Genomic DNA, 72089 nt, shown 5'->3' on the forward strand with positions numbered 1-72089 from the left:
AGAAAGAGGGAAAATGGTGTACGGGTGAGGAGAGAATAATTGAAGATGAGGATGCTCTATTTTCAACCATTCCACAGCCTTCTAAACTCAAAGGCTGATATATATCTTAGGGGTGAAAAGACCATTTTACCCCTAGGTCAAATAAAGGCTTCTAAACACTTCCAAGGGTAAAATCGTCCTTTCCCGCCTATCTCGTTAATATAATTAACACCCTCCAATTCTCATTATTCTCAATATTCTCAAATACCAATAATTCACATCCCGTTACCCTTTAATTCCCGACAACGTTCTAATCACCAAATTACCCCGAGACTCACTCCGAGCCTCAAACTTAATCTCGTTATGACTAGACCGAAAACTTGCATTTCATGATCGTCTCATGCCGAATGGCTCAAGCCAATCCACATATAATGTGGTAATATTTATAATTCACCCATATGCATGAAAATACACAATCAAGCCCCAAACGACCAAATTACCAAAATGCCCTTGCAATTAAAATATGAACCCATATGCATGCATTCACCATCATATAATAATATAATCCACCTAAACATGCATATAATCATTAAAAATCATAATAAATCAATTATGGCCCTCCCGGCCTCCTAATCAAGGTCCTAAACCTTATTAGGAAATTTGGGCATTACAATATCAGTCATATTAATCAAACATTAGGTTAAAATTAATATTCTTAAACTATAGGTTAAATTTAGAAAATCTACAAGTGTTACGACGAGTGTCCAACTAAATCCTGGTCTGAACCAAAATCCACAGTCATAAAAATACTACAACCATTACTATTGCTACTACTATCTAACTAGTTAAGTAAAGTTCTTGGACTCTATAGTGCATATATGTGATTTATGTGTGAGACCAAATTATTATATGGATATATATTTGGAATATTCGGCACCAGGAAATCCTAGTGAGCAAATTAGCGAAAAAGTCACAACGGGGATAATTACCCAGCTTAGGGTGAGCCTAGGGGTAATTTGGTAATTTAGCACATTACCGGGAATTATTGAATAGTGGGGATTTATTTGGATATTGGGAGTAATTGTGGAATATTGGTGTAATTTAAGGATTAGCGGGGAAATATGGAAAATGACCATTTTGCCCTTGGGGGCGTTAAGGAACTAAGAGAGGGCTAGGGGCGTTTTGGTCATTTTGACCCCTAGAATTGACTAAGGCTGGTAGAAGCCTTCTGAACTAAGGAAAACAGAAAGGAAACTCTCCCATTTCTCTCTATCTCTCCCGTAGCTCACTCACTCACTCTCTCTCTCTCTCTCTCTCTCTCTCTCTCACTCTCTTTCCTCTTGGATTTTTGAAGAAGGAAAACTTGGGTTTTGAAGGACTTTAGCTAGGACTAACTTGGGGTTCATTGGAAAGTCATTAAGGTAACAATTTTTGAACTTTGGACCTCTGAATTTCTGAGTTCTTACTCTATTTTTATGGTGTTTTGAGCTTGAGAGGTTGAATATGGATTTTGGAGATTTGTTGGAATTTTGAAGAAAAACTTGGTTAGGTTTTGTTGCTTTTGATGAGTAGAATGGATTTCCATGGTTGATTCTGGGTTTGGAGGTATTGAGGGATGGATTTTTGGAGCTTTGGCTCGGGGAAATTCGAAGAGAAAAACCAAGAATTTTGAATTTCTTGTATCAGCGTGGTAGCGCTAGGTTGGGAGCGCTATGACGCTAGGCTGTGTTTTTGGGGGATAAAGTTTCTTACTATAGCGATGTAGCGCCCAATAGGTAGCGCTACTCAGCTTTTAGAAATTGATTTTTTGGGTACTTTTTAGGGTTTTTGCTAAGGGGCTCGGGGGACGATTTTACCACTCCCTTTGGTGGAATTGGAGGTCTCGGGAGCATGAGATTGGACCCAGGGTTCGTTTATGGAATCAAATGTTGATAAGATATTATATTTGTGTTGTGATTGGGTTGTCGCTAAGGCTCAGGACGGGATCATACTCAGGGGTCACTTACATCAAGTACCTGGACCAAAGGTAAGAAAACTGCACCCGATGCATGAGATACGTAATTAGGGCTTGGCCCCATTATTGAATGTATTATGATTAGGGCTCGACCCAATTGTAATATGACTGGGGCTTGGCCCAATTGTTAAATGTATTATGACTGGGGCTTGGTCCAATTGTTAAGTGTGTATGACTGGGGCTTGGCCCTGTTGTTGAATGTATTAAGATTAAGGCTTGGCCTAACTATCAAATGTATATGATTAGGGCTCGACCCGACTGTTAAATGTAATGTTGTTGGGGCTTGGCCCAACTAGTAAATGTAAACATGATTAGGGCTCAGGCCCAGCTAAAGAGCATGATTATAATTATGTCTAGGTATATTTGCTTTAGTATACTGTAATGCATTGTAATTGTGTGTATGACGTATGCATTATATGGATGTTTGTTCTGGCTAGGAAGCTTTGTTTATAAGCCAAGAATTTTTCTGTTGCATCTGCTTAAATCTCAGCCTGCTAGTAGAGGGTATATTTGATTCAAAAAGGGTTCGGGTTATAAGTTGAGGGATTAAAAGGGCTCGACTTATAAGTCGAGGGGTTTACAAGGCTCGCCTTATGAGTCAAGGGATTAAAAGGGCTCGACTTATGAGTCGAGAGGTTTACAAGGCTCGCCTTATGAGTTAAGGAATTAAAAGGGCTCAACTTATAAGTCGAGGGGTTTACAAGGATCGCTTTACGAGTCGAAAGGTTTATGAGGCTTGATTTATAGGTCGAGGAACTACAAGGTCTGCTTATAAGTCGAGGATTTACCAGGTCGACTTATAAGCCGAGGGGATACAAGACCGGCTTATAAGTCAAGGGATTACAAGGCCCGACTTATAAGTCGAGGGGTTCACAAGGCCCGACTTATAAGTCGAGGGGTTCACAAGGCCCAACTTATGAGTCGAGGGTTTGTAAGGCTCGGTATATCAGTCGTGATTGGCATTATACACGCTAAGCACAGGTCGTTATGGCTAGGCCACCCTGTGAGTGCATTATGCACTTGACTGGCTCGGATGCCATATGAATGAATGGGAGTGTGGCACGCGCTTGTGTGACCCTTTGGTCACTTATTGGTACAATGTGTATGCTTGTTTCAATTATTACTGTCAAGCATGTTGTTATATTCTGTTGGCTATCTGAGTCCATTAGTATGTTTTCTTGCTGAGTCTTTTGGCTCATGGATGCTTTGTCATGCAGGTAAGGGTAAGGAGAAGCTTGGCCAGCCATGAGTTGGAGAGCGTTAAGGGCAGTGTGTACATAGGCAGTCTACTCGACCGCCACGGCTGAGGTATCGCAAGGCGACTAGAGTTTGGATCTTGTTTTGCCGCGTAGGTCGGCTTGTGTTTGTATTCCCTGAGCTGTAAATAAAATTTTAAACTTGTATTTTGGGATACCATATAAAGACTAAAGTTTTGTTTAATGAAAATGTTTGTCTTGACCAAAATTTGAAATACTTGAACCTTTAGTGGCTTAAACATATGTTTTAGTCCAAATAACTCGTTTAGCGAGTCTAGCACTAATTTTAAACACAATTAGTAACGGGCCCTAATTAGCAGGGCGTTACACACAACACATTTACAAAGATGTCTATCCACATCAGTAATCTGAATCTAGATTACTTGCATCTCGTATGCTTAGCAAACTGTACTATTAACCATTCATTAAAGAATCCTTACTTTAATATGTTACTAACTATTTTATTCATTATATATGATCTTAATTCTCTTGTACTAATACAAGATCATATTCTCATAAATGAATAGGGAATTTTCTTGATATTATTATATAATTAAGTCAAACAATAATTATAACATTCAAATATAATAAAATTGTACTTTTATTTAAAACTAATAAAATGTCTTTACATGCTTTTAGGGCATTAATTCTAACAATATTATGGTAGATACGCTGAGGATGGACAAGCATCTGGTCTGTTTGAGAGGTTTCTTGAAGAAAATGGGATCGTTGCCCAATACACCATGCCCGGTACACCCAAGCAAAATGGTGTTGTAGAAAGAAAAAACTGAACATTATTGGATATGGTGTAGAGTATACTTAGCAGCAACTCTAAACTTCCTAGATCCTTGTGGACTGAAGCTCTAAAAAGGGTTATGTACATATTAAACTGTGTTCCAACCAAGGCAGTCTCAAAAACGCCTTTTGAATTATGGAAAGGTTGGAAACTGAGTTTGCAACATGTACGCGTTTGGTGATGGCTGTCTGAAGTTAGGGTGTGTAATCCACAAGAAAATAAACTGGACCTTAGGACCATTAGTGGGTATTTCATTGGATATGCTGAAAGGTCCAAAAGTTACAGATTCTACTATCCATCTCATAGCACTAGGATTGTGGAATCAAGAAATGCAAAATTTATTGAAAATGACTTGATTAGTGAAAGTGATCAATCAAAGGACTCAAATTCTGAGAAATATCATTCATAACCTTCCGCCTCAGGATCAAGAATCATTGTGGTTCAAAACAATACTCAAGTTCACATGGTTGTTGAAAAACCACCACAAGTCATTGAAAATCCACAAGTCAATGATGAAGTTCAAAAGGATCAAGTTGTTCACGAATTACCTACAGTTGATGAACAACCAATTGAACCAACTGCTCCCCAAGAGCATGTTGGTGTAGCATGAAGAAGATCCACTAAAACGACAAAACCGGTTATTCCTAGTGACTAAATTGTGTATTTACAAGAATCTGATTACAATATTGGAGCCGAAAATGATCTAGAAATGTTTTAACAGGCCATGGATAATGAAGAATGGAAACTGTGGTACAATGCCATGAATGAAGAAATGAATTCTATGAAGAGCAACAAAGTCTGGGATCTTGTTGAGATTCCTAATGGGGCGAGGGCCATTGGGTGTAAATGGGTCTTCAAAAGAAAGAAAGACTCATTAGGCAACATTGAGAGACATAAAGCAAGACTCGTTGCTAAGGGATTCACCTAAAAAGAAGGATTTTATTATACGGAGACCTTTTCCCCTGTTTCTAAGAAAGATTCCCTCAGAGTAATCTTGACATTAGTTGCTCATTTCCATTTAGAGCTACAACAAATGTATGTGAAAACTGCTTTCCTGAATGGTGACCTAGAGGATGAGGTATACATGAAATAACCAGAAGGATTCTCCTTAACTGATGGTGAACATTTGGTATGTAAGCTTAAGAAGTCCATCTATGGATTAAAACAAGCATCCCGCCAATGGTATTTCAAATTCCATGATGTCATCTCTTCCTTTGGATTTGAAGAGAATGTCATGAATCAATGTATATACCAGAAGGTCAGTGGGAGTAAGATTTGTTCTCTTGTTTTATATGTGAACGATATTCTACTTGCAACCAATGATAAAAGCTTTCTCCATAAAGTGAAACAATTCCTCTCAAAGAATTTTGAGATGAAGGATATGGGTGATGCATCTTATGTCATTGGCATTAAGATCCATCGAGATAGACATCAAGGTATCTTAGGTTTATCTTTTTTTTTTTTTTTTTTTTTGATGAATAAGAATCAATGTATTGCTCAACTGCCAAAGATTACAACCAACCAATTACAACACCAACCCAATCCGAACACAAATACAACTAATTTGTACTGATCTTAGTGACCCATTCTCTATCTATGGTTTGAGCCTTTTTTGGCATTACAAGAGTGATCCTAACCTGACTTTCCCTAACTACTCTTTGAACAGTATTATCTACATGCCATAATTTTTTGTTCCAGTACACATCATTTCGGACTCTCCATATGTGATATACAAGAGCTTCAAGAGCAGCATACATAATGTTCTTCCGAATAATACTCATCCTCTTTGCTTTATGGATCCAACGAATTAAGTGCAGCAGATTCAAAGAGGCCGAATTCCAACCCATCCCCTGCTTAAGTTTCTGCAAACAAGCACTACTATAATGACAGTGAAAAAAAAGATGACCAATGCTCTCATTATCACCTCCACATAATAGACAAGAGTGATCCACTAGAGGTTTAAACTTGTGCAACTGATCTCTAGTACGAAGTCTCTGCAACATAACCAGCCAAATCACAAATCTATGCTTCGGAATGCTCAGTCTATCCCAAACAATTTTGCTCCAGCTAACAGCAAGAGGTTGCTCAAACAGTAAGTCATGGCCAGCTTTAATGCTATACCTCAAAGCTGCAAAATAAGACAGATCAACCTTGGCTTTGAAAGCATCTTTGACAGCAACTAACCTCTTCCAATACCAGCTACAATCCATTGGCAGCTGGTAATCCCACCAATTTTTGTCCATCAAGTAGACACTATTAATCCATTTCACAAACAGGTTGTCTTTTTTGGTGGCAATTGCCCAAACGTATTTCCCCATTGCAGCCATATTCCAATCAAGAACCTTCCTAAAGCCTAAACCCCCAGCTTTCTTAGGAAAACAAACATGATGCCAAGCCACTAAACCCGGGCCATTACTGTCAGCTAAACCCTTCCAAATAAAAGCCCTGCAAATAGCCTCAACATCCCTTAATAATCTTTTAGGAAGAATCATTATTTGGGCTCAATAAGAGTGAATGGTAATAAAAACAGAGTTGATTAAAGTAGCTCTTCCCATATATGACAAGTTCCTCGTGCTCCAAACTTTGATCCGAGCAACCATTTTCTCAAGGATACCATTACAATCAGCTGCTGAATTTTTTTTTTTGAGCAAACAGGAATACCAAGATACCTGAACGGAAGATGAGCTCTAGTAAACCCTGACATTTCAAACACTCGGGTAACCTCAGCCTCCTTCATGCCACCACAATAAACAGTCGATTTTTCTTCATTAGGCAGCAAACCAGAAGTCAAGGAAAAGAGCTTCAGGCCCTTCAATAACAACAAAATGGACAGGAAGTCTCCATGGCAGAATAACAATAAATCATCCGCAAAACACATATGATTCAATTTTAAAGTACCACATCTGTCATGGTATTTAAAACCTTGCCGAGAACCCACATCTCTCATTATTCTAGACAAATACTCCATGCCAAGAACAAATAAGAGAGGAGACATCGGATCACCTTGTCTCAAACCCCTCTTGGACTCAAAGAAACCATGCATTTCACCATTAAGTAATAAAGAAAACCTGGGGGTTTTGATACACACCATAATGAGATTAATGAACTTCCAAGGAAAGTGAAAAGCAACAAGCATTTCTTCAATAAATCCCCATTCAATAGTGTCATAATCTTTCCTCAAATCAATTTTAATCATACAACTCGGTTTGCAATTCTTCCTTCCATAATGCCTAACAATGTCTTGACAGACCATAATATTATAAGCTATATATCTCCCATGAACGAACCCACCTTGGTTTTCAGCTATTAATTTAGGGAGGATTTGCCTTAACCGCGAGCATATAATTTTGGTAGCTGCCTTATATATCACATTACAACAAGAAATTGGTCTGAAGTCTTGGACACTATTCGGACACTTGACTTTAGGAATAAGTGTAATAGTTGTTGTATTGAACTCTTTAAGAAGCATCCCAGTGTTTAGAAAATTAATCACAGCAGTGCCAACCTCTTCTCTCACCAGATCCCAGTTATCATGATAGAAAGAACTCCCAAACCCGTCCGGGCCAGGAGCCTTCATCCCTGGTATGGCAAAAATGGCATCTTTAACCTCTTGAACGGAGAAAGGTTTCTGAAGAACTTGCTTGTGCTCCTCTGAAAGTAAAGGACTTGCAGCCACCACTAATTGAAAAACCTTCCTTCTGTTGCTCATTGAGGTCCCTAATAAGTGCTGATAATAGCTCAGAAAATCTAGTTGAATATCCTCTGGTTTATCCATCCAAATACCACTCTCATTTCGGATCAAGTTAATTCTATTACAGGCTCTCCAGGCTTTCAAAGAAGCATGGAATATAGCAGTATTCTCATCTCCATTTTGAACCCAATTAATTTTTGCCTTTTGAGCTAAAAAAAATTGTGAGCTTTTTGATAATGAGAATATTTATCTCGGGCCATTTGCTCTTGTTCCATTAAATCAGTATTCCAAGGATCCGTGTTCAGACCTTCCTGAATAGCTAGCATCTCTTGCTTAGCTTGCATTTCAGCCTTGTGAATCTCATTAAATCCCTCCCTGTTAATAGTTCTAAACACACTCTTAAGCCTCTTCAATCTTCCCACCAACTGATACATAGGAGTATCTGCAATGGGGGTCTGCCAGCTTTGCCGAACCACAGCCTTATAATTCTGAGCTGTTTTCCACATGCTGAAATATCTAAAAGGCTTCTTCCCTGTAATAACATCTTGATAGAACGAGATCAAAATAGGACAGTGATCAAATTCCCCTTCCGGAAGGAAGACAACATCTGAATTAAAAAAAGAGTCTGTCCATTTCGAGTTCACCAAAGCACGATCAATCTTAGAGAAAATTCTCTCTTCAGGCTTCTGCTTATTATTCCAAGTGAAAAAGCACCCTGAAAATTTAAGGTCCTCCATTTGACAATGAGTCACACACTCCTTGAAACTGTCGGAAGGCTTCTTGTGATTCCTTCGACCAGCTCTTTCATCATAGTTCAAAATCTCATTAAAATCTACTACAATCATCCACAACTCCTCAATACTAGTCTTGAGATCTTTTAAATCTTGCCACAGAACTTCTCTTCCCCCAACTTCATTAAACCCATAAACAAAAGTAATGTGAAATTTCCTTGAGTTCTGACTTGTTTGAGCAATACAATGAATCAGTTGACTTGTACATATCCTAATATCTATAGAATATATACAAGGATTCCAAGCAACTATTATTCTCCCTTTATCTAACCAAGGATTATTATTAGTAAAGCACCAACCAGGAAACAAATTCATATAAAGATCACCCATACTTTTATTCTTAACTTTGGTTTCAAGCAGACTAACCAGACCAACCTTTTTTGAGTGAATCAGTTGCCTGATTTCCTTATGCTTGTGCTGGATGTTAATCCCTTGAACATTCCAAACAAGAATTCTATCCATTTGATGTAGAGGGACCTCCCCCCTCTCCAGTGTTAACCATCTCCTGCTCATTCTTCTCCACTTGAAAATCCAGAATGGCAAACTGATTGTTCACCTTTGTTTCTATCACAGGCTGTTGCTGCACTTTCTTACCTTTTCCCACCATCTGGAAACCATCCTCATCAAGTACTAGTTCCACTGATTTTTCCCCTGTTTTATCTTTTGGGACCCAGGTCTTCTTTGTTTGAACTGTGTTCCTACACACGTTAGTTCCATGCCCCATACCCGAACAGTTCTTGCATATAAGAGGGATCCATTCATACTTTACATCCAATTCAATATCATGATCAAATTCAACAGTAAATGAGATTTTGGGGGGGAAATCTTGAGCAAGACTCACCTCAATCAATATTCGTGGGTACAATAGTCTGTCTCTATGCTTGGTAATATCATCAACTTGAATTGGTTTCCCAATCTGGCCAACTATCTTGAATAGTGATGACTCTCCCCAGTATTTAATATCAAGTCCCCTCACTTGAATCCACGTAGGAACTGAATCCACATTCTCTTTGGTAAAATCCTCAATCGAATTCCATGGTTTCATGATGAAGGGTTTCTTGTCAAAGAAAATGAAACCCCCATTCAAAACTTTGTCTCTCTGTTCTAGATTCTGAAACCGTATAATGAACATTCCATGGGAGAGCATACCCACCTTAACCACATCATCTTTCCACATTCTTCTCACAAACCCATCGAGCACATTCAGGGGTGGATTGGCGCCAGCAACATACCCCACAATTGAAGGTTTCCAGTAATTCACTTCTTCCTCAATATCAGCCTGAACAATTTTTACCTTCTTCTTGCCCTGATTTGTAGATTCCTCTAACTTCGATGGTGATTCAAACACACGATCTAGATTCCTTACAATGCAGATCGTAAGATAGGCGGAGTCATCTTCTTCCCCATATCCACATCATGAGTATCCTGTTAGCAATACTCAACCAATCTGAGAAATTCTCTCTGTCTGCTAAGAATCTCCTCCGATTCTTGAACTGTATATTCTATCCCCAAAAACTGATCCTCCTTCTTTTCCTCTTCTTGCACTTCCAACTCGGAGATCCCTAGAATGGCATCCATGGATCTTGTTTTGATTACTCGATCCGAAGACGAAGGACCTTTCTTCTTATTATTCCTCTTCCCCTTAGCTTTCCCTGAAATCTTTGTTCCTTTAGCCATGGCCGCCGGTGTCTCCACCGAGAGAAAAAAAAGTTTCGAAAAAAGCTCAATTCTTTTTCTAATTATACTTCATGGTTTACTTTTGTGTTCTTAGGTTTATCTTAAGAAGCCTACATCAACAAAGTTTTAGAGAGATTTCGGATGAAGGATTGTTCACCAAGTGTTGCTCCCATTGTTATGGGTGATAAATTAAATTTGAGCCAGAGTCCGAAGAATGATTTTGAAATGGAAGAAATGAAGAAAATCCCATATGCTTCTGCTGTTGGAAGCTTAATGTACGCTCAAGTGTGCACAAGACCTGACATTACATTTGCTGTCAGAATGTTAGGAAGATACCAAAGTAACCCGGGATTAGATGGAGAGCTGCGAAGAAAGTGATGAGATCCCTCCAAGGTACTAAGGATTACAAATCGATGTTCAGACAAACTGACAATCTGAAAGTAGTTGGCTACTCAGATTCAGACTTTGTTGGTTGTGTTGACTCATGTAAATCAACCTCTGGTTACGTGTTTATGTTTGCCGGTGGAGCTGTGTCATGGAGGAGTACCAAACAGACATTGACTGCTACTTCTTCTATGGAGGCCGAGTTCATTTCCTGTTTTGAGGCTACATCGCATGGTGTATGGCTAAAGAGTTTTATTTCAAGCCTTAGAGTTGTAGATTCTAATTCTAGGCAATTGAAAATGTTTTGTGACAATTTAGCTACTATATTAATGGCTAAGAACAACAAAAGTGGTAGTCGAAGCAAGCACATCGACATTAAGTACTTATCTGTTAGAGAACGTGTTAAAGAAAATAAAGTGGTCATTCAACACATAAGTACTGAATTGATGATACCTGATCATTTGATTAAAGGCTTGCCTCCTCATAAATTCAAGGATCATGTGGTGAACATGGGACTTGGTTCCCTTATGTAGTTTTTATTGTACAACTGAAGTTATTATCAATGAAACTCTTACACTACTACAAAATTGGGCTTTCCCGACACCCAACCACGACAGTCAACTCTGTTGACTGTCGTAATTGCTTAGCGGGACTCTACGCCGACAGTTAAAAACTGTAGGCATAAAGACCAACGCCGACAGCTAATAACTGTCACTGTTGCTTTTGACTGTCGCTATTGACCCCAACGCCGACAGTTAATTCGAGAGCAATGCCGACAGTTAAAATGTGTCGATATTGACACCAACGCCGACAGTTGATTCGAGACCAATGTCGACAGTTAAAATGTGTCGCTATTGACCCCAACGCCGACAGTTAATTCGAGACCAATGCCGACAGTTATAAAATGTCGCCAAAATTCAAATAAAAAATTTAAAAATATAATTAATGAAAAATAAAATTTTAAAAATAAAATAAATTATGTAAATATGTATTTATTAAAAACTTTTAAAACTAGATTTTTTTTTTGTTTCTAAATTTGTCGTATTATTAACTTTTGTATTTATAATAATTTTTATATCAAATTTTAAATTAATTATGATATTAAGAGTAACAATACTTTAATTTAATTTAACTATTATTATTTAACGTATTTATAAAATTAGAATTAGTTACATTAAAATTTAGAAATAGAGAATAAATTGAATTTAAAGAGTTTTACTTTAAGAGAGAAGCCTTCGCGCGAAAACAAAAAGAAAAACCCCAATTTTTTTGGTTTTCCCTCTTATATTTTTCCTCTGTCGAAGACCCATACCCCAAATGACCCCGTACCCCTCTTTCTCCTCTCAGACCCCGTACCCCTCTCTCTCCTCTCAGACCCCAAACCTCAAACCCCAAACCCCGAACCTCTAACCTTTGTAAGTCTCCCTCTCTCTTCTCTCAGACCTCAAACCCCAAACCGCAAATGACTGAACCCCAAACCTCTGTAAGTCTCCCTCTCTCTCCATCATAGGCGGCGTCCCCACCTCTCCGATCATCGTAGGCGGCAGGTATATATATTTGCTTTTTTTATTTTTAATATTGTTAACTTAATTTATATATATATATTCATTTCTAAGCTCTTGGCTGTGATTCTAAAAAAGGGTCCTAGTTTTTAGGCGGCAGGTCTAGTTTTTAGGCTCATGAGGTCTCTAGGATTTTTCCCATGGTTGGTGTAGTGGATTCAAGGCTTACTTTGCTGCTCCCAATTGATTAGTGTAGTGTTTTGACAACTGAATTGATTTGGGTTCTAGACCAAGTTAGGTTTGTTAATAATTTTGGCCTTGGAAGCAAGGATGCTAGTTACATTTTTTGTTTTAGTTTTGTTCTTTATGAGTTTTGGTTTGGTCACTGCACTGATGATGACTTATCCTAGTTCTGTGATCAAGAGAAGTGGCATCCTGATAATCTTAAAATTTAAGTCTAAAACGTTTAAGAGCCTCATTAGAAACATCAACTAAAAATAAAATCAGTGTATGTTGTTTGTTTATTTTGAGTCCTGTTTTGTGCCTATTTTTATTGTTAATCTCTGTTTTATGTCTTTTGTTCTGTTTTGTGCCTATATTTATGTTTTGCTGCTTATTTTACCAGCTGACCAGAGTGAGTTGGAAAGAACATAAGCAAGAATAAGTGTTGCTGCTTCCTTAAATTTCCCAGCCTTCTCAAGAAAATCTACCACAACTAGTATATCTCCTCTGAGGTATTGTGTTGGTAAGAGTAATAAATTAAACTTAATAAAATAAGTTGTTGTTGGTGCTGTTGTTGTTGTGTCTTGTGGAGTCTATTTGTACAGAGAAAAAAGCATAGATAGGTCTATGGTCTGAGAACTTTGACTCCTCTTCCATGCCACATTTGTTTCATTCCTTCAGTTAGTAGCTTTTATAAAAATAGAAAGAAAAAACTATTTTTCTAAACACCCACATATATATAGTCTTATCAATACAACCCTTAATGCGTTAATGCACATGCTTAGTACTCCACTATTACTAGTACTCTTGTAATGAAAATGTCGGGTTCTTCTGTTACTTTTATTTATTTAGTCAATGATAGTTTTCACATGCACTGTTATCAATTGCATAATATTAATTTGGTCTATACATATATCTCATGTGTACAAAGAATATTATTGAAAATAACTACACTCAATAGTAAGTGGTGAGTATAGGTGGCAAGCATCAACTAGACTAGGTAATATCCTTCAGCATTTGCGCTCATTTGTGCTCATTCAACTTGGACTGACTTACATTTTTCCATAAAAAAAAAGCAGTAAAATTGAAGTATAATAATGAATTTGTTTACCTTGAGATCATTTTTTTTAAAGAAATTTCTTTACTTTAAATCGAACTTCTTATACCAAGAAAACTTTTTTTTCCCATTCTGTATGAATCAATTTTTTGTTGTATTAGATTAAATACTAGTTTTAAGAACTTGATTGGGTCTGTAATTAAAGGCATGAAGATGGTAATTCTTGCACGAACTTTGACAAAAAAAAAACTTGGAATTTTTTTTTTACAAAGATTAAGTATTTTACAATTGGTTTAAAATGGGTCATTGCATGTTGTTGTGGCTGTTCAATCTTCAGCATTGTGTATTCTTATATAGTTATATGAAGTATGGACCATTATCATATCTTTGCATTTTGAAAATAGCATAAACTAAGTTATGATGTAGTTTTCTATGTATTTTAGGTGGACAAGCTAAGCATTTGACTCAACCCAAGGCTGAGAGGAAAGAGTAAGATGAGCATTTGGTTTTTCTCTTCTTTGCATTATTATTTAATTATTTAATTCAGATTTGACTCACTTTCATTATATTATAACATTGTAAATGTGTATGTGCTGAGACAGACTTCAAAGAAACTTTTTTTGCAACAGTTTGCAAGAGGTATGCCTCTAACTTTTATTTTAATACTATGCAAATGTTAGAGGAGTTTGAATATCTTAAATATTCATCCATAGTGAAGTAGGTTCTGAGATTGTTACTGTATGCTGCGGTGATAACGGAAGGTTGAAAACTTGTGTGTTTTAGTGAAGTAGGATCTGAGAAATTTGTGTGCTGTGAAGATAAGAAAGAAAACTTGTGTGTTGTTTGAATTGATGTAGACTTGTCTATGATCATCTTATAATTGAATTGTGTTTGTTTGATTGGTTTGATTATAACATATACTTGTATGAATGTACATATTGCGTGTTCGCATATGCATATAGCATAACCTTTTGTATTTCTTGTTTTGTATATGTTAGTTTTCTTCTTGTCCCTTGTCTAATGTCTTTGGTGAGGTGATTTATAACATTGAGCATCACTTTTGGTTTTTGTGATCACATTTAGGTTCAATAGTATAGAGTGCTATACAAAAGTTTGACGTTATTAGCATATTGGTTGATAATTCATGATTTCTATTTTTGCACCAGAACTACTATCTCAATTTGTGTTTATTTTAATTGAAGCATAGCTATATGTTTCATTGTAGTCTAATAGTTTGATCATTTTCTTACTTAAATAATATCTAAGTTATTTTTTTTCTTCCAAACTGTGATGTTTTTCACCATGTTCGATGGCCTTAGCTGAAACAATGTATTCTTTAAACAATTGAAAATTTTCTAAAATATCAATTGGTGAGATTTGGGTTCAATCAATTGAGACATAAGATATATATTTATATATTTACTCGATGATTTCCTTTTCTGCACTAGAACTACTATCTCAATTTGTGTTTATTTTAATTGAAGCATAGCTTTGTGTTTCATTGTATTCTAATAGTTTGATCATTTACTTATTTAAATAATATCTAAGTTATTTGTTTTCTTCCAAACTGTGATTGTTTTTACCATGTTCGATGGCTTTAGCTGAAACAATGTATTCTTTAAACAATTGAAATTTTTCTAAAAAAATCAATTGGTGAGTTTTGGATTCAATCAATTGAGACATAGGATATATATTTATATATTTACTCGATGATTTCCTTTTCTGCACCAAAACTACTATCTCAATTTGTGTTTATTTTAATTGAAGCATGGCTTTGTGTTTCATTGTAGTCTAATAGTTTGATCATTTTCTTACTTAAATAATATCTAAGTTATTTTTTTCATCCAAATTGTGATTGTTTTTACCATGTTCGATGGCCTTAGTTGAAACAATGTATTCTTTAAATAATTGAAAATTTTCTAAAATGGATTGATTATCACTTTGTTAAAAATGCTGCGCTTGCATAGAATTCATAATTATATGGCTATTTATTAAAAGAAATATATATGCTTGACCAAAAGAAATTATGGTTTTCTATTTTGCGTAGACTTTCAAATGTGAATTAGATTTATAAATTTAGATTAGGCTTATTCACAACTCGTTGTGTTACTTTAACAAATTTGTCTGGTATGCTCGTTGTGTTACTTTAATAACTTTAACAAATGTCACCTGGTATGCTTGTGTTACATATTAATGATCTATTATATTTATGTTCTTGGTGCTCTTATTTACAACTATATTAACTTTTCTTTTCTTGCTAAGTACTATGGACTTAGAATCTTATGCATATTACTCACACAGTGCATGTCTTTATATGTGTGTATATATGTATATTAATTTCTCGATGTTTATTGTATATTTGCTATTGTGCTATGAATGATTGGTAATTTGGTTTATTAATGTCTATGTGATTTCATAAACTAACTAGCTTGAGCACTTTTAAATTGAGCATGACAGGTATGCATTCCTTAGTTTAAAGAATTAAGACTAACTATTTAAGCCATAAGGCTATCTAGTTTGATAAGAAAATACAACTTTTATATAAATTATTTTTGTGACTAAAAACCACAATCATCCTTTTTATTTCTTCTGCAACCTCAAGTTCTCTATTTATTTTAGTTTTGGTTTAACTTTAATGGTGTTTATTCAATATTGTAGGCTAAAACTCTACTTGGATATTTAAGAGAACCAAGATAATTATATAAGAGAACCAAGGCAACACGAAATTCTTCTTCAAGTTGTTGGGTATTATTTTCTTTCTTGCTTGTAAGAATTATGTACAGTGAGGATTTGATGTATTATTTACGTCGAGAATAATGAATTGTTATTGAGAATTATAATTAATTTTCATCGAGACTTATTTAGTCTCATGGGGATTTGATGTATTATTTACATTTCAATTGTATGAATAAATGTTGTATGTATATGAATTTTTATTATGATAAATATAATTTTTTTTACAAGTTATGGTAGTAATAATTAATTATGTGAGTAATTTTTTTATTTAAATTTATATCAAATTTCACTTGTTAAAAATATAATTAAAAGTTTTAAAAAATATATATCGAAAAATTATTATATATATAAATTCAATGTTATGGCGACACCTATTAACTGTCGGTGTTGCTAGCAACGACGACACTTACTAACTGTCGGCGTTGCTAGCAATGACGACACATATTAACTGTCGGCGTTGTCAGCAATGACGACACGTATTAACTGTCGGCATTGCCAGCAATGGCGACACGTATTAACTGTCGGCGTAGCGAGCAATGACGACACCTATTAACTGTCGGTGTAGCCAGCAACGACGACACTTATTAACTGTCGGCGTAGCTACCCCTACGCCGGCATAGGCAAATACGACAATTAGTCGACTGTCGTCATTGCTCAATAGCGACAGTTAAAAAATGTCGGGAAAACCCATTTTTGTAGTAGTGTTATTTTGATGTTTTCTCATATTTATGCACATTTTAATTTTATTTGAGAAAAAATTATATTCATAGGACATGAATAAACATAGGGTTCATTCATTAAGTTGCATCACCACATAAATTTTATTGTGAAGTAATAAATACATTGTAATACATGGAAGATAATACTCGTCATAAAAGATGACCTATCACTATGATTCGTGTGTTTGTTGCCTAACAAGAATAATCATTGGGCTTAAGTGGTACTTTAGTTTAAATGCATACCAAATGGGAGAATGTTAGAATATATTATTATATTAATTAGAATTATCAAAAACCATTAATTCTAATTGATTATGAATAAAGTCAATATTGAGATTAATTGGCAGATATTCTCAATATGATCAGTATTTAAGGTAGTTACTCAATATTAAGTTACTCAATATTTCATATCTCATTGAATGTCAAATATTCTGACATTATAATTTTAGCAGAAACCTTGATGGAAGGTGTCACTTATATAAATATAGGGTTCTGGTCCCAAACTTATTGTTCATTCTCATTCTCCATCTAAAGAGCTGGTGAGAGCTTGGAAGTCCATTACCCTTGCTAATTCTCTTTTATTTTCTTTTGCAGATCTAAAGACTTTAGATCAAGATTATCAAATCAATAGCTAGATATATAACTTATCGATCTCCTTTAGGCATCTGATGTTACAATATTCTAAGTCTCCATGGCTGTTTTCATTCCTAGTAAGCAGATACAATTCAATGGGAAGGTCCCAATATATGTGGGTCCCCTTCTTTCTAATATGCATAATACACATCTCATTTCAGCCAAAATAGAAGGGTAGTCTTGATTTTACCTCAACTCGTTAGTCATGACCTCTTCATATGGATGTGTGTAAAGCATTAAACCATTAATTATTCACATAGAAAAATGGCAAAACTTCTATACGTAGGAATATTTTGTAGAACAGTATTAAGCTCAAATTTGTGGAAGCTTTCCAGCATTGGAGACTTGACCAAATGCTGCTCGAGCACCGCAGCCTATAGAGCCTATGTAGCTATGAATCAAGGACTATATGATAATGTATGGGCATCGGATCCTGCGCTCACTTATTCATAAACACTATGCTACCAAGCAACAAACCCAACTGCTTTTTTCACTTTTCTTTTTGGAGAAAGTTGAAAAGATTGGAAGGTGCTTGATTTATTAATCAATAATAAACACACTGTTTTTGTAAGTTGCTTAAGCTGTTAAATTAATTAATCACTATTCAATCATCAAATTTTAATTAATTAAAATTTAATATATTTTCATGGTCAAAGACTCTAAAACCTTTGAGGAGGTGCCATGGTGACCACGTGAAGATTTGCTGAATCAATTAAAGTATATGCATAGTTGCGCAAAGACCTTAATAAAGAAAGATAAAAACAAAATCTGAATTTCTTTCTTTTGTTTCTGAAAAAAAAAAAGAAATTAAATTTTCATACGGGCCAGGCCATAGAACATAGTATTTTTTAATCACTTTTCAGAATAGTTTTTTTTAAAAAAATTATTATTTAAAATGATTTGCAATATAGCTTTTAGATGTATTTGATATCTTGTCGAAAATTCTCCACACCTTGTCAAGAAGTCATTTTGCAAAACATATTTAGTAAGATGAACATTACAAAAATGTCTATAACATATGGATATATCCATAATAATAAGAATATATATGCAACAAAGATAAAGTTTCCGGCGAGGCCAGCCTTTGGAAGAAAGATTTAAAAGCAAGCCACGTATAGAAATTAACATTACACATCTATAACGTTAAAAATAAAATTCTCTTCACATGTAGAACCTTAGAAAAGGTATTACTATATAACTATATAACAATAATAACTATCTCTATATATAATGATAACCACCATAACATAAGGTACTATAAAACAGCTAGCAGATCCAAGGAAGGACCTTATTATTCTGAAGTTAATTTGAGAATTTGGCCTTATCTCATCAAACTCTCATCAAGAGAAAATGTCCAATTCAAGGTGAGCCTTTTCTTTTAGATCTATCTAAACATCAACCATTTTTTTTCTTCTTTGATGTGTAGTGAATATAGTAATCTTCATGATCAAATTTCAGGTTGAAGGGAAAAGTGGCTATTGTGACGGGTGCAGCCAGTGGTATAGGCGAAGAAACGACCAGACTATTTGTGGCCAATGGAGCTTTCGTGGTGGCGGTTGATGTCCAAGACGAGCTAGGCCATCAGGTGGTTCAATCCATAGACTCCGAGAGAGTGAGCTATCACCACTGCGACGTAAGAGACGAGAAGCAAGTCGAAGCCACAGTGAACTACGCCTTAGAAAAGTATGGCAGCCTCGATGTTTTGTTCAGCAACGCCGGTATAATAGGCCCTCTGACTACATTTCTGGACCTTGACATTGACGCCTACGACAACACAATGGCCACCAACGTACGCGGCGTTGCAGCCACGTTTAAGCACGCGGCTCGGGCCATGGTCGCCCGTAACATCCGCGGGTCGCTCATATGCACCAGCAGCGTGTCTGCGTCGCTCGGTGGAACAGGGCCGCACGCGTACACGATCTCGAAGCATGCGCTGGTGGGGTTGGTCAGAACGGCTTGTAGTGAGCTTGGAGCTTATGGGATTAGAGTGAACAGTGTATCGCCTTTCGGAGTGGGAACACCTCTGGCCTGTAAAGCTTTCCATCTTGAGCCCCATGAAGTTGAGGCTAATAGCTCGGCGGTGGCGAACTTGAAGGGCATAACTTTGAAGACAAGGCACATAGCAGAGGCTGTTCTGTATCTTGCTTCTGATGAATCAGCCTATGTGAGTGGACACAACTTGGTTATCGATGGAGGGTTCACTGTGGTTGCTCAAAGTTACTCGACTGTTGTCTGAGACTGCGGCTTTGTTAAAGGTTATAGAGCTTACAGCCAAGGAGCCAAGGAGCCCATCTTTTTTTGTGTGGTTTGTTTTGGCATTTGTCTTGTTTTGTTTTTTTTAAATTAAAAAAAAGTCAAACATTGTTACCTGCAGTCGCCATGTGCATTTTCCTTGTAATCTGCATGAGTGTTATCATATTTGTTTATGTTTTAAATCTTATGAAAGTGAAGCCATCACCGTCTTGTCTGCCTGACTAGATAGTCATTCCTTTTTTTAATTTTCTTATGACTTAAAAGAGATCTGAAAACCCCAAAATCGAGGTTAATAAATGCAGTATCTGTGTATTTGTCTAAGAACGATTTATATTGTAATTAGCACCCGGAACAGAACTGAACTATTCTTATTGCCACTTTTGTCAATATCAATTTATACCTATATTGGATGGATCATGAACAAGAGTCTGTAGTAATTAAAGGCAGGATGCTGAACAGTAGTTTCTTCCTCTACTTGTTAGAAACACAAGAGAAAAACGGATGAAACAAGAAAAACACTAGATGGGAAGAGAGAGCTCAAGTAGAAATCAAGATTGAGTATTGAGAAAGGTTGTGAGCGTTACATTTGAGGAACTGTATTGAGAAGCACAATTATTGGGAAAATGCTTACTGAGGGACTGAGATGAAAACACCTTGAGATTGAGTGTTAGATTCATGATTGTTCCAAGAATATAGAAAATTTATCCTCATTTCGTTGATTGAATAAAGAAGAGATAGTAATTTCTAAAACTAGATTAGGTTCAAGATCACATTGATCTTGTTCTCAACCATTATATATAATTGTATCAATTTATGCTTTTATATTTTTAGTTTTCTAACTGTTTTACTAATTTGTGTTTTAAGTTTCATCTTAGTTTCACTGAGATTCATCAGAGATTTTTGAACTATGAAATCTATCTTTGTTTCCTACATACGTAAATTTAACTAGGTTGACAATTATCGTGGTGATACGCCTCTAATGACATAATTTTTTTTTTCAGGGAATTTTCCATGTAGATGCAGTATTGCTTGGCCCGCATCAAACCTGTATTAGCATGCAATTATAATTAATGAATATTTGTATTTTACAAATTATAATTATTTTTTATTTGATAAATTTAGTCATATAAAATGTTAAATGGGACAAAAATAATATTTAAAAACTTGATGGATTTTTTTTCTTTCTAAAAATGCCCCCAAGGAAGAAAAAATAACACAAAGATAGGGATAGTACTATTTTATAAACCATTTTTTCCCTGTCTTGCTGCCATCTCTAATCACTGGTTTATACTAAATAAGTCAAACAAATGTTGCAAAATCTAAGAAAAATATTGTTTATAAATCTGTAATGGTGTGGCATATGTTGAAGTAATATCAAGTGACAAACATTAGTACTAAACATCTTATTACTTTATTATTAATATTATTTTTTATTTTCCTTTGCTAATTTTGTTTATTAGTATTTGTGCTGATCAAGTGGGCCGCAAACTGCGAGTATGTGAAGTTTGGGGTGAAGGAAAGCTTTACACATATACATTCAATATAAAAAAGATTAACATTGTAATTACTAATTAAATAGGGGAAGTTACATTGTTTTGGGCCTGCTCAATCCCAATGTTGTGTTATCACTCACTATATTCATGAATGTCCCACCACCTATTTTTTGGAACTCCAAAGCTTCATAATACTATATTTTAATCACTGAAAACAAAGTAAAAGGAAAAAAGAAAAAGAAAAAGAAAACTAGTACCATTTCGAATAAATATACGACTTCAAGAATCATCCCAAGTTTTAATTGGAATATTGTTCTTTCCTGCCACTAGGTATTTGTATATTTTTTCTTTCTTTCTTCAAAGAAAAATGCTCTTTAGTCCGAACTGATTAAGCAACCTGAGCCTAATGTTAAATGTCATTATATGTATTAAATATTGTGAATACATGTAATCAATTTTTCGATATAAGATCCATTAGAAAAATGCTACCCTAGCTACCTGTTCTGAACTCGTTCTCTACCCACTTACCTTTCTGTTTAACACTAATAGGGACTGTTAATTAAAAATGAGGACAAGGAGAAAGATAAGTGTTGGCATCGTTATTATTTTACAATGTTTCCTAAAATAATCAATGGGAAATTAAGCTGCTAATATGATATTTTTCAAGGAAAAAATCAAAATCCTCGTTCAACCATTAGCGATGACAAAATCAGTTATTCATTTTTCTTAGTTTTACAATGGAAACCATTTACTGATCTGCAACAGCCGCAGCGCCAATTCAACCTGAGAATGACGACCATTCGATTGAGTGTCAAATTTTCACATAAGCCACTAAGGTAAGGACACTTGTAAAAGCTTTATTAAAAAAACAATAATTGAATAAAAAGAAAGGCCAATTGACCAGACAGTCAAAACTACTAGTCCATATCAAACCATCAACCGAAACTCGTAGCTCCCGACCAAACAAAGTCCAATAAACACACCAAAACGATCCAAATCTCCGAATCTGAATTTAGAGACTTGGGTCCTTCTCCATCACCACTAAAGACTTGGAGTTCACGATAACAATAATTTGGTATGGGACTGCCGGTATGTTGGTATGACTTTGTCTGCTTTGGCATTGTAGCTATTTCCTTTTGCGGTGCCTTATGGGTAATTTGGAGAAGAGAAGGCTCGTCTTCGAGGCTCGAAGACAGCACCATGTACGACAACCTCCTAGTGGCTCGGCCCAATAGCGAGGTGGTGTTCGCGGGTGCATTGCCGAGGGGTCATATAGGGAGTTCCCAGTTATGGATCAGTTGTTGGAAAGGAGTGCACCCTGGTTGGCTCTTGCTCACTCGTTTTCTCTCCTTTCTGATCATGGCTGGGTTCTTGGGTTGGGACGTTGTTGTGTGGGATGCCACCATTTTTGTCTACTATACAGAGTAACTTCTTCTCTCACTCTTTGCTTAGATCATGCATATGTGTATTGTAATAAATATCACTGTGGCATTTTCAATTTCATGAGGCATACGAGTTCATCTGGTGTATGCATAGTATCTTACTTGTTTTGACACATAATGACTATACACTTCTGGTAATGTCGGTAGTGAGAAATCAGAATTTGCAATAAATAAAGTGGTCCGTACTCTTATAAATATATTAATGATTATATTTATATTCCATTGGAAACTCTTACTTTTGAACAGGATATTTAACCGTTCTTTTTTCACTATTATATTAGACAGATGTTAGTTTAAGTTATTGGGGGATGTACTATATTAGGATTAATGAAGTTTAACTGTAAAATCTAAGTGACAATAATAGAGTAGATTAATTATCATATATGTTTCCACCTCTATTTAATATGAAACTCTAATGTACTGTAAGGTTATTGTTTTTTCAACTGTCAATGAGTTATTGACTACTCTGTTTTTCATTTTAGTAATTGTAAAAAAAATAAAAAACTTGGGAAAGTGAGAAAATGACACACTAGTTAAATGGTGCCAAAAATACCAACACATTATTAAACTATGTTAAGAAGTGTACCTTATAATGTTTGAGATAGATTAATCATTATTGTCCTCATTTATTTATGATTTGTCAAAAGAAGTGGCATAGCCTAATATAAAATTTATTTGCAGGTGGACTTTTACATTAGTTATTATCTATTTTGCGGTATGTCAAACACTTTTAATTTAGTCATAATAATATTACTCCCTTTATCATATGTGCTCTAATAAATTTAAAAAATGTGTATGTAGTTAGGGAGCATTGTATCTGCGTATGGATGTTGGCTGTTATCAAACCAACCTGCTCAAAGTGATTTAGAAGAGAATACAAAAGAAATAAAGGGTGAAATGTTGCAATGTCACAACAAGGCTGAACAAGAGATTCACAAAAGAGCTGGGTTTTGGGGTTATCTAATGCAAATAGCTTTTCAGGTTAGTCCATTTGTTGGGACTCAATATTATTCTGTAACTATATATTTATATATAGTACAATATAAACCAGAGCTAATATTCCTTAACCTTATTATTACATGCAACAGACTTGTGCAGGTGCTGTTATTCTCACAGATATTGTGTTTTGGTGTATCATTCTTCCATTTGAATCAAATTCACATCTTGGACTAACTTTGGTGAGAGCTAAACCCTACACTTTAAGAACTAAATATATCTTTATAAACAGGGCAAGCCCTGAGATGAGGCTTTATACATATGTAGTATTTTTTTTAAATTATTATATATCAAATGATATATATTTTTTTATATTTGAAAGGTTTTTATTTTTATTTTTTGTAATATATAATATTAAGATATTAAACCCAAGAGATTAGATGAAAAAAGAAATATAAATAACCTGAATAAAAGCATAAAACACACAACAGCAAGATACTTGGTTTAGTAGAGAAAAGCAATGTGCTTTTGCTACTTACATCCAAGGCAAAGAAAGCTATAGATGAATTCACTATGAAATGAAAGAGATTACAGCTACCAAAATAATTAAGAAACCCTTTCTCACAACCCCAATTGTGTATAAAAAACAGTTTGAAGAAAAGAGTTACAAATCCTAACTAATCCCTCTTTCTCTCAAATCCTTCTAAATTACAAGTGCTTTCAAAATCAGAAATCTCACATTTTTCTTAGATTGTCTTCTTTCCCTATTGAACACATACATAGCCTCTAAACCCAGCCACATCACAAACAATGTTCCAACTGATTGGTTAATATAAATCCGGAAATATGTCAAGACAGACTAAAACAACTGTCGAAATATATGACTAAAGTCGAGACAAACTAAATTGATTACCAAGATACCTGCTTTTGTAGACCTTAATAATAAGAGGCATCATCACTCTCAATATATAACAATGATAAATTTGTAGCTTCTTGTTATGTTGTATTTCTTGTTAGTTAGCCATCCTCATATATTTGTCACTGATCTTTATAACTGGCAGTTGATGGGTTGCATGCATACTTTGAATGCATTTTTTCTTCTACTAGACACCGCACTGAATAGCCTAGTAAGTATCATTATTATGCAACACTCTCTCTTTTCTTATGTCTAGCTTTGTTAATCAGAGAATTATATATGCTATCTTATCTTATGTCTCTTTCTCTCTTCAGCCATTTCCTTGGTTTCGGCTGTCCTATTTTGTCCTTTGGAGTTGTGCGTATGTCATTTTCCAGTGGATCATCCATGCCTGTGGCTTTTCATGGTACCACCAAACTTAACTTATTTTTTTGTATCTTTTTTATTAACTACATGAAATATGCATATAATTTTTGGTGTCTTTCAGGTGGCCATATCCTTTTCTTGAGCTCGATACGCCATGGGCTCCTTTGTGGTAAACTCCATTTTCCATCTTTTTTCTTTGTATTTTTTTAATGTTATTTTGTAAAATGACAATCTTTTACAAATATTTACAAAATAATTATTGTGAATGTCAGTGTCCATAGTGCTATAAAAAATGTCATTCTTGCATAGTTTTATTTTGGCAAAAATCATGGTGTATTATTTATTTATTTATGTGGTGTGTGTATAAGGAATCTAAAGACAAATGTTTGTATATTGAACAGGTATTTTTGCTTGGCTTTGATTCACATACCTTGTTATGGGGTGTACGCACTGATTATAAAAGCCAAATATACAATTCTGCCAAGGCTGTTTCCCCGTGCTTTTATCATGAGGTCCCATTATTATCACTCTTCTCGTTGAGAACTATTCAAAAATGGGCTTTTCTTTTCTGTTTTGGTTTTGATGCTTGGGTTGTTTATACGAAGAAGGGTTAAATTTAGAAATGTGTTTCACAAGTCTAAATACGTTTGTTTTTACAGTTGAACCAATGCCATTAAGATTTATATTTTCAGTTGGTGTATGCATGCGCATATTAATATAGTTTAGTTATTTCATTGAATTTATATATTTACTTTGTTATACACCATTTTCATAAGCTCAAAACTTGTCAATATCAACTCATTATATATAGATTGTAATGTTTGTATCTTTTAGTGACAATGTCACACCAGAACTAAATTATTTTAAAGGTGGAAGGAAAATCATAGAGTTGCTATCCTAAACAAAGAATTTATATTATTACCACATATATATATATATATACTCGAAATAAAACAAAGCATTACCCAAAGAAAAAGGTAAATATTCACATTCACTAGAATGGCATGAAATTTTCCAAGGTGTGATATAAACAATGGAGCCATTCTAAGAATAAGGAACATACAGTTGTCTCAGTAGCTACATAGGTTAGGTACAAGGAGGCAGTCCAAGATTAAGATTCGATCAGAAGAAAACAGAAACAAAAAAATAAATTAGAATTTTTTGTTTATGTGGGATTTTTGAGGTATAGGAATTTTTATGAGTTTTTTTTAATTTATAAATATAATATATAAGATTTTTAATCCTATATTATTATATAATATATTTTTTTAATGTTTTGTTTATTTTTTGTGAGCTTATAATTTGTTTTAAGATAGAATTCTTATATATTTTAAAATATGTAATTATTTTTTCATATATATATATATTTTATTTAAAAAAAATTCTCATAAAAGAAATAAACAATAAAATTTTCATATCTTTTAAAAACAATAGATTTTTTCTCATATTTCTAAAATTTCCCTAAATCCTAAATGAGAAGGCTGGTTAAGAATAAAAATAAGATGGATTCATATACACATCATAAGAATTATATATGAACCAAAAAAAATCCTGGAATACCTTTTTTAAAAAATAAATAAATAGATTTATTTGGAATAAAAAAATCTATTGCAATTATGAAGAAAAAAAACCTTAATAAATGCTAGCAAATGGGCCTATAGTATAGAATGGAAAACAAGAGGCATAATTGGTCTAGTTTCAATGGGCCTATAAAGAACTTGACTTTTTAAAGCTCTGGGCCTATAAGTCTCGTTACAGACTTCAAACGTGGGCCTTCGACAACAGGTTCGTGATCAATAATTTGATGCTGCCACTCGTTGCAGTTACTTAGTATGGTACATTATTGAACTTTTATGTACACTGTTTATGTCGCTCCTTCCTAGTCTTCAGACGAGTGATGACAAATTTAGTGGTCATCGTCGTCCTTCCCAACCATGTTGATCCTGACTCTGACTACCATCTATCTATAGATTCTATTCTATACTTGTGATAAGTGCTCCTAAGTAAAGTACTAATAATCCCAACTCTCTACAAATGAAGAATCTTTAACCCCATACACTTAAATCGTCCTCAAGTTTTATCCTTTTCAGAATAATTCTAATCTACAGGCTTGGAACCAATCTGGGTCTTTGGGAAAATGTCGAAACAAGGCCTTGAGTACTGGTTTCAATGGCAAGTTCCTGTGTGTGCTTTGGTTTTTGTCATACCAGCTGTGGTAGCTGTGAGTTACATAAAGAAGGAAAAGACAGAGGCTTTAAGATCCTTTGATTTGTGGAATTGTTGCTGGAGAAATCTCAGCCCAATTTGGCTTTTATTATACAGAGCTTTTTCCTTTGTTTGCTTGGCCTGGATGCTCTATAGCATGGTCTCAATAACTGGACCTTTTGTCTTCTTCTTCTACACCCAGTAAGTTTATTTTTATTTTTTTTTATTTTGTAGTTTCTGAGAATTTATCTAAAAAAACAATTTGGGGCCAAACAATGGTTTTTTCAGTAGTTATGTTGTTTAATTTTATGCTCTATTTGTTGTGACTCAATTTGCAGGTGGACTTTCACATTAGTTATGCTATATTTTGCGGTATGTCAAAGCTCTATAATATTATTCTCTACATATTTTGAACCCTTTTTTTTCAGAATGTATGTGTTTATGTATTTGTGTGTTAGTTGGGGACTGTCATATCTGCTTATGGATGTTGGATGTCCACACAAAAAACCCCATCTGAAGAAGGAACCACAACTTTTGAGGAGGAAGAATTCAAAGACAAAATCAAGTTAAGCAGTTCCTATGCAAAAAAAGAGATTAACCAAAAAGCAGGATCATGGGGATATCTAATGCAAGCTATGTATCAGGTTAGTTTATCAAGTTCTCATTTTTGTGGCCAATATTTAGTGATAGAAGAACATTTTGTAAAAAATTAAAAAAAAATGTTATTTTGCAAATCGACGTTAAGAAAATGTCTATTTTCATCCATTACTATTTTTTCAAACTAAGCTCTGTGCCTAATTCTACAATATTCGGGACCAGAAAACTATAAGAATTACCCAAGAGGGTAGCTTAAATGGTCAGAGATGTGATTTACTCTCACAAAGTCTAAGGTTTGAGTCCCTCACATAGCAATTATAGGAAATGTTATGTTGGTATCTAGAAAGGACTCGAATCTCAAACCTCCTGAGAGGAAACTGCATACCTCACTATTTGAGCTGCACCTCTTGGTTGTTTCGGATTAAACGTCTTTGATTTGTGATCGAAAGAAACTTTATGAACTATACCATATCTCTATCTATGGCAGACTTGTGCAGGAGCTTCTATCTTGACAGATTTGGTATTTTGGTGTCTCTTAGTTCCATTACTAGCCAATGTTCAGTTTGAACTAACCCTGGTGAGAACTTTTCCTTATAAGATAATTGATTTTATTAATACTCAAGTAATTAAGTAATAACATATATAGCTACGCTTTGTAGATACTGCAATATGCATATATGGATATGGGCTTATCACTGACTTGATATTGATAATGAGCTGTGGTTGGCAGTTGATAGGTTGTTTGCACACAGTGAATGTTGTTTTCCTTGTAGGGGATACGGCACTCAATGGCCTTGTAAGTATCTCATATGTATATATATTTATATATATAACACCTACTTATATGACTGAATTGATGAACATCTTTAATTAACCATGATAACTCTCTTCTTTTGCAGCCATTTAAATGGTTCGGCTTTGCCTATTTTGTGCTGTGGAGTTGCCTCTATATTACTTTCCAATGGATCGTTCACGCTTGTGGTTTTATGACATGGTAAGCATACAACAACTTCATTGAATAACATCATCACTTGTATAGACCCAACTAGTTAAAGAGATATAGAGAATCATATGTTTGTCTCTTTCATCAACCAGGTGGCCTTATCCTTTTCTCGAGCTCAATACACCATGGGCACCCTTATGGTATGTTTTTTGTTCCTTTTTTTTCCTTTTAAGAAATGAAAATAGGAAAAGTACAAAGCTACTGGAGAAGCATTCCGAGTAGGTTGGCAAGACAACCAACTATAAAAGTCATCGATTGTAACCTATTAAATATATTAAAATCAAGGGGCTTGTGACAGAATAGCTTTTTATACAGTCACATTGCACAAGTTTAGTTTTGATAATTTTTTGTAAAATGATCATTTAGAGATACTCATCATTAACCTATATGATACACTCAATAATTTTTCTGGAAACTATTTCGCAAAAAAATTTAGTTATTTTACAAAGTGATATTAAACGATGTCTACTTTCACAAATTACTCTAAAATAAAAGTTAATATTTGATCGAACAAACTAAATATGCTACTTGGGGCTAACTCAAATGATTAGGTATGTGGGAGGGGGAAGGGTTCCCCAAAACATTTGCACATACAATACAAGAAGTAATAGAACTCACAGATTCTTCATGATTGCAGGTATTTTGGAGTGGCGTTATTTCATATTCCCTGTTATTGGATATACATACTACTCTTCAAAGCCAAAAATTCTCTTCTGCCCAGATTGTTTCCTCGAGCTTTTGTGAGGTTAAATTAATTGTTGTTCTTATGAAATATAGAGTAATGATATGTACCAAAGCATTACATACAGTTACGTAATAGTTCTTTTTTTAACTAATTATATTTATTTCATATTTTGTGTACACATATCATTACTCGAAATGTAATAATGTATTAGCTGTTTTTTTATCCAAATTCATTGTTGGCATCCAGAGCTTAGTTTGAACATTATATGCAATGAATTTACTTCAACTTTTATTAATATGTATATATATATTATATTAACATGTAGCGGTTATGAATTCTGTTCATGAAGAGATATATTCAAAGTATTAAACATGTTCTAAGAAAAGAAGCAAACTTATTATAATCAGCAAGATTAATAAACTTTTTAAGATTTTGAAACCTATTCATAAAATATAATATTCTGTCTAAAACAACAAGGTCTTCAAATTCAGTTATGCAATCTCAAGTGACCTTCCCCTCAAAAAAGTAAAATAAACAAAAACAAAATCTTTAGTTACCTCAAATGGTCAAACATATTTGGTGATGGTGTTTTGCAGTCTTCACAATGAAAAGGGGATTCCCCATCGATTCTCTTCTACTGTTAAATTTTGGGGGTAGACTAGATCTAAAAAATATTATACAATCGTAAAGAATTCAACTTTGTCAAAGTAGAGTTTTGACTAGGAAAAATAAGGTCTTTTTGGAGAGGAGAAGGTGTTGGGCGACTATCTTGTGGGATATAATGCCGTAATACGTTATAAAAGAATGGGCCTAAGATATGATGTATGAATTCTCAGAGAACAGAACTCGATGTCTCTGGAGTCTGGACAAAAATACACCTATCTATCCATAATCGGATGAAGAAGAAGACGACTTGAAGTGTTGTCAGCTGTCACACAATTCAATGCGATCCTCGTCTTTTCATCGATTTACAACTTGGACTCATTAAAAGCTTTGAAAGTCTCCTTAAAATGGAATAACGTGTAGTCCCCATGGCCCAGAGCCATGTCCTCTTTCTTCGAGTTGGGTTTTTTATTTGAAATAATGTACAACCAAGGTTTTGAGTACTGGGTCCAATGGCAAGTTCCTGTTTGTGCTTTGAACTTCATCATACCAGCAGTGGTAGTTCTCAAATATCTAAGGAAGGAGAAGAAAGAGGATGCTTTAAGTATAAGATCCATTGATTTTTTGTGGAGTTGTTGCTGGAGACACCTCAATCCCATTTGGCTGCTTATCTACAGAGCCTTTGCTTTTGTTTGCTTGGCCTCTATGCTTTATCAGATGGTCTTAATTGATGGACCTTTTGCCTTCTACTTCTACACCCAGTAAGTCAAACATTCACATCCTCTCTTGGCCAATGATTATTTCACCATTAAAGCCTTCTTCTGCTCTTAAATTATATTTTCTCTAAATCAATCTGCAGGTGGACTTTTGCATTGGTTATTCTATATTTTGCGGTAAGTCAAAGCCCTATACTTTCATATTTTTTAAAAATGAAAAGAATTGTATTATTTCCTAATTTGTTATTGGTGTAATGATTCAAATTTAATTGCTTGATTAAGCTAGTTATTGAATAGTTTGTGTACAAACTGACTCATATGAGTTAGTTTGAATAGATTAGCTTCCAACTTGTGTAAAAAGGACTCATATTTGATTAAAGGAAAATGGGTATCATTTTCTCTGAATCATCTGCAGGTGGACTTTCTCATTGGTTATGCTATATTTTGCCGTAAGTCAATGCTTTATAATGTAAATCCAACTATTTTCTTTGGCACATTGTATTATTTACTAATTTATTGTTGGTGTAAGACTCACTTGCTTGAATAAGCTAGTTATTGAATAGTTTGTGTACAAACTTACTCGTATGAATTAGGTTGAATAGGTTAGCTTCCAATTTGTGTAAAAATGACTCTTAGGTCACGTTTGGATAAGTTTTATCATGTGATTTTGTTATGAAATTAGAAATGATATTGAAAAAAACTGATCCAACAATCTAAATAATCCCCCAAGTATGGTCAACCTTAATCTTATTTTATCCTATCCATATCCAATCACTATCTTCATGTATTTCAATGGTAAGAAAAAGAAATTGCAACTTTGTATCTAACTTGTTTTCTCCTAATTTGTTGTTGGCAAATGATCAACTCATTCATTCTTTTATGTTTTTTCACTTATATTTTTTAATCCTATCCATTCTCACTGCCTAAACATGGCCTTATTGAGTAAAGGAAAATGGGCTCTATAAGAGATTTGAGGCAGTGTGAGGGAAAATGGCTTCTATAAGAGATTTGAGGCAGTGTGAGGTGTAGAGGGGACCTGGTTTTTTATCCAGTAAATCTAAATGCGTAGTGGAGTAACAGTATGACTTTTTATATTTGTTCATTATGTGTTGTGTTGTTAAACTGGTAACTTTTCTAAATTTTATGTGTAGATGGCGACTGTTATATCCGCCTATGGATGTTGGACATCCACAAACAAACCGTCATCTGCAGATGTGACGGAATCTGATGGAGAGGAAGAATTTGAAGATGAAATGAACTTGCAGAGCCTCCATTCTCGTAAGGAGATTCAACCAAAACTTGGATCTTGGGGGTATCTAATGCAAGCGATGTATCATGTTAGTCCGTCCACATCTTACTTTGTAACATTTGCTGGATTCATCAATGTCTGCTTACCTTTTCTGTATAGTGATTTAAGTCTACTTGTGATACTGCAAGTTCCTATTAGATCATTTGCACCCCCCATCTTTCAGCTTATGACTTATAGGTACATAAGGTCAAGAAGAGATTAAGAAGCTTATTATGTTTAAATGTTTTGATGTATAATTGAAAATTCTGATTATGTCTACTATGACAGACTTGTGCAGGCGCTTCTGTCTTGACAGATTTGGTATTTTGGTTCCTTTTAGTTCCACAAGGCAATGAGCAGTTTGAGATAACCCTTGTGAGTGCCTTCTCTTAAAATCAATCTAGTCAACTATATGAGGTATCAGTATTATGAGATTTGTTTGAATCAATCTATTCTCCATTATTAGAACTTGCATAATCTATGGCTGGTGGCTCTCTGTAGTTATCTTCTGCTTGTGTATAATTAGAACAAATTAGCTTACGTTAAATGAATCTCATTTATGGCAAATATTTGTTCCTTTCATAAAGACTCGTGGGAAACTTTCTTGTCTTTCTCTGCACTGACTTTTATTATATGATGTGGTTGGCAGTTGATAGGTGGCCTACACACTGTGAACGTTGTTTTTCTTATTGGTGATACCGCACTCAATGTCATTGTAAGTATCTTAAATATTTACATGACTTGGAAAAACCTACTTAGACTTTTAATTCATATACAGTATAATGAAATGACATCTTTAATTAGAGTTGGCTTGTTTCTCTTTTTCAGCCATTCACTTGGTTCGGTTTTTCCTATTTTGTACTCTGGAGCTGCCTTTATATTACTTTCCAATGGACCCTTCACTTGTGTGGTTTCATGAAATGGTAAGTCATTTTCTACTCACTGTTCGATTACAGTGCTTTAATAGCTCACTGGTCACTAAATTAATAGACCAGCTAGCTATAAGGGCTTGAATTATTCACTAGTCACTTGTTTGAAACTGTTGATTAAGAGCTAGAAGAGTATTGCTGCTTGTCCTCGAGACGAGCAACAACTCGGCCAACATGTTTATTTTGTATTGTATATTACTCTGACTAATTTGATGTACACATCGTACATACAATTAAACAAGTAAATACCTAAGCTCAAGATGGAAATTCCACTAAGCTGAATAGCATTTTTTTTGAGCCAGAATAAAATATATTAATATCTTGTGTTTTATAGGTGGCCATATCCGTTTCTCGAGCTCAATACACCATGGGCGCCCTTATGGTGAGTTTCTTTCTGTCATTTTTACTCATAATTTGCACATACAAATAATAATAAATCTAATTGATTTCTTAATACCTACAGGTATTTAGGAGTGACCTTATTTCATCTTCCCTGTTATTGGATATATACAATGCTTGTCCAAGCAAAAATCTGTCTTCTACCCAAATTGTTTCCTCACGTGTATGTCAGGTTGAACTAGTTTCATACTTTTTGCATATTGGAAGTAATATACTTGTGCTTACTTCATAAGGTACTTTTCCGAATAAATGTAAAGAGCTCTAAAGGAGATTCTTCATCTAATAAAGAAACCTTGTAAGCACAGAAAATATCCAAACTAGTGCAACAGGGTGTTCATGTTCATAATTGCAATCTAATATAGTATTTGGACACAATTTGCTTCCACTAATCATCCACATAAGTAGTGAAAAACTAATCACCATCAACACTAAAAGAATAAACTAGGCTTCTGCTTAATCATAAAATATTTGAAGGCTAGGAAACTATAACAATTGTTATTTATACCCCGAAAGGATTCGAACATCGGATAGGAGCAAACCACATGCCTGAGCAGTTGAGCTACCCATCTTGGGCACCATTGACCTCAACCAAGTACCCGGATAGTGGGTAAAACATGTCATTACCACAGCAGCCTCAATATGTTGAAGCTAGTAGTACTAGTTGAGTACTGGCAGGTAGACACCAGATATAATTCAAAACCTTGGATCCAATTCATTTGCATAGCTCCTAACCGATTAATCTTAAGCTAGAAATAGAGATGTTTGAAGATAAAAAGTAAAATTTTATAATACACGATCCACAGAGTTTCTCAACATATAAAAAAATTTAAAGTACACAACTCTGTAATTTAACTTCAACACAAGGCAAGTAAGGATTCAAGTAGTTTAATCACAAAATATTTAACTAAAATAATGTGTAGTTTTTCAATTCAATTGGGGTTAAATTTAGGCTCTGATGTTCTAAATGAAAAAAAAAAAGTCTCTACAACTTCAAGTAAAGATAAACTCTGGTGCTAGCAGTCGAATTTTTGTAGATACCATTATATTTTCTCATTGCTTTGATTTTAAAAAAAAAAAAGAAGAGGAAACTATTAGTAATATCTCTCAACCTAACACAGAAACATGACTCACTAAAAGTCTTAAAAAAAAAAAAGCAATCCCAGTACAAATTACAAAAAACATATTTATGTTTTAAAGCTGTGATGTGATGAACAGCATATATCAGAGGGTAATGCCTTGGGAGAGTCACACAATAGCCTAACATGTTTCAAATCCTTCCGTGACAGATGACACTATACTCTAGTGTTATGTTCAATCGGAAATGATGAACCAGAGTCCATACTCCAAACTTCACAAAAACTGAAATACCACTTAAATAAAAATATATAAAACCTAATTTTTCAATTTGTAAAATTCAATTTAATATTTTTTTTTTAAATTCAAATTATTTTCTTGAAGCACAAGTCATTCAAAGGCTTAGCTTTTTCAGGCTAAATAAAGATTGTTGGGAGAGTCTAGGGTGGGATCAATGTCTCTTTCAGATGACATAAAGACTACCGATGATTAAAAATAATTAAAAGTTGGATTTATGTAGACTTATTAAAATTTGATTTAAAAAAAAGGATATTTGCGGCTCAAACCCATACAAGTTGATATTCTAAAATTTGATTGGGAGTTTCCTTAAAATGAAAAAAAAAAAAAAAAAAAAAAGAAAAGATAATTTGAGAATTACCCAGTTTTAATATTAATTAACCACTAAATACATTTAGTTTAAGATTATTCATTTTTATAATCACATCTCCCATGATACTACTTGAAAAGTATAGTTCAGTTGTGAGTGTTTGAGCATGAAAAAGAGTATAACAGAAATAATAACTAAAATACTGGGTTTAAAAAGAAAAAGTTTCAAAATATAGCTACAAATGAGAGAGGATCGCTTAAAATGGATACCCTATGTAATTTTTACTATACTAGGTAGAATTAACGTTCAATGTACGTTTGCTTAGTTTTAATGGTTCTTTTTCAAAAAGCAAATTAATTGCTATTTTGTTTCATCCAGAAGGTTTTTCCCTATCTTCACTATTTTCGGGGGTCTACTTCTTCGAGCTCTTCTAACGGCTCGAGATCAATTATTTCCTCTATTTTTGGATCAATTTCTTCGTCTATCTCGAAGACTGTCCCATCCTTATTCTGAATTATGACAAGTGTTTGTGCACTTGCCTGTTTCTTTCCTCTAATGGAAATGTTATAGTATTCTGTAACGCCCTACTACCTTAGAGCCATTACCAAGTGAGTTTATAAAGTGCAATTAACTCGCTCTGCGAGGTTTTTAGAACAAAAGTGTGATTAAACAAAAAGACAAGGTTGTAATCTTTAAAAGTACTTCATTCCACTAAAAGTTCTAGTAGTTTAACATTTGGAATCCCAAAATGAGGTTTGTGAAATATTTACAACTCAAAATAAATTTACAGTTGACAATTATCAAAAATAGAGTTTAGTACAGCCATTTCCCAAAAAATGCCCCCAACCAAAGCAGTCGGGTAGGCCAAACATGTACGCGCCGCCCCCACGCTCTCCGTACTCATGGTTGGTTGACTTTCTCTTTGCCCTTACCTGCAACACAGAGCACCCGTGAGCTGAAGCCCAGCAAGAAAACTCATCCAACACATAACATATGCATATCATATAATCACTATAACAGATAACTCATATCTAATTAGACAATCCATAAGATTTAAACACATACACGACCATGTCGTCCCAGAAGCGTTACCCAAAGCCTGGGATCTCGGTCTACACTGTAAGGATATCCCATGTATCCATTGGGGTCTCACCCTAACCACAAGCACTCCATGTGCCAAGTGGTATTCCCGGCCCCACTGCCGTTCTCGGCCCCTTTGCCGTTCACTCTGCTATTACCACACTTAGCATTCTCAAATAGCAATCAAACATATAATCATTCATTTAAAGCTACACCCTAGCAACGATACAATCTAGGGTCGTGCCCTGCAACAATACTATGGGCCCAAGCCCTGCTGTACGGGAGCTACAGTTTTCTTACCCGTATCCCGAGCTTTCCGATGCACCAAGGCCGCGAGCACGGTCCTCTAACCCGAGCCTCTCCAAAGACCTAGTCACAACACATATAAAACACCCTTTAATGCTAACCAATCCAAAACCACTTCCCGGGGCCAATCCCACACTCTCGGAATCCCCAAATTCCTAAAACAATACATCGGAAACATCCCCCGAAACCCCGGAGCAAAAGCTCAAAATTGCAAAATTTCCATGTTCTGAAAATAGCCTAGCGCCGCGGCGCCCAGCAAGTCAGAGAGCATTCCCCTGCCCAGAAGCAGCCTCGCGCCGCGGTGCCAAAGAACAGGGCCGCGACGCTCCTTCCCGAACCCAGAAATCTGGGTTTTCCCCTGCATTTTCCCCAAGCCAAAACACTCCCAATTCATCCCAAACACATACCTAAACCCCAAAATCAATTTAAAACCCCAAATAAATCATTTAACAACCTATAAACATCATAAAACAGCTCAATTACACAATCACTCCCATTAATCACACTTTGGTTTCATGCCTCAATAGTTCAAACCAGAAAGTTAGAAACTTAGACCCAAACTTAAACCATACCACAAATTCCTTAAACCATAACAATAATAAACCTTATAATTGCACAGAATCCTTACCTTAAATGGAGAATTCAACCTTAAACTCCCTTGCTTCCAACTCCAAGCTAAGCCTTCTAATTTCACAAGCTGAATTCCCAAGCAAACCAGCCACAGACCATCTTTCAATTTCATCCTAAATTCTATAGAAACTTACTTAACACAGAAATTCAGAGATGAAACTTACCTTTGACCAAATCTTGATCCCTGCTTGGCTTTAACTACTTCAACCCACCTTGATTCCTCCTCTAGGTTCCAAACTCAGCTTCCTTCCTTTTCTTCTCTTTTCCTCTAGGTTTCTCCCAATATTCAGCATAAACAAAACATGCCCCAAGTGAAATAACGTAAATGATCCTTTTCCTTCAGCTGAAGTGATCTAAATCCCTGCCAAATTACTATCCTATCCTCCCATAGTTATCCTCTCCTAACTAAACCTCAAGGGCACTCTTGTCCTTTCACCTATATTACAATTCTACCATTTCTTCCACCTAAACTTGTTACTCTCAGCAGTTACTAATGGTTACCCAGGTTACTCAACTCACAAAACTCCTCCCGAGCCGGGTATAAAATCCTATTGTGACTTTTGAGTTATCTAGCTCTCTAGGACCGTCTCGGCACGTGCATCACATTAATAACACCACACTCACGTGGTACAAATCACGTAATACCATTAACACATTTACGCCCTCAGCGGGCCAAGATTACCAATTTACCCCTAACATATAAACGGGGTCCACATGCATATTTATACCTCCTAAACATGCATTCTAATCACATATTCATTCAAATTCATATATAAACATGTTAACTCATTTATTGCCCTCCAGACACGCTAATCAAGGTACTAAACCTTATTAGCAAATTTGGGTGTTACATATTCCCTCCCTGCAAGCTGGTCTCCTTTCAATGTCCCGATGCCACTAGAAGTCAAGAACTTGATGGTCAAATGCCTTACAGACAAAACTGCCCCCCAACCCTACTAGGGCAGTGATAACTCTACAAAATAGAGTTATTTTACCACTTTTTATGTGCTAATTGTTGGCTAATCCTTGAGTTTTTAATTGATTTATTAAGTTTTTAAGTTATTTTGAATTTATTAGGTTAATTGTGATTTTTATATATTTTTGTATGTTCTTATAGTATATTATTGAAAAATGTTATAGTTTAATTATTTAAAAATAATATTGTTAAGTTAGAAGTAAAAACATGTATTTTCGAGCTCAAATGTTAAATATAAATTAAGTTTTAATTAATATTTTCATGGAACTTATGATGTATATTTTATTATTGAAAATATTTAGTTTTAATTTAATTTGTGTTTTTTTTATTTTATTAGGGAATATATTGTATTTGTTGGGGTGAAAAGTAAGAAAAAAAAAGGAAAAGAAGTGGAGTTGGAAGGAGAAAGATTGGCAAATTTGAAAAGTGAAGCCCAGCAGATGCCAAGCCCACGGCCAGGCCCGTTCCACATCTTTGGCTCAGTTTTTGCATCAGTTCACGTCCAGCAATCACATTCCCAGCAAGCTCTCCAGGCAAATTGCCTCCTTCCCAGCATCGCCACCTGTCCAGCCTCCAACCTTCCTTCAGTTCCTAGCCTCAGCATGAAGCCAACACGCCTGACCAAGCTGCCATCACAAGTGGATCACTCCAGCAATTTGGGCCCAGGCCCAATCTCCCAGCCGAGTGACCAACATCACCAGCTGCCCATTTCCAGCACACGGGCCTTAGCATTCCGCCAGCCCAAGCCCACCGTGGGCCTCCCAGCCCGCCTGCCAGCAACAAAGCTCCCTGCCCATTTCCAGCCACACGAGCCCGAGTTCTTCAGCCAATCTCCTCACAGGCCCGAGCCCAGCATCAGTCCACGCCAAGCCCATTTCGGCCAGCCTAGACCAAGCACCAAACAACCACCAAAAAGACCCAAAAATCACATTTTCATTCCCAATATTTTTTACTCAAATATCAATTTACTATTCCCTATTTTTCTTACCTAAATAAACATTCCTAATTTATTTTTTTACCCTAGCTTTTCACTAATCTTTTACCCAACCAAACATTTCATCTTTCCAATACTCTTACACTTACTCAATTTATCTTACCACTTCCCAACACAATTAAATTAATCAATTTATTTATTTTAATTTGATTAATTTAATCTCCATATTTTGCCTATAAATAGAGTCTTGTAAGACCATTTGGGGAGCTATTCTTCTTCATCTTTTGAACATCTTCTACACATTTTTCTCTCTTCTTTTCACTAGTTTCTCTCTACCATTTTCATCTTTTGAAGAGCATGTCAGGTATGTTATTTTGTAATTTTTATCTAGTTATGAGCTTCTAATCTTTTTCAAAGGTTATTAAGATGATGATGAAGCAAAATGTAACTAGATAGTATTTTTTTTTTTTTGTATGTTGATTTCCCATTTGTACAACATTGTTTATGGATTTTTCTATCAAAGATATGCATTTTTTCATCTATTATTGATTGTTAAAGCATATTACACTTAGTTCTTCATTATGCAAAAATATGATATTCTTTGATTAAATGTTTTTCATTAAATTGTTCACATCTAATTCTTAGAGCATAAGTATCATATTTTGCCTAAACATAATCTCTTTGATTTTTTGTAGTTCCATTAGGTTGTAACACAACTAATGCTTAGAAATTATATCTTATATACGTGAAGAAAAATCCTACCTTTTTTAAAGAGTAACTTGTGCTTGAATAGAAAATATATTTTGAAAAAATATATAGTGTGATTTATTTCAACTATATCAAAACTTGGGAATTAATATACTTATAAATACTATTGAACTTGCATTTTGTGGATTCTAAAATCTTAATAATCTTATTTTACTTATCTTATTTGAAAACCATTTTTCTATTTAATCTTAAATCTCTTTATTACTTGTCTTTTATTTTTCTAAAACAAAATCTCATCAAATATTTGGAACTAGGTTAGAATATTATTGCTTTGTTTGAAATAGTTTCTTTTGATGTTAGTCAACTCCCATGGGTTCGACCTCGCACTTACATGAATATTATATTCCGAAACGATTCGTGCACTTGCGAGTTTAAATATTAAAACATCCCGTTTTGGGTCCAACAGGCAGGTCTCCCGAACAGTACGTTGTAGGTCGATGGTAGATCTACTACTACAAATTCCATCATCTTGGTTGTCGAGACCGGGAAGTCTCCCAAGTATACGGGGAGTTTGATGGATCCCATACAGGCAATCCCTTCTCCTGAAAAGCCATACAACGTCGTTGCACAGGCCTTTAGGTCACGAAGCGTGATTCACATCTTTTCTAAGGTGGCCTTGTAGATGATATTTATTGAGCTCCCGTTATCAACCAGGACTCGGTGTACCCTCTTATTCGCGAGCTGAAGGGTGACGACCAACGGGTCGTTGTGAGGGAGTTGTACATGAGACGCATCATCCTCAGTAAAAGTTATGGGTTGAGATTCAACCCTTTGTTGGTTTGGAGCTCTGGGTTCGGGTTCATAAGGAGACCCGTCACCAGTTTTCACCTCATTCACATATCATTTCTGGGTATTCCTACCGTGGTCCCCTCGAGATGGTTATGACATCTTCTCCATCAATCGGAGGGGGTCGTTCGTCCTCCCTTGCTCGGGAGTTGCTGTTCTGGGCAGGTGGTGCTGCTGCTGCCCTTTGGCTGGTAGAAGCCTAATTGGGGTTTTGATTCCTAACATATTGCCTGAAATATCCTCTCGAGATCAGGCCTTCGATCTCATCTTTTAATTTCCTTCATTCATCGGTTGTATGTTTGATATCTCTATGGAATCTGCAGTACTTGTTGGAGTCTATTTTTGCTTTCTGGTTTCTCATGGGGTCTGGACGTCTGAAAGGGACCTGGTTTTCATTATCCAGGTAGATATTCTCCCGAGACTCATTGAGCTCGGTATACACCTTGTATACGGACAAATACATTTCCCATTTCTTCTTCTTTCCCCCTTCTACCTCGGGATTATTCCCTTCATTCTTCTTCCTTTTAGAAGGGTTATCCCTAGGGGGTTTTGAGGTCATAGGGTTCGCCGAGGTTGAGGCAGAGTTTGCGTTTGTTGTTGTAGTTATGGGCTGAGAGGTCATATTCAATGCTGAGCTCACCTCTTCTACATTAACAAACCTCTGAGCTCGTCGATTAAACTCGGTTAAGGACCTTACGGGCTTCCTCTGCGTGTCCTCCCAGAGAGGACTTCCAGGCATTACTCCGACTCAGACAGCCATTAAATGCCCACTGTCATCCACGTCACGAGATCGGGCGACTTCCAAATTAAACCTTGTGAGGTAACTTTTCAATGTTTCATTCGGCTGCTGTCAGACATTGGTCAAGGCAGACACCTTGGGCCTAATTCCGACCATGACTTTGAATTCCTTCTTTAAATCTCTAGACATTTGATCCCAAGAAGCGATTGAATGTCTCTTATACTTCTCAAACCAGTTTTTTGCTGGTCCTGTGAGTGAGGCTGGAAACAGCATGCATCTGAGCTCGTAACCCACATTACTCGCTCGCATAATTGTGTTGAACGTACTCAAATGACCGTATGGATCGGAATTCCCATCAAATGGTGGGACATGAGGAATTCGGAATGCTTGAGGAAACGGGGTGCTGGAAATATGAGGGGCAAAGGGTTCGAGTTCTTCGTCGAACTCTTCATTCCGATCCTGACCTCGTTCATTTTGTAAAAGCCTGAATGCTCTTTCCAGTTATTCAATCCTTTCTTGGATTAGATCAATGGGGGGTCTGACTTGAAGCAGTGGGAACTAGTTATCGTGATCACAACCCTAGTTTCGCGCCTCGACACAGGGTTCTTGCGTCCATTGAGATGATCCCTCAAATCTGGATTCGAGGGATTATCATTTCCCCGATTATGGTTCAGGTGTTCTCGTAAATCTGGGTGATCCCTTCGATTCCCAGTATTTCTATGTCCCTGGTCATACATACTGATCGATCTAGTGTCTCCCGAGCCTTCACTAACATGGCTCGTTGCACGATTGTTTCGAGATGGGTTCCTTGCTGGTTGCCTCCTCTCAATAGTGTGAGATCGAGACATTTGACTTCTCATGGGTTGGGTACCTCTATGCTCCTTAGCAGTCTCCATATTTCCACGTCTTTGCCCCACTCGTCTTTCCCTATTTCTTTGAGTCGGTTGTGTGTTTCTCCGAGTTGGTGAGGGATACCTTATTGGCGATGGTGGGTGCCTTATGGGTGATGGTGGCTACCATCCATTACGGGGCCTAGAAGGCCCTGAGTTTGCTTGAATTGTTTCAGGAACGCTCTGCGCGTTACTAGGATTTTGGGTCCGAGCCTCCATGGGGGCTCGGTTATTCCCTACCCCGGTCGGTACCTCCGCAGTTGAGTTGGCAGGAGCTCCAGCCGGGTTACTTCTCCGGGGCCTTGACGGAGCAGGCTGTTCTGCTGGAGGCAGAGGTTGCACCGTTCTCCGGGTGGCAACGTTTTTGCACGGTTGCCCACGAGGCCTACGTGGTGGAACATGAACGTCCCGCGGAGGCGGAGGTGGGGCTTGAGTCGCTTGTGCCTCAGCAGCCAATCTGGCCAGCTCCTCGTTACATTTCTTGGTCTCTACCAACTGCTTTCGTAGTTGACGATTTTCGAGCTCCACTATCGGGACATATCGTTCAGGATTATAATACATGTCCTCGTCGTCCCTGGGGGCCGGTCGTCCCCGAGAGTCGGATGAACCACTCCTCTCATCGGGTTCGAATTCACCATAGACTGCTTTCCAGGGCGACGGGGGTAGTCAGCTTCATCTAAAATTTCCTCCTCAGGAATATTGGGATCATTCGCTGCCATTGTTGATTCAGGGAGGCTTTTGTGACTAAACAGACTCACACACGTACTGCTTAATGCTCTCAATGAAAGCACCAAACTGTTGATGCCGTTTTTCTTCAATTTAAACAGTAGAGCAATTAAACAGTTAAACAATTATGCGAATGAATGATGAAGAGAAACAAGAGAATTTTTACGTGGTTCAGCAGATTTTGCCTAGTCCACGAGTTTATGTTATTAAGACTTGGAGTTTTCTAGAAATTCTTCAGAGATGAATTCCCCAGAGCTTTCTCTAGGAATCAGAAATCGATCTTTTACAAGTGGTGATTCCTTCTCTATTTATAGAGAAGGTTGCAGAATTCATTCCCACATATTTCGGGAAGATATTCTGTATATCAATTGAAATAATGATATTAAATGCATTGTCTCCTATATACACGGAAACGTCCCATGAAGATTGGGAACAAATAACGGATTAAATGACATCCCTTAAATATTGAGATTACACAACAATAAATATGTTCACACGTAATGGGCTATCCCAGGTGATTCATCAGGTCTTCGAGATCAACAATCGACATTGAGTCTGTCAAGATTTATGGGTCAATCACGAACTTGTCACCCAACTTCACGCTACGCTCAGGAGAGGTAGGTACTGCCGAGGCTGTCCCACCCGAGCTTGCACTTCCTGAGCTCGAACTACCTCGCCTGAGGACGATCAGTAAAAGATATATTCAAATGTCGTGCCATTGCCCATCGCGAGCTTTGAGAATATTCGTGGTTACACATCCTCGAGGTCGTTGTTTTACTTAAGAGGTTTTACGGCTGGACCATATGATGTTTTCATACATTTCGAGCTCACACATGACGAGCCTAGTTTTTGGGGTCATAACCTCTTATCTCGAAATCTTGGTGTAACACCATATATTCTCAACAATCAAAATCTCTAATTCTAAGTACTTTATTTTTGTGTTTTGCATAAACAACAATGATGGAAATTTGTTCAACTTCTATAACCTTCAAATCTCTGTTTCAAGATTTAATTTGTGTTGAACACATAACCATGAAAGATCAAAGAAAGTTATACTTGGAAATGCTCTACATGAATATGGATAAGGATTCAAAATCTTCATCAACAAAGGATGAGACAACTCAATGAGATTACATACTCAAGGAGATTGATACATTCAAATTCCTTATTTCTAAATGTGTAGATTTCAAGAATATGAATGAAATGTGTTTGCTGTCATAATTTTATGAGTTTGAGTTTATTGTTTATGGTAAGAGTACAATGATGAATGTTAATAAACAATTTAAGGGTGATTGTTATACTTGCTTTGTTTGTAAAGTTATTGATCATCATGTAAGATATGGTAATTGTAAAATTAACCATAATGAGATTAGGGTTAAGGCAATTGATGTTGAGATCATTGCAGTTCTAAATAAATTTAATTTGGTCACTTTAATTGATGATGAGATCTTTGTGACTTTGATTAAATTAAATACATTTAAGAGGGATGCATTACAACCCTAATTGAGAATAATACATTCGATAAGGAATTTATTCTAACCCTAAAGAGAATTGACATGATTTATGCTTGTAATGATGAGACTAATGAAACCTTAAGAGAAGGTGAACATGTCAATGCAATTGATGATAAGATCATTGCAAGAGAAAGTGAAGATACTAAGGTGAATGCATTTGATGATAAGTTCATTGCAAACCTAAGTAATGATATACTTAATCTCCCATAACCGGAATTTGGGTGAGAAATCTTTGTTTAACTTTGTTAATCACCCACGTACTGATACCATAAATAGAGCAGTGCCAGTCATTTGTAAATACACAACAATTTGGAGTAAGCCATGAAGCCAACACTGCCCATTTGTAATTTCAAAAGGAAGTTGAACTTTTGCAAGCTCTTTACCGAACTCTCACATCAACAATTATTGTAAATTTAAATTTTAAATTTGAACTAATTTCAAAACTTGTGTAAATATTTATTTTTTTAATTGTGAAATTTAATAAAAAGATGAAACACCTTAAAATAATCCGACCACACATGTTGCTTGTTTGCAATTAATAAATAATAATCATTAGCAAAATATAATATGGTCAACTTGTATATGTCTGCTGACCGCCTTAATCATACTCATTCAAAGAAATAAACTTAGCCGTCTACCGAAAAGAAGATGGTGAAAACAAGCTCATATATGTATAATACCATATATATAATATACACACACACACACATATATATATATATATATATCTTTCTCATCTCCTTTGGTCAAAAAAGATATAAACCTCTCTATTTTAATTAAGCGGCGAGTTGATCTAAGTTTGAAATTACATATTACTCAACAAAAATAGATATAATAGGTACTAGTAGTGGATTAATATATTATATATATATATTTATGTAAATGATTTTAATGAATAAAATAGAAGCTTATTTATTATACATATAATAAAGAAATAATAAACACAGCAGCTGGGAGCTAGGGTGTTCAAAGTTGGAAAACTTCAACATATAGCTAAGTACACGTTTTCCATTCCAAAACGAAAACCACTTCTACCATACTACTATAAGTATAAATAATCTCATAAACTCTCTTCTCAATTCCATCTCCTCCCAATTGTATCAATACCAATACTTGTCTCTCATCAGTCTCTAGAGGCTAGCTCCCTCTTGATTTTGATTCTACTGATCGTTCTCAAATCATATAAATAAATATATATATACACACACACACACACAACAACAACAACAACCGCAGCAAAAATGGGTTATGGAAAGTCTGTGTTCGTTCTGTATTATTGCATAGTACTAACGTTGCTATCAGCTTCAACTACTTGGGCTTCATCAAGATCGTCTAGTCTGCAAGTGGGGTTTTACAAAAGGAGCTGTCCAGCAGCAGAGTCAATCGTTAGAAAAGCTGTAAACAAAGCTGTCTCACTCAATCCAGGCTTAGCTGCTGGCCTTATTAGATTACATTTCCACGACTGCTTTGTCAGGGTGCGTATTACCTCTCTCACACTAGTATATATGTTTATATGTTTGTGTCTCTAAATATATATAATATTATTGTTATCATATCATGCACATGCAGGGTTGTGATGGTTCTGTGCTACTGCAATCCACACCGGAAAACACAGCCGAGAGAGACCATCCAGCCAACAATCCCAGCTTGCGAGGTTTCGAGGTCATCGAAGAAGCCAAGGCTAAAATCGAATCTATATGCCCCCAAACCGTATCCTGCGCAGACATTCTCGCTTTCGCCGCCCGTGACAGCGCCAACATAGCCGGACGCATCAACTACGCCGTCCCATCTGGACGCCGTGACGGTCGAGTCTCCTTGAGCGACGAAGCAGGCCAAAACCTACCACCACCCTCCCTCAACGCCCAGCAACTCATCGCCAACTTCTCACGGAAAGGGTTGTCCGCCGACGAGATGGTGACTCTCTCAGGAGCACACTCCATCGGTGTCTCCTACTGCTCTTCCTTCTCAACCCGCTTGTACACTTTCAACGCCACACATCCTCAAGACCCCTCCATGGACCGTAGATACGCAGCCTTTTTGAAGACCAGGTGTCCGCCGCCGATGATGAGTAACGGTGTTGATCCGACGGTGGCGCTTGAGTCCCGGACTCCTCTTCGTCTTGATAACATGTACTACGTAGAGTTGAAAAATCACCGGGGGTTGTTGACTTCGGACCAGACACTGAAGAGTAGCGCCTCAACCTCAAGAATGGTGTCGTTGAATGCCCGCCATGGCTCGTTGTGGGCTGCTAAGTTTTCCAGGGCGATGGTGCGCATGGGCTCCATCGAGGTTCTCACTGACCGGGGGGGAGAAGTAAGGAGGTTCTGCAGCGTGGTCAATTAAGCCATGCAATACAAGAGTTGACTATTTGACTTTGGTCTCAACTTATGCTCACACATTCATTTTTTGGGTTTCCATGATTTCTTTAATTTATTATTTTGTTTTATTCTCATTATTTTAATTACGATATATATATATATATATGCAAGTGTAAATCAATTTCCTTTAATCATTTTATGTGAGTTCAATGTTTTGTTTGTCTTTCACACACTTGAAATTCTTACACTGATAAGTGTAAATTAGTGGATTTCTATGATATGAACATGTTATTCTACCATCTCATGCTAATCTATTTATTTATGTTTATATAATAATTAATATATAGCGTTGATTAGTTCCTACGTATCATCCTACTGTAACTATATATATAAATATATGTGTGTATATATATATAATAATAAATATGATTTTTCCCCAACTATTATCCCCTACTCTATTATCCTAAATTTTTTTTCCGTTGTTTTAAATTTTCCTGAATTATTTCTGTTACATTATTATGTCTATTTTGTTCATTTTTATCATACATGACTAATCAAGTGATAATTTGACACTATAGGCAGTGACATAGTAGTTATGTGTATAATTAAAATTAAATATATTTTTTTTAAATGATTAAAAAATATTATAAATTATTAAATATTTTTTTTACTTTTATTTTTGTCTTTTTTACTTATTTTAAAATAAAAAATAATTTATTTTCTTATTAAATAAGTAAAAAAAGAAAAAAGAAGTAAACAAATAGATTTATAATTTTTTTTTATATTTTTAATCTTCTAAAATAATTTTAATTTAAAAAATAATAATTACACGTAATAGTCACGTGGCAATGCCAATCATAATTTAATTAGTCATATAAGATAAAAACTAATAGAAAATGCACAATAATATAATGATAATAGTTTGAGAAGAATTTAAAACAACATAAAAAAGAACAATAAAATAGTGATAATAGCATGCGAGTAAAAATCCTATTTATTCTATATAAATAATTATAAGAATGGGAAATGGGAAATGTGTCCATGCCCATTAGAGCAAAAATAATTAATTATTTGACTTCAACTTCTAAGTTGTATATATGGGGCACGCTATCGATATTCAAACCAGAGAACAAATAATCATTGAAAATCGTATACTATCTGATCATATTTTAATATGAATTAATCTTCTTGGGAAAGTTTGTACAAACATTACCAATTAGTCGAATTCTGGTCGATGTTATATATGAGTATGAACACTTATAATAAGAGTTTAAATAGCTGGAATGAGTTAAAAATTGTACTCAACCTCTCTGATCCAGCTTGAAAATGTCATATAGTCAAGACCATTTCTAGCTAATTGTATGTATGGACTCACTGAAGTGCATTCCATCACACCATTTATCAAAGCGTGTGTCGTGGTTTTTAAGTAAAAAATATATTTACTTGCCAAGTTTTTTTTTTCTTTAATGGCAAAAGTAGAAACGACATAAACATGAATAAAGCGACAATTTTTCATACTAAACATCCCAAAATAAACGACATACAAATAGATATTTCACTTTCTATGCCTCATGGGTGGTCATGGCTCTTGCTAATTAAAAATGATGATAGGCATTATATAAATTAGAAAAATGATTGCTAAACTTTTCCTACTTCTCCAAAATACCCTCTCATTTCCTTTTCTCTCTCATAGTTTACTCTTGTGTGCCATCCCATGGCTCCATAACTTTGATCATTTTGTAGAAATCAATACAATACCCAAAACAGCACACTTAAGGATTCTTGGAGTATAAATATATGGGTAAGTAATATTTTTCTTAATTATAGTGATATTTTCTTTCACTAAAGACATTAAATAATACATTTCAAATAAATATGAGTGATTTTTTTTTAGCCTTTTTTGCGATTATTTTCATATCTGAAATATGCAAGAAAATTGATCTTGCTCGATGGTGCTCGATGTCAGCTCGATGAGGTTTTCAAAATCAAGATTTTCATGAAAAAATTGACTTTTCTCGATGGTTTCTCAATGGTAGTTCGATGGTTTCTCGTTACTGCTCGATAGTGCTTGGTCTTGCAAGAGTAGTTTTTCACTCGAGTGTCCGTTTGAAGTGATTTTTTTTAATTTGGGTATTTTTTTCGAGATCTACACGTTTGACGTGTTTATAAACACATTTGATAAGTCTAAAGCTTGAAAAAAAATATATAAAAATGCAAACATACCTCATGTTTAAGATATGTTTTCAAGTTGTATACTTCACAAATGTGTATATCGAGCACCATTGAGCAAATGTGTAGATCTCCAAAAAAAAAACCTAAAATAAAAAAAAAATCACCCCAAAGAGACACTCGAGTGAAAAATTACGTTTCTTGCAAAAATCACATCGAGCACCATCGAACCACCATCGAGAAAAGTCAATTTTTTTCATTAAAATCTTGATTTTGAAGGCCACATCGAGTTGGCATCGAGTACCATCAAGCAACCATCGAGCAAGATCGATTTTCTGCAGATTTCATGAAAAATTCAATTTACTCGATGGTGGTTCAATGCCAGCTCGATGGGGCATTCAAAATCAAGATTTTCATAGAAAAATAGAGATTATTCGATGATTGTTCGATGGTTGCTCGATGGAGCTTGATGCAATTCTTGTAGAGACGTAATTTTTCACTCGGGTGTCTATTTTGGTGATTTTTTTTTTAATTTTTGGTATTTTTTTGAGATATACACGTTTAAGATGTGCATATACACATTTGTGAAGTTTAAAACTTGAAAACATACAAAAATATGTCTTAAACATGAGGTATATTTGCATTTTTATATATATTTTTTCAAGCTTTACACTTCTCAAATGTGTATATAAACACTTCAAACGTGTAGATCTAGAAAAAATACCCAAATTAAAAAAATATATTACCCCAAACGGACACCTGAGTGAAAATTACGCCTCTTGCAAGAATCGCACCGAGCATCATCGAGCAACCATCGAGAAAAGTAAAATTTTCATGAAAATATTGATTTTGAAAGCCTCATTGAGCTGTCATCCAGCACCATCGAGCAATGTCGATTTTATGCAGATTTTAAAGTTTCAGATCTGAAAAAATCACAAAAAACCCCGAAAAAACCATGCCGAGATATGTTTGGAAATGTATATATTCATGTTTAAACTAAACATTTTCTTTTGTTTAAGATTTGAATCATTAAAGAAAACTAGAAAAAATCCAAAAATGTCAAAACATGATAAATTTAGGATCGTTCGTTTTTCTCATTGATTCAATATAATTATATATACAAAGAAGCTTGCACGACAAGACCAAAAACAAGCCATAATCTTAGGAAAAACATTTGACTAATTCAAAGGAAATAAATGATATATGCCTATATATAGATTATCCGAGAATTAATATGAAATAATATCATATCAATACCAAATCATATCTTAACACCCCCTCCCTCAAGTCAAAAATGCCCAACTTGTCAAGAAGAAGATCAAATTGCTTCTTTCCCAAAGCCTTGGTAAAAATGTCTGCCAATTGAACCGTCGTGGGAACATAAGACGACGCAATAAGACCATCTTGGATAGCATCACAAACAAAATGACAGTCAACCTCAATATGTTTGGTGCGTTCATGAAAGACAAGATTTTGGGCTATATGTAATGCAGATTGACTATCACAGAAAAGAGGAATAGCCTTGGATGATGAACACCTAAACTCAAAAGCAAACCTTTCAACCATTTCAGTTCACAAGTAATAGATGCCATAGAACGATATTCAGCCTCGGCGAAAGAACGAGATACTGTATGTTGCTTCTTAGTTTTCCATGAAATTGGTGAATGCCCTAAAAACACAATCCAACCAGTGAGAGATCGTCGTGTAAGAGGACAAGATGCCCAATCCGAGTCACACCAACCTATCAAAGATAACTCACTATCGGATCGCAATAAAATGCCTTGGCCTAGAGAATTCTTTAAATAACGAACAACTCGCAATGCACCATCCCAATGGGTTTGTGTCGGTTCCTGCATAAATTGGGATAAGACATGAACCGAGTATGCCAAGTCAGGACGAGTAACTGCCAGATAAATAAGGCGCCCAAGCAAACGATGATAAGGCTCCGGATCCGAAAGACAGGGCCCTGTGTCATGAGCCAACTGATGATTTTGTTCTATTGGGAATGAAACTGGCTTTGAGCCCAACAATCCAGCTTCTGAAATGATATCAAGTGCATATTTCCTTTGGCATAAAAACAATCCGGGAGTGCTTCTAGCGACCTCAATGCCAAGAAAATATTTAAGCACACCTAGATCTTTCATATGAAAACAACAACTCAAATATACTTTAAAACTTGTTACCGCAGTGGAATCATTACCAGAGATTACCAAATCATCAACATACACTAAGACATTCATTTGTACAGGCCCTTTGGTGTAAGTAAATAAAGAATAATCAGAGTAGGATTGAAGGAAACCATACCCCTTTAAAGTTGTGACAAGCTTTGCAAACCAACATCGAGGGGATTGCCGCAAACCATACAACGACTTACGCAAACGACAAACCATAGTGGAATCCTTAGATTGAAAGCCAGGAGGAAGTTTCATATATACCTCCTCGTCTAAGTCGCCATGAAGGAAGGCCTTATGAACATCCATTTGATGCAACTCCCAATTCTTTGAGGCTGCAACGGCCAAGAAAGCATGAGCTGTCACCATTTTTGCTATTGGAGCAAACGTCTCATTGTAGTCAATGCCTTCAATTTGATGGTTGCCGAACACGACCAATCGGGCCTTATATCTCTCAATACTTCCATCATAGTGGTATTTAATTTTGTACACCCATTTACTGCCTAGAGCCTTTTTGCCAGACGGTAATTTCTCCATAATCCAAGTGCCATTGTCTTCCAAAGCACGAATTTCATTTTGCATAGCAGTACGCCAAACAATATAGTTGACAGCTTCTTTAAAGGACTGTGGTTCAACCCCTGTAGTTATAGCTACAAGAAAGTTGCGATGTTGCATAGTAAATTTTTCACAACTAACAAAATGTGCTATAGGAAAGGGCGTACTTGAGGGAGGGTGAGATTGCGGATCAGGTGGAGGGAGAGATGGACTTTTCTTGATAATTGTGTGTGTCATGTAGTCTCGTAACTTTACTGATGGGATCTTCTGCCTAAACCCGCGACCCAAGCGGTCTTCACCAACCCCCTCGTCTAAGGGAGCTTCGCCAACCCCTTCATCAACAACCTGAGTAGGTGAACAAGACTTGGACGTGTAGGGGTGGCGATTCAACAGAAGTAGTCGTGTTAGGCGAGGGCGATACAATTAAGGGATCAACAATGTCATCCTCAGGCATTGTCCTATTTTCGACCATATCATCAAGAAACTCTCCAGGATAAAAATCATCATTATCAAGAGAAGAAGGAAGATGTTGAACTTCATTATTCAAGAAAGGAAAGACATTTTCATAGAACTTGACATCCCGTGACACAAAGAACACCTTTTTCTCAAGATCAAATAAATTCCACCCCTTCTTGCCAAATGGATACCCCACAAAAACACATTTACGGCTTCTGCTAGCAAACTTGTCACGTTTAGCTTGTTGATTATGAGCAAATGCTAAACAACCAACAATACGTAATTCATTAAAAGAAGGTTCACACCCAAAGAGAATTTCATAAGGAGTTTTTTTGAAAAGAATACTAGACGGAGTCCGGTTTATGAGATGGGCAGCGGCCAAAACACATTCGCCCAAAAAATAAATTGGTAACCCCCCTTGAAAACGTAATGCACAAGCGACATTCAAAATATGTTGGTGTTTTCTTTCTACTCGTCCATTTTGTTGAGGTGTACCCACACAAGAAGTGTGAAATAAAATTCCATTGGCCAAAAAATAATCTTTCATGCAGTTAAACTCAGTTCCATTGTCACTACGAACAATTCGCACTTTTTGAGAAAATTGACACTCAATCATGGCAAAGAAAGACATAAACATTGTAAAAACTTCTCTTTTATCAATCAATAAATAAACCCACACAGCACGAGAATAATCATCCACTAAAGTTAAAAAATAACGAGCACCACAAGAAGAAATTTCATCATACAGACCCCATAAATCGCAATGAATTAACTCAAAAATTTGAGATGATTTATTCTGACTCAAAGGAAAACTATTGCAAGAATGTTTAGCACGATGACAAACTTCACAACTCTTATCCAAATGATCTCTAGAATTATTTAAAAAAGGAAGTAACTTCACTACATTCTCAGAAGGATGACCCAATCGATGATGCCATAGTTCCAAGGACAGTGAACTAGGAACAGAAACCTTTTGCACTGTGAATCCTTGACGCAAGTAATAAAGTCCATCTCGTCTCTCACCCGTGCCAATCACCTCCCTCGAATGTAGGTCTTGTATAGCACACAAGTTAGAATTAAATTGGACAAAACTACTAAGATCATCATTTAATTGTGATACAGAGATCAAACTGCATTGTAATTTGGGAATGAAAAGAACATTATAAAGTGTGATGGAATCTGTGAGTCGCACAACACCCTCTTTGGTTGCAATAACCGTTTGACCATCCGGAAGACCAACAGAACATGGAGAAACTTCATGAATATTTAATAAACAAGATTCATTACTAGTAACATGATGAGAACAACCTGTAGCAATTATCCAAGCATCTATTCCCATCTTACCATTCAACCGGTTGGAGGAAGAAGAGGGAGGACCAAACACGGCTGTTAAAGAGGCCCATTGGTCTGCAGTAAATCCCAGAAGAGATGGAGAGGCGGAAGGTGCACTGTGAGGAACATCAGAAGCAGTAGCATTTGCACGCAAGTTAGTGCGACCACGGCCTGCCGAAGTCTTTTGAGACTGAGCATGTGATTTGCCTTTGAAATTGCTTTTGCCATCCGACAGAGATCCATATTTCTCCAAGTACCAATCAGGAATACCATGAATATCAAAACAAGTAGCGTTGTCATGGCCGATTTTGTGGCAGTGAGAACAAGTCAAGGCTGCCTTGTCTGGCTTATTAAGACGCGACTTGAATAGATTGTCGGGACGCACAGCAAAGCCAACCACATCAGGTTTTTCTTCAGTGATGTGAGTATCCCACAGACCCACTCATCTTGAGCGATTTGCTGAAAGGCTCGGTTTAACGAAGGAAGAGGATCTTGCGAGAGAAGGGTGGACCGTAATTGACCATAATAATTAGAACACAAGCCAAGAAAAAATTGGTGGAGCCGATCAGCAAAACGACGTTTTTCATGTTGTTTACCAACCTGACAAGTACATTTACCACACTTGCAAGAAATAAAAGGCTCATGTTTATCTAGTTCATCCCACAATACATTTAATTTACTGAAATAAACAGCAATAGGCATGGTTTTTGTTTGCTCACAACGATTAATATCACCCTTAAGTTGGTGAATACGGGGACCATTAACAATGGAGAAACGTTCATGCAGATCATCCCATAAATGTTTGGCATAATCATAATTGGATAACATAGAACGTACCTCGGGGTCTATGGTATTTGTGAGCCATGAGACAAGCATATAATGAATCGTAAACCAATCATCTTTTGTACAGGGAGGAACAATATCAGTGATGGTTCCGTTAAGAAATCCGAATTTGTGCTGAGAAGAAAGAGCAACCCGAATAGCATTAGACCATTCATCGAAATTATCAAGCTTCAAACGGATTGGAGTAATGAAATCGCCAGGACTATCTTGCGGTCCTAAGAAAAAAGGTGAACTGGGATCAATTTTCGTTGGTGGTTGCGGTGCAATCTGTACCGGCAATGGAGTTTTGTCTCCGTCCATGGTGTTAAAAAAAAAAAACTAGCGTGATACCATGATAAATTTAGGATCGTTTGTTTTTCTCATTGATTCAATATAATTATATATACAAAGAATCTTGCACGGCAAGACCAAAAACAAGCCATAATCTTAGGAAAAACATTTGACTAATTCAAAGGAAATAAATGATATATGCCTATATATAGATCATCCTAGAATTAATATGAAATAATATCATATCAATACCAAATTATATCTTAACAAAACAATAACTTTAAATGGTGCTTCGTGGGTGATGCTTCAATGATGATTCGGGGTATGGGTAGGGTGCTATAGAGGTAGGGTGTGGTTGGTGCTATGGGGGATAGGATTTTGGGAGTGAGATTGAGAGAGAGAAATCGTTGAAGTGGGAGGGATAGAGAAATAGAAGACCTTGCATTGTTAGAGATAAGGTGGGAAAAAAAATGGCAGGGGAAATTTTGGAAACAAATGAAATATTAGCATGAATATGTAATGTATACATATGATATCATAGTTTTGATTTAAGAGGGTCCATTATGCATAGAAAGTAAAATTTCCCCATACAAATTACATACGTCAACATGAAAATGATTGAACAAGCTCAGGGGAATAATATAAAAGGGTATATTGGCTACATAAATATGTATAATTATTATACTTAAATATTTTATATTTAATTTTGGTGACATAAATACCAGTCTAATATTAGCAACATAAATACATAAATTTATATAATTTCTACATTTAAATACATAATTTTAATGTTGCTCATAAGTATCTATCATTAGTTTATGCAATTTGACGCAAATGTGGCAATGTGTGATTGGTCTATATCTAAATTAAAAAGATTAAAAAAAGAAAATAATTTAAAATAAAAAAAGATTTAAAATCTAATTTATAAAGAGAAATTTGACTATTGATGCATTAAATAGGGTACGATAACAAAAATACCCTACCCACTATATACATGTCCATTTGATCCTAGTATTTTCCTTAATTCCAAAAATACATTGTCATTTGTTTCCCACTTTCTCTCTCTACTCTCTCGGACTCTCTCTATTCTCTCCCTCACTCTCTCGATCCCGGAACCAAAATCCCCAAAATCTCTCACTCTCCTTTCACATTCACTATCGAATATGTGGGCATTGTCTTCCACGACCGCACATCAGTGGAAAGAAATCTTGACCGGAGTAGGTGAGTAGGCGAGAAAATCCAAGACATCAATGAAACAACCCCGAAATAGAAAAGGTTAGGGATTTACTTGTTTATTCTACAATAAATTGTCCGGGTCTGATTTATGTGTTATATTTTTTCGTAGGATAGATCGGGGTTGGGGAATAAAGAAATCTGGGTTTTTTTTGAGATTTTTATTCACCTCGATAGAAATCGATAGGCCTTGATAGTATATGTTAGGTTCTGAGTTTGATTGTGCCTCGATAGGCCTCAACATTCCTCGATAGAATTAGGCATACTCTGATTTTTGCATCTGCCTCAACAAGCCTCGATAGAATTAGGCATACTTTAATTTTTGCATCTACCTCGATAGGCCTCGATAAAGTTAGATATATTGTGATTTTGCATTGCCTCTATGAACCTCGATAAGCCTCGATAGAATTAGGTATTTTATGATTTTTCATAGGCCTCGATGGGAATCGATAGGCCTCGATAGGCTTCGATAGAATTGGGTACATTCTGATTTTACCTGTGCCTCGATAGACCTTGACAGGCCTCGACAGTAATGGTCAGCATCACTATTGTGTGGTACCTCGATAGGCCTCAACAGACCTCGATATTTTATCTGTCAATGGTCCTCGATGTTTACCAGATTGTTTAAAATATATTGCTAACAGTTTTTTTTGTTTTTTTTTTCTTCAGATGCCTGACCTTATTGTACCGTTAAAGAAGCATTTTCCTGATCGTGTCATCTATAGGGGTAGTGCTTACTTGGATACCCTTATAGAGTAGTTTAGGAGGCATGGTCTAATTTCACGGGTGGAGGTATGCCCGTTGGGACAGTTCTTCAAGGCGAAGCCCTTTAGTTTTTCTAGGATCCTACCGCATTAGCTTATGTTGCGTAAGGTGGAAAACAAGAAGCCTGAAGACGGTCAGTTCTACTTGGGCAACACTCTTTGCAAGTTTGGGATTGCAGAGTTTGCCCTAGTCACCGGGCTGACTTTTGGGAACACACCATCCCCAGATGAGTTGAGAGAGCATCTTTCAAGTGATCGGATCATCTAGGAATACTTTAATGGTGATTAAAGGTTAGTTTCGGGCAATTGGAAGATGCTTTGAAGGCATCGACAAACCCAGAAGATGCATTTAAGCTGGGTTTGTGCTATTTGATAGAAGGGGTACTGAATGCCCCAGAGAAGACAACACATAAATGGGGTGATTCCCTGAAGATGGTTGAGGATCTTGATTGCTTTTTCAAGTATCCATGGGGAAGTTGCCCTTTAAGAAGGTTATTAGAGGAGTTCAGAAGGACATGCAGAAGTAATTGAAACATTATGAGGAGAAGAAGAAAGAGGGTTCAAGCAAAAAACAAAAGGAGTCGAAGTATAGTTTCTATGGCTATGCCTTCACACTTCTGTACTGGGCTTTTGAGGCCATGCCAGCTATTGGGAGTAAGTTCGGTGAGAATAGCGGGAACAAGATTCCCAGGATGCTTAGTTGGGCTACGAAGATCGACATCACTCTTTCGACAGCTGAGTTGGTTCCTATGTTCGCCAAGCGTCGCGTAAGTTCCACTTTATCTTGTTAAATGTCACAAATTAATTGATTAACGATTTATTTTATTAAAGTTTTTTCTGACATATGTTATTCGACCATGTGGTTAGTGGTATTTTCCATGCTAAAGCCACGTCCTGGTGAGGTAGTCTACTACAATAGCCTCCTAGACATTGATTTCAGGTTATTCCTTGAGTTGGAATCCACTATAGTGATGCAATGCAATTGCTCATACGTCACACCCTTTTCCAAAGGCAGAACTTGATTTTTAGCATCCCTAAAAAACCAATCCCTATTTTCCAGTTCCCAAACACCATTGAATGCAAAAAATATGGAAACAGTCAAATCTGTATAAAAAAAAAAAGTCAAAAATTAAAACTATAACATAAAACAAATTGCAACTGTTACGAGTACATATCTATCGAGATATGTCGAGGCCTATCGAGTACAATCGAGACAAATAATACAATGTAATTCTTATTACCTATCGAGGTTTATCGAGGACAGTCGAGGCAGATTGCCCAAAAATTTCTTATGAACCCACCGAGCCCCATCAAGGCACATCGAGGCACATACTACATACATTAGGTTCTATGCTTCTATCGAGGTCCATCGAGGACCATCGAGTCTCATTGAGGCATATCGAGGTAGCCAATTAACATAAACATATGAGGGTTTTATCAAGGTCCATCGAGTCTCATCGAGGCAGACAAAAAATCCAGAAAAAACCAAGAAAGGAACAAAAATCTATTTCGATAATGAAAAATTACAATAAAACATGAATGCATACACAAATCTATTCAAAATAGCACAAGCAATGTAGATAAACAAGTTTCCTCAGTACATATAACAAATATATACTTGCCCATACGATTTTTGCCCCTAGATCCGAAAGAGAAACCAAAATGAAGTTTCTTGGCTTGAAAGGATTCACAACTTGCTCATAGATCTGAAATACAAAATGACCTCAAAAATTAATATAGATTAAGATAATGGTGGTTGTCTTTGTGTATGAGAGCTTAGAGAGATAGAGAGAGAAAACGTTAGAGATAGAGAGGGAGAAGAAATAGGAGAAAAAAAGAGGAAAACTTATGTCAGGGACATTTTGGGTATGAAGGGGAATACTAAGATAAAAATGTGAAGTTTTTTTAGTTAGGTATTATTTTGACATATCACCCCTATTATGCATCAAAAATCAAATTTCTCTTTATAAATTTGTAAAATTAAGAACCAAAATATTCCATCAATCCTAAATATTAAAATCAAAATGATTTTATAAAGAATATTTGTGGCATAGCACTCAATTCTTTTCCCAATATCTCTTATATATCAAAAAATGTGTAGATAACGGAAATTATTGGTTTTAACCGTTTTTTATTTTTTTCCATTAACTTTAACGGAATATTCTTATATTTAACATAATATTTTTATATTTAACGGTAGATTGTAAACAAGACTTAAACTTGAATAAAATTTAATAAATAATTAAACAAATTAAAATTATATATTTTTGAGATATTGTATAATGATAATTATTTAAAAATAATAATACCCTATATTTTATAACTTAAATAAAATTTAATTAAACTTAATATTATATTAAACATAGAATATATAATCTTTTGTTGTCACTGCCAAATTAATAAACTAGAACAAATATAAACAAAAATAAATAAATAAACTAATTAGAATAGAATATTTTAAAGAAATTTTATGATAATTTAAATAATTAAATCATATTTATTTAAAAATAATAAATGCATACATATCATTTTTATCTTATAAATTTGTGTGATAGTTTGTTTTTTATCAAGTGATTGAAGCTCTTTTTTTTCATCAAATTCACCAAAGGACATTGTAAGATATATTAGAAACTAAAAATAGTTGATGCATGTATATTACTGTACACTGACTTTTTCTATTCTTATTTTATTTCTATTATTAATTTCTTTTTAAATATTATTGTATTTTATATATATGTCATGTAGCAATGTAAATATATATTTATGTTAACGTTGTGTTTATATGTCATATATGTAGATGTTTACCGAGTTTTTCGGAAACTAGAATTATAAAAGATAAGAGAGCTTAAAAAGAAAGGATTTAGAAAATGCAAGCAATGTTTTTACGTGGTTGTGGCGTTAATGAGCCGTAGTCCACGAGTCAGTTGTATTAGAGCTTCAGAGAGCTTTTGACAATGAAGTTTTCTGCAAGTTTGAGCAGAGTAATTGCTTACAAGAAAAATCTAGGATCCCCCCCTTCAATGCACCACTACTCATATTTATAGGCAAGCGAGTGCACTGGGCTTTGGCCGGGCTAATCCGGGCCCAATAAGGGTGTAAATATTATTTGCTCTCTGATGGAGGCTCAATACAAATGATTGAAATATAAAACATATATTAACCAAGGCCCATTGGGCCTGCCTAAACATGATCACGTTATAAGACTCGCGACAAACAATTGCTTATGTCTGGGTGTTATGGGCTACGAGGAAGATTCGAGGGACAAGATCTGTCAGTGTAGTGGTGGCACTGTTTCCTAGGAACAATGTACGTTCCATGCGTAACTTCTTGTTCATAGTTGAGGAGACCAACTTCCATTTTTCTCGGGGACCTGTCAGGTTCAGGGAAGACCAAACTTTCCCTATCTTGACATCTTGTCCGGGTTCATTTACTAATGTCCCGGTTCATTCTCGACAAGGTCTATTCCTAGACTAGTGAGCTTGCCACCTCTATTGGCATCCCAGAGGATATGGGTAGGTCGGGGACAGGGATGTCTGGTCTGGGTTCATTTACTAATGTCCCGGTTCATTCTCGACAAGGTCTATTCCCAGACTAGTGAGCTTGCCACCTCTATTGGTATCCCAGAGGATATGGGTAGGTCGGGACAGGGATGTCTGGTCTGGGTTCATTTACTAATGTCCCGGTCATTCTCGACAAGGTTTATTCCCAGACTAGTGAGCTTGCCACCTTTATTGGCATCCTAGAGGATATGGGTAGGTCGGGGACAGGGATGTCTGTTCCGGATTCATTTATTAATGTCCTGGTTCATTCTCGACAAGGTCTATCATGACTTTCTTCTTCCCTATTTATTGGGCTCAGGATGGGTCTGGATCTCTTTGAGGGAGCCCATGCACCCATCGTTTCATGCCACGTGTCCCGGGGGAAAACAGGGATAATAGTAGATTATTGATATAAATATTTATATATACTATAGAACTATAATTCATTCTATCATATATATATTTTAAAAAACAGTGAACCAGTTTTTATTAAAACTATAGACAATGTTTACAACATCCGAACATGGTAGGGATAAGCCCGAATGTGATAAGCCACGCTCTTAATATTGACAAGAGATTCCCCCCGAAGAAGCAAAAGCGAAGACTCCTGGAAGACGACAGGAAGAAGGCCCTGAAGGAAGAGGTCGACAGGTTAAAGGTAAATCGATTCATACAAGATGCCTTCTACCCAGATTGGGTCGCTAACCCGGTGCTAGTTCCAAAACCTAACGGAACATGGCGTACCTGTATTGATTACAATGAAACATGTCCTAAGGACTGCTTCCCCCTACCTCGGATCGACCAGCTCGTAGATGCCACAGCTGGGCATGGACTTATGTCGTTCATGGACGTTTGTTCTGAATATAACCAGATTGCCATGCATGCCCCAGACCAAGAGCATACAAGTTTTGTGACAGATAAATGACTATATTGCTACAATGTTATGCCGTTTGGGCTCAAGAATGCTTGAGCCACATACCAATGGCTCGTAAACATGATGTTCTCTGAACAGATAGGTAATAACATGGAAGTTTATGTTGATGATATGTTAGTTAAATCTAAACATAACAATAACCATGTGGACGGCCTTGAAGAGTGCTTTGCCATGTTACAGAAGTACAACATGAAGCCCAACCCCCAGAAATGCTCTTTTGGAGTATCATCGGGGAAGTTCCTTGGTATCATTGTGAATGCCCGGGGAATAGACGCTAATCCTGACAAGATCCAAGCATTAATTGACATGCCCTCACCTCGAAAGCATAAGGATGTCCAGAGTTTGACTGGACGGATGGCGACATTAGGTAGGTTTATCTCGAAATCTACGGACCGCTGTCTTCCATTTTTCAACCTTTTGAGAGGGGGCAAAAAATTCGAATGGACAGAGGAATGTGAGTTAGCATTTCAGTAACTTAAAAAGCACCTCGCGGAACCTCCTATCTTGTCGAAACCTGTGGCAGGAGAAATTTTGTACCTATATCTCGCTACAACCGAGCACGCCATTAGCGCTGTGCTCGTCCGAGAAGAACAGAAGGTGCAAAAGCTAGTATACTATGTCAGCAAAAGGTTACTGGGGGCGGAATCAAGATACCCTTTAATGGAAAAGTTGGCTCTCAGCCTAATCCACTCATCTCGAAAGCTCTGACTTTACTTCCAAGCGCACCCCATCCATGTGCTGACCGACCAACCACTACGACAAGTCCTATCCAAGCCAGAAGCCTCGGGCCGATTACTGAAATGGGCTGTTGAGCTCGGGCAATTCGAGATCACTTATCATCCGAGGACAACCATAAGAGGACAGGCCCTGGCAGACTTCATAGTGGAATGCACTGGAGTTACTGACGATGAAGTTATAACCCCAGCCCGCAAGCTATGGAAACTTTATGTCGATGAGTCTTCCACTGAAAAATGGATCGGGGGTAGGAATAATACTGATCACCCCAACTGGGAGTCGATTTCCCTCCCCTTTGAGATTTGACTTTGGAGCGTCAAATAACGAGGCCAGGCTTGGAGTGTGTGTTCCACGGAAAGGGGGGATTATTTTCGAAGATCCCGGATTTTTAGGGAAAAAAGTTGGCGGTTACTCAAAAAGTGATATTTTTGGGAAACGTGCAATTTGAAAACTCTAATCTTGTACCTGATTTCTTGGTGTACACGATATGTCATCCGAAATTTAAAGAAAAAACAACACAAGAGTCATATTTGCATCTTTTATGCAAAATCTGGGTTTAAAAATCCATAACGTCTAATAAGCTTACAAACTACACGACATTGGCTAAAGTATCCTAGTGCTAAACTAATGCCCAAGGTGCAACAGAAGCATAAACATGCATGGAAAAATAAAGTATATACGCGGGCATACGAAGCTAAGAACAGAAACTTACACAATGTAACTGGCGGGTACAGAGAAATTGATGACCGAAGGAGTGGTTGCAAAGATGATCTCACGGAGTTGAAGAAGCAAACGATGCTCTGTTTTCTTGGCTTGGAGAACATACAAGAACTGGGCAAATACAATTTCTTGTTTTTCTTCCCTTTTTTCCTCTGAAAACACAAGGCGAAAGTGAAATGGGGAAGACAATGGGGATGTATTTATAGGCCCCTGGGAATGTCAAAGGCCAAGCTGATCTGAGCCATTGGCCAGATTTCGTATCCGATCCAACGGTCAGGGACAAATGAGATGATGGTACCATAAAGTTGGCAGGCGAACGAACGTGGGTATGGTTCAAAGGCACTCAAGTACTCTGATTAGTCAATACCTGGCTGATGCGTGTCCACACTTGAGTGCAATTGATGGTACAATTTCCAAGAGGGACAGTTCAAAAGTTTCCTTCTCATAGGATTCGAACTGATAATTTTTAGGGGGCAAAATGTTGCACCTAGATTTTGAGATAAGAGGTTATGACCTCGAAAACTGGGCTCGTCATGTGTGAGCTCGAAATGTATGAAAACATCATATGGTCCAGCCGTAAAACCTCTTAAGTAAAACAACGACCTCGAGGATGTGTAACCTCGAATATTCTCTAAGCTCGCGATGGGCAATGGAATGACATTTGAATATATCTTTTACTGATCGTCCTTAGGCGAGGTAGTTCGAGCTCGGGAAGTGCAAGCTCGGGTGGGACAACCTCGGCAGTACCTACCTCTCCCGAGCGTAGCGAGAAGTTAGGTGACAAGTTCGTGATTGACCCATAAGTCTTGACAAACTCAATGCTGATTGTTGATGTCGAAGACTTGATGAATCACCTAGGGTAGCCCATTACGTGTGAACATATTTATTGTTGTGTAATCCCAATATTTAAGGGGTGTCAATTAATATGTTATCCGTTCCCGATCTTCATGGAAATTTCCGTGTATATAAGAGATAATGCATTTAATATCATTATTTCAATTGATATACAGAATATCTTCCCAAAATATGTGAGAATGAATTCTGCAACCTTCTCTATAAATAGAGAAGGAATCACCACTTGTAAAAGATCGATTTCTGATTTCTGGAGAGAAAGCTCTGGGTAATTCATCTTTGAAGAATTTCTAGAAAACTCCAAGTCTTAATAACATAGACTTGTGGACTAGGCATAATTAACTGCTGAACCACGTAAAAATTCTCTTGTTTCTCTTCATTATTCATTCACATCATTGTTTAATTGCTCTATGGTTTAAGTTGACGAAAAACAGCGTCAACATATGGCTTTACACTTTGCAAATCAATAATTAAGAATGAGAATAGTTCAATAATCTCTAAATGCTAAGCAAGTACCTTATTCAAAGTATAAATACAAATCTTGATAATCAAATAAACATGTTCATAATATGAATGTCAATCTTGAATATAAGAAACTAAAAGATTAAATGATGATAAGAAGAACTCAGAAACATTTAATCATCAATCTAACAATGAAAACACAATAGAGCAACACAAAACAAAGTTAGAGTTAGATAGATACAACATTTGATTTAGAGCAACTTGAATCTTCAAACTTGGGGAACTGCTAAGGCTTATACACAATAAAAATATTGTTGTCCAAAATCTCTATTCCAAGCTTTCCCTTATTGCTTGAAGCTTTAACTAGGTAGAATGAGATTTGGGATTTAACAAGCTTTAAAACTCATGCAAGTCAAGCAAATCTTGATGAGCTTCTTGGAGAAAACTTTGGTCTTTGAGAGCTAGAGAGCGATAGGTTAAAGAGAGTTGGAAAGTGTGATCAAAGCTTTACTACTCTAATAACCCATATTTATAGTGTATGCATCGTCATTAGTCTAACCAATAGGATTAGAGCATTTAAAACACATCCTTTGGAGCATTTTACATAATTGTACGACCCTAAAAGAACGCCCAGGCGATGTATCGCCTGCCAAGAGGTGATACCAGGCGATACGTCACCTACTAGGGATTTTGAAGGCCTTCCCATTTTAGTGAGGCTACGCCACTTAAGGGGCGACTCATCGCCACCCCCTCTGGACTCGTCCAATGTTCCTAAAATTTCTCCAAATGCTACCAAAATTTTTGGGAATGTTTGGATACCTCATTGTATCACTTTAGACCCATAAAAGTCACTTTTAAATGACTTCTACACAATATCATGTTTTCACTTCAACTTAAGTGAAAAAAACCGTTAAGTGTTTTACACTTCAACGTGTAAACATCTTAACCATTATATTTAACTAATCTCAACAAGGGAACTTGTTCTTGATTGTGACTTTGTTGAGCTCCCTATAACCAATGCCCATTCGCATTGATTCATCCTTCTTCTTTACAAACAACATCGGTGCTCCCCATGGTGAGTAACTTAGCCTAATAAACCCTAGGTCAAGTACTTCCTGCAGCTAGATTTTCAACTCTTTTAATTCTTCTGGCACCATTCTATAAGGTGCTTTCGAGATTGGTGTTGTTTTTGTTGCTAGTTCAATCACGAACTCAATCTCTTGCTGTGGTGACAATCCTTGCAAATCCTCCGAAAATACATCCAAGTAATCACGTACTATTCTAGTGTATTCCGGTCTCTGCGTTCCAATTTTTGTCATGTTGACCACGCTAGCCAAGAATCCCATACATCCATGTTGTAACATCTTTCCAACCTCTAATGCTAAAATGATTGGTATTCATAGTCCCATCGTTGTCCCCATGAACGCGAAAGGCTCATTTCTGTGTGGCTTGAACACCACCATTTTCTTCTTACAATCAATGGTAGCGTTGTACTTCGTCATCCAATCCATTTCGAGGATAACATCAATATCAGTCATGCTAAGCTCAATCAAATCTACATATAGTTCCCTACCATCTATCCTCAAAGGCAAATCTTTAATCCACTTCCTAGATATTACCACCTCCCCTGTCGGTAACATAGTACCAAACCTCTTAGCATGTTCTCTTAGCAACAAACGAATGAGTGGCACTAGAATCAATTTAAACATGACAATAAATTCCAGTAATATAAATCTGACCTGAGACCACGAAAGTTCTTGCTTCTGCCGGAGGCTTGGTGAGAGCGAAAACACATGTTGGCACCAACTTGTTGTCTTTCTTAGGTTGCTCCTTAGCTCCTTCTAGACTCCTTTGTGGGCAATTCCTCATGATGTGCCCTTCCTTACCATAGTCGTAACATGCATTTGCCCGACATTCTCCTTGGTGGTTCTTTTTACACTTTCCACATTTCAGGTACCGTACCCATTCCTTATTCTTAGGGTAGTTGTTTCATTTATTATCTTTAGCCCTTTTACCTTGACTTGACTGCCCTGCATGGTCATTCCCTTTCCTCTTCTGGTCATTGGAGTTATTATTTTGAAAGGCATTCTTTTTTGCCTCTCTCTTAGCAATACTTTCTTTCCAAATCCCTTCTTCCCTTCTCTCAGCAGTGAGAACCTTTTCCAGAACCTGAGCATAAGTATTGTTGTCTCCTACTGACACAATCCCCACGTCTCTGGCTATGATGGGCTTCAAACCTCGAACAAAATGGTCTACTCTTGGCGCGTTAGTTGGCACTAGGTCTACCGCAAACTTGGCAAGTCTATCAAACATTAATGCATACTTAGTCACAAACTCATCCACCTTTGATGCCCATATTGCAGCATTATAGTACTTGTCATTAAATACTTGCTGAAATTCTGCCCAAGTCATTGTAGTAACATCTCTTTCTTGAGAGATTACTTCCCACCTGATCCTTGCCTTATCTCTCAGCATGTGAGTTGCACAAACTACCCTATTGTTCCTTCTGACTCACATGAAGTCCAGAATTGACCCCATCATACTCATCCATTATTCAACCTTCAATGGATCAGCACTCCCTTCGAACACTAGAGGATGTTGCTTCTTGAATCTTTCATACAATGGCTCCAAATGATTGCCAGCTTCAGGAATAGCTGCAATCGGTGCTAAGGGTTGCTGAATGTCCCTAATTAATGATGCTGGCTAAGCTGTTGCCTCTGCTGCCTCAGTTCTCTCTTAACTCTTCCGCTTGCCTTCTCATGGCTTTTTGCATGGCAATAAATTGTGCTTCCAACCATTGGTAGGCAGTTTGAGGTTTCGCGTTAAGCCTATTTCCCCCATTAGCTGGTAGAGGGTTGACATTGTTGTTAGCTCGCATATTAGGCCTCACAGCAGGTTGATTGTCAAGGTTGCAGTTAACCTCAACGTTCTTTTGTGCTGATCTCCTACGAAGCATGATTTAAGTTCATTCCTGAAATCAACAACTTTTCTTAGTGCAACTTTTCCAAATTAGGAACCAAAACATGTTTTTAATCCATCAAACAACTAATCTCCATTTACTCATAAAGCCAAAATATCCTGATATGTCCATTATTCACAAAGTTCATAAACCAAATCAAAGAAAAAATCAGACTAAAACCAATTTTCATGTCGCAAAACGTCTACAACCATATTTTATGCATAGGAAAAACTTTTGAGCTTATCTAACAACTCTACTGAAATCCCTTGATCAAATGGTTATTTAGCTAGCTCGAACCCTCGTTGTCTTGTGAAAGCCATAAGTGTGTGTTTATACTTAACGCCTTCCAAAGCTCTTTCTTGTACTTGCTTCCATACCGCTTGAAGATCTTCCTGCATCCTTCTTGAATAAATCATAACTCTAAATACTTTGTACTTCTTCTTACAGCTTAATAGTCCTCCCTCCTAGATTGTGTCTTGAATGCACTGGTTTACTGCTACACAAAGATCCACTAACTCCTGGATGCTCCATTCTGCAAGACGTCGCATCCTTATCCATTGTACGTTTCTTATCCTTCCTGCTAACTTCCTTCGTTGAGTCTTGTTCAAGACATTAGGGACTCTAAGCACACAAGCCATACTAGCTACTCTATACATTCAGGTAAAGCACTAAAACACATAAGGCAAACAATCACGTAATCAAAACAAACTCAAATAAAGCTTATAGTGCAATAAGTCAAACTTTTCTTCAGCGGCGACAGTACATGTCAGGATAGTCTACAGGAAATAAAACCATTGTTGTGATACCAACTATAACACCCCAATTTCTTGAGACGTTAACTGACCCATACAATAAATAATTTTAAAATAAAACATCTTTTATTATAAAGAAATCAATTGTGAATAACAACCTAAACGTCTGAAAAGAAAAGAAACTTTGAAGTTTCATAAATATCATTTAAACAAATAAAATCCATCATTTAACTCTATAACGAGACTCAAAACATCATTCAAAATCTAAATAAAACATATCTTAAAACAGAACACAAAACATTAAAACGTCCAAGTAGGACCGACCCCTAATGGTTGTGATATCCATGACATGTACGCCCTTTGTCGAAACTCTGCAACTCATTGCCCTATAATTACCTCCTTGCCTTTACCGAAAGTACAGAGTACCCGTGAGCCAAGGCTTAGCAAGAATAGTTGGTAGGACACAACCCCCTTAAATCTTACCCAAGAACATAACTCAATTCAAAACAACATAGATAATTAAATCATAAATATAACATTAAACAACAAGTCACATCCATAGTAAAATATACATAGTGCATTAAAGCACATAAGAACATAAGCATGCATTTCCAACATATCATAAGCATGCTAATTTGTAACGTACACATGCATTTTAGAACATAAGCATGTCAAGAAAAATATCACACATACAGGTACCAACATAATTTAACATTTAACGTAAACTACTTAAAACATATGACATTTACTAGCATAACCATATATCAAACATAGGTAAGTAAACATAAAAATTCTACCATTAAGAGTACGTCAAGCGTACACCCTGCGTGCATGTGTCTACTCTTCTTACTTTAAGTCCAAACAGCAACAATAATTTTGTTCCCTTCAAGTACCCTTACCGAGCCCTAGTCACAACATAGAAATATTTACTTTAAAAAAAAACTTATAACTCAACCCAATATTATGCAATTACTCTTACTATTTCTAAGACCCCTAACCACTCTAAAGTGTCTTTAAGAAAGTCCTAAAAGTCCTAAAAATATCCCTGAGAAGTTAAGGATGAAGTCATCAATGAACCCCATGTGAAATAACTTCAAAATGGCCAAAAAAACATCCAAAAGGACCATGTCGCAGTCAAGCACCGTGACCCTAATATGGGTGTCGCATACCTTAATTTTCCCAATTTCTGGGCATTCTAGGCGTGCTTCTTTTACGCCGCGGTGCTGGTTTGAAAATCAGATGCCAACTGACTTCGATTGGTCATATCTCCCTCAATATAAATTTGTTTTTTACAATTATTTTTGAGGTTTTTCGTCTTGAATCCCTCTATATCATCATATAATTTTTAGAGACAAATGAAACACCAAAAATTCATGAGAAGCCTCAAACTTCATAACCTTAACAAATCTCATGCAACAAAACTTCTTCTTCCCCAAGCTATGAACATATATCACAAAACCAATCCTTATATCATCATTGATTCTTCCATAGAATGTTTATAACATTAAAACATATTCATCAAATACCTTCATAACATCTACCCTTAAACCCCATGAACAATCATAAACATGACCTAGATTGTAAAGAGTAATAAGATCTTACCTTCAAGTTGATTCTTAGTTATCCAACCTTTTAGACCTTAACCTCGTAGAAAATCCTTGCTTTGGTCGATAGAGCGACTGGCACACTACAACAAAAAAGGCCATTTGCGTCAGTTTATAACTGCCACAATTGAGTTTTTGCGTCAGTTTGATATGCGATGCAATTGCCCATGACGCAAACCAGAGTGTCATTTGCATCGGTAGGGCACTATCACAAACTGTCATTTGCGTTAGTGGGGCACTATCACAAATCTGGCATTTGTGGCAGTGCCCCATTGACACAAATGCTTGGCATTTGCGTCAGTGGGGCACTGTCACAAATCTAGAATTTGTGGCAGTGCTCCACTGACGCAAACCAGAGTGTCATTTGCGTAGTGGGGCACTACCACAAATGCCAGTTTGTGACAGTGCCCCACTGACGCAAATGACACTCTGGTTTGCGTCAGTGGGGCACTGCCACAAATGTCAAAAATGAGTATTTTTTGCATCAGTTGGGCACTGTCACATAAAGTATTAACAAGGGAAATTGCAAATGTTTATGCCAATTTCCCTGGCCTATTTTGATAAAAAAAAAATCAGCACCAGAAACAGAAAAACATCAGTATGAATAGAAAAACAACAGTATGAACAGAAAAACAACAGTATAAATTTTTTTAAACATTTATCTAGAGTTAACATTTGTGATCAAAACTATAAAAGTAATTCAGATATCAAAGTTAATATATGTACTCTTGTGTGTTCTAAATTTCTAAGTATTAAACCTACTTAAACTAAAATTTCCTCACCAACTTGCTCATTTGCTAATTGAGATACGACATAATTGATTCAGTCCACTCATCCCGCATCTCGTTGATTTCGTCAGCCGAATATGGACTCGTATTCGTAAACTAATTAGAAAATATTTAAAATAATAAGTTAAAAATCATCCAAATAAAATTATGAACGATAGTTTAAATGAAAATTAAAAAGTAAAACAATACCTCATTTTTCAAGTAGGCCTTTGGTCTAGGCTGTGAAATCAAGTCTCTAGCAAATTTCATAATGTAAAAGCCACACTCGGTTGGCCCAGTCTGGTTTCGACACTATTACAACATAGTTATCCAAATTTAAGTATTATATTTAGTAAGTTATTATAATAGAAATATGTCAAAAAGTTGAATACGATAAGTAATATAATTTACTTACCTTAGGAACACAAATTTTTAGATTGATTGACTCTTTTAGTCTTCGGTGTGTATCATGTTGATCTAATGCCCTGCACACAATATTAATATTTACCCATATATGAGTTTGAAATAAAATCATAAATTAATTAAGTAATATGAAAAACTTACATGATAATTATCTCATTGATTTCCGGACGAAAATGTGAGTTTACAGGATCCAAAAAAGTCACCAAATGACTGTGTGTCTGAATTAATACTAACATCCAATGAAAGCTACAATAAAAAAACTTGTGTAAGATATTTATCAATAAACAAAATATATGAATATAAGATTAAGTTGACTTACTTGTTGTTCCAAGGACAAATTAGAAACTGTGTCTCTAGCTCCATCTGTAGAAACTAATCGAAGAGATTTTTAGCACGTATTTCATTGGTTCCTGCATTAGTGGACTCTAAAGCGGGATGCATGAAAGTGTACATGTGGTTCAATCCCTTCGTTTGCACCAAATCATCGAGGAAGCTACATATAATTAAAAAAGTTAATAAACTATTAAATTTCAAGTTAAACTAGATGAACTAAAAGATTATAAACACCATTTTACCTCATATATAATGCTAGCTCAGTCTGTCCAATCATCTCATAGTTGTAAAAGTGGAGGATATCATCTTTCCCTAACAGAGCGATAGTTTGGAATCCAAATACCCTTTCAACAATTGGAATTTCTACCACGCGGTCAGCTTTCCATTTATCAATAAACTTCACCAAACACTTCAATATTCTTGTGATAGGCACTTCTGTAGGTTCCTGTGTCAATGCCTCTATTCTTTTCTTTTATTATCTTGGTTGTTGAGTAGAGGGCGCAAGTGGCTCTTTCGTTTGTTGATTAGTAAGAACCCAATGTTGTGGCCATCCAACATCATACTCGACTGCTTGTCCAACCAAGGTATAACCTTCCATTGTAAGCGGATATGGTAAACTAGCGTTCTCTTGAATGGCTACCTCAACTCTGACACGATAATTTCTAGGAGGCACGTGAACGCTATGTATTTCTGTGCAACAGGTACTTAAAAGTTTCCCCTCTGCAACTATATTTTATGTCGAACCAAGACACAACTTACAATTAATCTGTTACATTCTAATTAATCTGTTAGACATTTCGATAAACTAGTTTATTTTTACTGTATCAAATATATGCAATAATGAATTAACAAGAAACTATTACCTCATCAGGAAAATTTAATTGTGGTGGTGGGATAGCACATGGTGCCTGTGTCGATGGTTGAGGAGCAAATGGTAGCTGTGAGGGTGGTCAGTGAGCATATGATGTCCATGTCGGTGGTGGCGGAGCATGTTGTGCCTGTGTCGGTGGTGGAGGGGCATATGGTGCGTGTGGTGTGTTTGAGGCTCCTCCTACACCCGAACTAGATGCATTTGATGATCCAAATGCACCGCTCTGTTGAGATGCAATATGCGCCATCAACTGGTTTAACTTTTCCTCCTGTTGACGTGCCCTTTCTTCGGATTGACGCCATTTCTCTTCAAGGTCTTTATAACATGCATCTTCCACACCTTTTTGTTTGTAATTGAAACTTTTTGGTGGTGGGACATGAAAAAATTGACGGGGAGCGACATGTGCACCGACCCCCCTAACACGTCCCCCATGCTCTGGAGTGCCTAATGCCATTGTTGGTATATCGTTTGAACCTTCCTCCACCAACTCGCCTTCTGCTACTTTCTACCTGTATTCTGCCTATATACATAGTAAATAAATCAATTAGAATCTAACACACACATTAATCATTACAATTATTTTAAAAAAAAATTGAAGAACACTTACATTCTTCTTCACCACATCTCGAGCTTCTTCATCAATAACTTCTCATTTCTTGTTCATCCGTGCCCGTGTCCACATCTCAGCTCTGTCATATTCGGTCAACTC

At 36.2% G+C, this 72089-nt stretch overlaps 6 protein-coding genes across 6 annotated transcripts; 5 read left to right on the forward strand and 1 right to left on the reverse strand.

Moving 5' to 3' along the window:
* Positions 1–5604: 5604 nt before the first annotated feature.
* Positions 5605–8857, reverse strand: LOC133812574 (uncharacterized). Its single transcript, XM_062246352.1, has 3 exons — positions 8044–8857; positions 6715–7945; positions 5605–6520 (listed from the first exon to the last, which is right to left on the reverse strand). The coding sequence occupies exons 1-3, from the start codon at positions 8855–8857 to the stop codon at positions 5605–5607; spliced, it is 2961 nt and encodes a 986-aa protein (XP_062102336.1).
* A 9841-nt stretch (positions 8858–18698) lies between these two features.
* Positions 18699–20073, forward strand: LOC133822229 (short-chain dehydrogenase reductase 3b-like). Its single transcript, XM_062254534.1, has 2 exons — positions 18699–18821; positions 18916–20073. Exons 1-2 carry the CDS (start codon positions 18808–18810, stop codon positions 19691–19693), a joined length of 792 nt encoding a protein of 263 aa, XP_062110518.1. The 5' UTR covers positions 18699–18807; the 3' UTR covers positions 19694–20073.
* A 2114-nt stretch (positions 20074–22187) lies between these two features.
* On the forward strand, positions 22188–25554 carry LOC133790620 (uncharacterized). Its single transcript, XM_062228318.1, has 8 exons — positions 22188–22627; positions 23327–23360; positions 23447–23626; positions 23734–23823; positions 24643–24708; positions 24812–24903; positions 24985–25032; positions 25265–25554. The coding sequence occupies exons 1-8, from the start codon at positions 22281–22283 to the stop codon at positions 25401–25403; spliced, it is 996 nt and encodes a 331-aa protein (XP_062084302.1). The 5' UTR covers positions 22188–22280; the 3' UTR covers positions 25404–25554.
* Positions 25555–26689: 1135 nt separating this feature from the next.
* On the forward strand, positions 26690–29650 carry LOC133790635 (uncharacterized). The gene is made up of 8 exons (XM_062228338.1): positions 26690–27269; positions 27407–27440; positions 27527–27712; positions 28153–28242; positions 28396–28461; positions 28565–28659; positions 28761–28808; positions 29306–29650. The coding sequence occupies exons 1-8, from the start codon at positions 27001–27003 to the stop codon at positions 29421–29423; spliced, it is 906 nt and encodes a 301-aa protein (XP_062084322.1). The 5' UTR covers positions 26690–27000; the 3' UTR covers positions 29424–29650.
* Positions 29651–29872: 222 nt separating this feature from the next.
* LOC133790626 (uncharacterized) lies at positions 29873–33673 on the forward strand. Its single transcript, XM_062228326.1, has 8 exons — positions 29873–30717; positions 30816–30849; positions 31824–32009; positions 32249–32335; positions 32610–32675; positions 32789–32883; positions 33224–33271; positions 33353–33673. Exons 1-8 carry the CDS (start codon positions 30398–30400, stop codon positions 33468–33470), a joined length of 954 nt encoding a protein of 317 aa, XP_062084310.1. The 5' UTR covers positions 29873–30397; the 3' UTR covers positions 33471–33673.
* An 11886-nt stretch (positions 33674–45559) lies between these two features.
* On the forward strand, positions 45560–46846 carry LOC133812579 (peroxidase 5-like). Its single transcript, XM_062246359.1, has 2 exons — positions 45560–45793; positions 45888–46846. The coding sequence occupies exons 1-2, from the start codon at positions 45560–45562 to the stop codon at positions 46659–46661; spliced, it is 1008 nt and encodes a 335-aa protein (XP_062102343.1). The 3' UTR covers positions 46662–46846.
* The last annotated feature ends 25243 nt before the right edge of the window (positions 46847–72089 follow it).

The sequence above is a fragment of the Humulus lupulus genome, chromosome 1 (genome assembly GCF_963169125.1).
Source record: "Humulus lupulus chromosome 1, drHumLupu1.1, whole genome shotgun sequence".
Classification (NCBI taxonomy): domain Eukaryota; kingdom Viridiplantae; phylum Streptophyta; class Magnoliopsida; order Rosales; family Cannabaceae; genus Humulus; species Humulus lupulus.

What these genes read in the sequence shown, in the direction of transcription:
- LOC133812574 (XM_062246352.1), bottom strand. Translation starts at nt 8,857, where the DNA reads ATGGGTGATCTTTATATGAATTTGTTTCCTGGTTGGTGCTTTACTAAT. An exon ending in GATGCTAGCTATTCAGGAAG is followed by an intron (nt 7,946 to 8,043) that starts GTCTGAACACGG and finishes AATTTTTTTTAG; the next exon opens with CTCAAAAGGCAAAAATTAAT. An exon ending in AGAGCTCATCTTCCGTTCAG is followed by an intron (nt 6,521 to 6,714) that starts GTATCTTGGTAT and finishes TCTTCCTAAAAG; the next exon opens with ATTATTAAGGGATGTTGAGG.
- LOC133790620 (XM_062228318.1), top strand. Translation starts at nt 22,281, where the DNA reads ATGGGACTGCCGGTATGTTGGTATGACTTTGTCTGCTTTGGCATTGTA. An exon ending in TAATGCAAATAGCTTTTCAG is followed by an intron (nt 23,627 to 23,733) that starts GTTAGTCCATTT and finishes TACATGCAACAG; the next exon opens with ACTTGTGCAGGTGCTGTTAT. An exon ending in ACGCCATGGGCTCCTTTGTG is followed by an intron (nt 25,033 to 25,264) that starts GTAAACTCCATT and finishes TATATTGAACAG; the next exon opens with GTATTTTTGCTTGGCTTTGA.
- LOC133790635 (XM_062228338.1), top strand. Translation starts at nt 27,001, where the DNA reads ATGTCGAAACAAGGCCTTGAGTACTGGTTTCAATGGCAAGTTCCTGTG. An exon ending in TTCAGTTTGAACTAACCCTG is followed by an intron (nt 28,243 to 28,395) that starts GTGAGAACTTTT and finishes TGTGGTTGGCAG; the next exon opens with TTGATAGGTTGTTTGCACAC. An exon ending in GCTTGTGGTTTTATGACATG is followed by an intron (nt 28,660 to 28,760) that starts GTAAGCATACAA and finishes TTCATCAACCAG; the next exon opens with GTGGCCTTATCCTTTTCTCG.
- LOC133790626 (XM_062228326.1), top strand. Translation starts at nt 30,398, where the DNA reads ATGTCCTCTTTCTTCGAGTTGGGTTTTTTATTTGAAATAATGTACAAC. An exon ending in GCCTTCTACTTCTACACCCA is followed by an intron (nt 30,718 to 30,815) that starts GTAAGTCAAACA and finishes ATCAATCTGCAG; the next exon opens with GTGGACTTTTGCATTGGTTA. An exon ending in AGCAGTTTGAGATAACCCTT is followed by an intron (nt 32,336 to 32,609) that starts GTGAGTGCCTTC and finishes TGTGGTTGGCAG; the next exon opens with TTGATAGGTGGCCTACACAC.
- LOC133812579 (XM_062246359.1), top strand. Translation starts at nt 45,560, where the DNA reads ATGGGTTATGGAAAGTCTGTGTTCGTTCTGTATTATTGCATAGTACTA. An exon ending in TCCACGACTGCTTTGTCAGG is followed by an intron (nt 45,794 to 45,887) that starts GTGCGTATTACC and finishes ATGCACATGCAG; the next exon opens with GGTTGTGATGGTTCTGTGCT.